Below are 72,089 nucleotides of genomic sequence, written 5' to 3'. Positions count from 1 at the left end.
AGAATCTAGATTCAGAAAAAAATGCGACCAAATTCAGCTCTGCATATCTGATGACACTGGTTTGTGCAAGCCACTGCCGGCGTTTGCATAATTTTGACCTTGCTCAGCCCTTCTCCTCCTGGGCCTCTGCAAACTCTGCACGTATCCAGGGAGAAAAGGGAACCGGAAACAAGAGGTTGTGGTCTTCGTGGAGTTTACAAGCATCAGAGGTAACAGAAATGAGAGTACACTTATTTTTCGTAGCGGTGGAAATTATTTTGGAACTGCCATGCCTATGCATTGCAAGTGCTTTGCACTTAGTGTGCCTTTTTTGTTAAGCAATGTTGTCACAATCCGGTAAAGGGTGAATAAACAAGGGAGTTGGATCGAGGTAAATAAGTGCTTTTGTAGGCTTCTTTGTCTGTTTAAATTGGAGGCATTACAAGAGGAGTTTCAGTTTACCAGTACAAGGTAGGAGGACAGAACGTACCATTCCAACCTCCCTTCACCTCATTTACGTTGAAATATTCAACGTAAATGTGACAGATAGGATGTTCTGCTGAAGGTGCATTTGAATATGAGCTTCTTGAAGGAAAATCAGAATGGGAGTTTTAAAGGGATCTTGGAGAATTTTTCCTAAAGCAGCCTAATGCAGGAAGAGTAAGGTCCTGACGACCGTGGTCTAAACCAGTGCCATGTCCACTCAAGTGCTTTGGGCACAATTGATTTTTTTTAGGTTTAAATCATTTATTACTGTCATTCAGACATTAAAATATCCCATCAAGACACCCAAATACTTCAAACATCACTGCCTCTCTATGGGCCCGATTCACAGAACTAACTTAAGACAAAATCCTAAACTTACTACCATTTTGGTATTCACAGAAGGCACTAACTCATTTCGGTATTCACAGAAGTTAGGAGTCCCACCTTTAGGACTCCTAAATGCCTTCTGTGAATACCGAAAGTCTTAAAGTTAGGATTTTTCTCAGTTTAGGAGTAGTAAAGTTAGGACTCCTAACTTCACTACTCCTAAACAGAGAAAAATCCTAACTTTAAGACTTTCGGTATTCACAGAAGGCATTTAGAAGTCCTAAAGTTAGGAGTCCTAACATTACTACTTCTAAACTGAGAAAAATCCTAACTTTAAGACTTTTGGTATTCACAGAAGGCATTTAGGAGTCTTAAAGTTAGGACTTTAAGACTTTCGGTATTCACAGAATGCATTTAGGAGTCTTAACGTTATGACTCCTAACTTCTGTGAATACCGAAATAAGTAAGTGCCTTCTGTGAATACCAAAATGAGTAAGTGCCTTCTCTGAATACCAAAATGGTAGTAAGTTTAGGATTTTGTCTTAAGTTAGTTCTGTGAATCGGGCCCTATAAGAATCCACAGCAGATTGTATGCTGTTGTGGAGAAGACCCCAGAATATAGCACAGTAGACCGTTGACAGAGCAGGCATTTGATACATCATCAGCGACTCAGCATACCTGAGTCACTGATGCAACGTGGATTTGGGTGCAGGTCCTAAGTCCAGACCCTGCGTCCAACCCCCATGTATGGCCAACCCGCAGCAACTACTGCCTTTGGCCACGTGTGGCATGGGGTTGGGTGCAGGGCCTAACCTGTAGCTAGGCCCTGCATTCATCCTCCTGCAGGCGACAAACTGACCCCCCTCACACTTTGCACATCTTTAAGTAGTCATCAGGTAGGTTGAAACACTGCCGGTGACACCACCCCCTGGTGGATCTTGGATCCCATAAGCAGAGTACATTCCACCGATACCAGGTGCAACCTCACAATATAAGGGCGTATCATTTAAAATAAGGCAAGCTTACTAACTTTGTCAACAGTCCACTACATCAATATATATCATTTTAAATATGGCAGGCCTTCTGGCTTTGTTAAGCGATCACCATATCAATATATACGGCAAGCCTATTGGCTTTGTGAAGGGGTAACCCTAATATATAATTAATCACATATTATATTCAAAGGCATTTATTATTAATAAAAAGCAATTTTATTTTGGCTCTTGGAGGATGGGCTAGCGGGTCAAGGTAATCCTAATGTGCCTCTGTTATATTTTTTAAATGTAATTTCAGGACACAACGACGGAGTGGTATTATTTGAACCTTAATTTCTCAAAAACAGTTCAAGAGTATTACACCAAATCATAATAAGCATGCTTTCTGGGTGAAGATCGAGTTTTCTGTCAAATTGTGTGTAATTCTGCTCAGCCTTTTTTCTGTATTGTTGTTTAATTTTCCTTATGGAAATTGCATGGGAAAAACCTCATGTTAGACCCCCCTTTCCTTGGCTGCCACTTGACGGATCACCTCAAAACTTTCCAGGAAGGATCTGTGGTGGAAATGTTTTTTTTGGGGGGGGAGGTTACATGAAGATTGATCAAACAACACTAAAGTTCTATACAAATCAAAGTTAGGTCACCTGTTCCAAACGAAAAGGGTGGCAGCGTCTCACAAATCTCTACAAAACTTTACAAAAAATTGCTACCTGTTGACTAGTTTGTGCATAGAAGGTTTTGGGGTGATCCGTCTAGCAGGGACTGAGAAAAAGTGGTGTTTGAGGGACTCTCACAGGAGCACCTACGAACCCAACCATCCAGATATCAATTTTATTTAAACCTTCATTTACCAAAAACTTCTGAACGGATTTACACTACGTCACTAAAAGCTCAGGAGTGAGCACTCTGATTGGCTGCCAGCAACATGAAAAACATGTCCCACAAGGACATCCCCCAATGGGCCAAACACAAAAAGAAAATAGGCAAAAATTGCTTTCTGGACCATAAAAATAAAAGGTTGTCTGGAGTCACTTTGCTTTAATAATGGGAGGGGGCGCACAACCCCCATCCCCTAGCCTTATCTGTGGGGAGCCCACCCCAGGGCCAAATGTATTGAATAAGGGGGGGGGGCAAGCAGCCACCTCTGTGAGCCAGCACATCCCAGGGATCCTATCCCCGGGGCCAAAATTAATCAATATGGTGATGGGGATTGTGCAGCCACTCTCCCAGAGCGATCACAGTGCTCCGGAAGCCCCCAGAGCCAAAAATACAAAAAATGAGAGGGGGCAGGGTGGCCCCCCTCTCTGAGCCTTGGCCCTCCTTCTTGAGCCTCTAAAGACATCAGAAAGCTCACTCCAGGACCAAAATTTGTGAAAAGTGCCCTGCTCTAAAGGCCCCAAGGACAACATCCCCCAGGGCCGCTAAACTAATTAAAAGGGAGGGGGGCCACATGGTCCACCTCCCTGAGCCACTGATGGCCCTGAGGACTCCATTTCCAAGGGCAGATTCACTAGCTGTGCCCCGGGGAGCCCACCCCAGGACATAGCAGTTTTACTATCCACCACCTGTGTTTGCTCCCATTTGGTGGGAGCATTTTTGAATTGCAAAAGCAGGAGCAGAAACAAGTTTTGTCCTCAGTACCCTTTAATAAAATTTAAAAAATGGCCCTGGGTATGAGGTCCCTAGGGCCTAGTAGGAGGGAGGCCACTTGACCCCCTAACCTTTAATAATAAAGAAACAGCCACGGGGATGGGGGCCCCAGGGCCTCAGAAGGATAGGGAAGGGGGACTGGCTAGCCCCCGTCATCTTTTTTGGAAGTTTTTTCGACGGGGTTGGCTCCTCAGGGCCTACAATGTAATTTGAGATGTCATCAGTGGTGTCATAAATGATGTCATAGAACATGTCATGAGTGATGTAATATGTGAGGTCATAAGAAGTGCATGGCGGGGGCACATGTTGTACTTAGCTCTGTTAATTACAACTAGTGAATTTCTGTGTTTTTCTTTAGTTTAAAATGTTAATGTTGTCACTGACATATTCACCTAACTATAGCATTACTTCAACCTTTGGTTTTGTAGTACATTTCTAATGTTTTAAAAATAAATCATATCTTTTTATCACACCTAACTATATTATTACTTTAACCTTTGTTTGTATATATATATATTCACTGTATAAAGCAAAGGTTACGGTACGTTATAGTTAGGAAATGGAATTTAAAAAACGTAGAAATTCCCTGAACAAAACAAAGGTTACAGAGACGTTATAGTAAGGCTCAGGTTTCACTTGTACAAAATCTGAGAAATTTAGCAGCTATCAACTGCTTATGACCTCGCATATTAAATCAATCATGACATGGTCAGTGACATCACTGATGACAACTCAAATGACATCACTGATGACATCATCCAGTGACTATGAGTGATTTCGAAAAGTTTATGAGCGTTAAATATACACACAATAGAATCCGTGGCCTTCGAAACAACATGTCTCATGAAATAAATCTAAAGACACCCGCCGCTTTGCGTGCTATCTCGAATTAGTAATAGAAAACAAGAAAGTGCAGAGAAAGTGAAAAAGTAAACAGATAGGCAAGAACCACCTCAGGATGATTGGTGTCCCATCATTACACATTCAAGTGCCCAGTGTCATCATCTGGGATCCCAAACAACTATATGCCCTCCCTTAGTCAATCATTTGAACAGAGAGAATAAGTTGTATCCTCTTATGTAGTCCTCACAAGAGAAAGCAAAAGCGAATGCAAAAAGGACTTTTTTTCTTTTTCTATTTTATAATCTGAAGTGTTTTATAAGTGCAGTGCAAAGAAGAAAGAAGTTGAAAATTGTGAATTAAAATAGGATAAACAGCCGAGATGCACAATCCTTTGGTGCTATCTCAGGGTCGCTTTACCACTTAAAACCAAAGTGCAGATGGGAAGTAAACAGTTAAGAGTTAATCACTGTCTCAATGGTCGACATGTTTCAGCCAATAGGATAAATCTCCCTGGCTTTCTTCAGGACCTAAACTAACACACAGTATGTCACTGCCAAAATATATAAGGATTGATACATACAGTATCGATTCTTCTGTAGCAATATTTCAAATCCTTGATAGAAGCATGATGCAATACGACATCTAGAGAAAAAGGAATAAGTGAATGTGAAAAATACATCTACAACAACTTGTTTCTATAACCTACTAATTCTGTAAACATGCAATGGTGGTGAGAAGTATGCTTACCATTGCTTGTCAAGGACTGTACCTCATCTCACTCAGCACCAGCTCAAGTTATGTGTAGAGGCCCGCTCTGTGAAATAATCATAGCCCAACAACAACAGTTTATGGACAAGATTCAAACCGATGATTGTAGCTGTAATTTATCAGCTAAAACCACCATTCAATGGTAAGTCGTCAAATTAAAAACAGACTTCATATTCATACACCCCAACTGTACCCACAGCCAAAATGAAAGGTCCGACAAATGATAACAAAAAATCTCAGTCAGTCTTGTAATTATTTTATCTACCAGTATGCTATTAGGGCTGTCTTTATGGCATTATTTGATGTTGCAACAAAAAACAACCCGTCTAGAACTTTAGTAGACCTTACGGATAGATCATCTTCAAAACAAAAGATGAATGATAAAACTGCATGCTCATGCCCTCCGGTGTATCAGTATTTAAATGCCAATATAAGTGTCTTGGTACACAGACAAAATATCGAGTTTTAAATATCGATATACAATAATATCGAAGTTTAAATATCGATGGGACACAATATCGAAGGTAAGTAATATCGACAGTCTTAATATCGATATTAGTATGATATCAGTAATATCGAAGTTTTAAATATCGATGTCAATAATATCGAAATAAATAACTTCGATGTTACTAATATCAATTTTTAAATAAATTTAGTGTATATTATATTGTATTTATTATGTTTTATTATTTATTTTTAATGTAATTTAATTAAATATTGTCTTTTACTACTGTAGCGGGTTGTGGGTTTATAGGGGAATAGGGTGGGAAGTAATTTAATTATGTTAAATTAATTATTAATTAGTAGGAATTATTAATTACTTAATTGAGAAATTATTTTTAATTAATTTTAATTAATTGATTAATTGATAAATATGTTCTGTAGCAGGTTATGGGTTTATAGGGGAATAGGGTGGGAAGTAATTTAATAATAATTAATTAATTAATATATGTTTGTACATATTTAAATTAATAATTCATTGGTAATTAATTTATATTAATTAGCTAATTAATTAATATTATTTTGTACATATTTTTAATTATTAAATAGTTGGTAATTAATTAATATTAATTATTTAATTACATTAATTATAGTAATATTTTTATATATAATTTTTTGATATTCTTAATTAATTAATTGGGAAAATAATATTAGTTATTAAATTAAATTAATTACAGCTAATGTGCTAATATATTTACTTTATTGTTATTGTTAATTAATAATTAATTGGTAATTATATTATATTAATTAATTTTGGGTAAAGGAGTATTTTTAGAGTTCTGGGTCAGTTTTAAGTTTTTGGGTAAAGGGGTATTTTTTGGGTTCAGCGTCAGTTTTCAGTTCATGGGTAAAGGGGTATTTTTAGGGTTCAGGGTCAGTTTTCAGTTCATGGGTAAAGGGGTATTTTTAGGGTTCAGGGTCAGTTTTCAGTTCATGGGTAAAGGGGTATTTTTAGGGTTCAGGGTCAGTTTCAGTTTTTGGGTAAAGGGGTATTTTTAGGGTTCAGGGTCAGTTTTCAGTTTTTGGGTAAAGGGGTATTTTTTGGGTTCAGGGTCAGTTTTCAGTTCATGGGTAAAGGGGTATTTTTAGGGTTCAGGGTCAGTTTTCAGTTTTTGGGTAAAGGGGTATTTTTAGGGTTCAGGGTCAGTTTTTTAGTTTTTGGGTAAAGGGGTATTTTTAGGGTTCAGGGTCAGTTTTGGGTTTTTGGGGTACAGGGATATTTTTAGGGTTCAGGGTCAGTTTTGGGTTTTTGGGGTACAGGCGTACAGGGTAAAAATAAATAAATATTACATTAAATCAAATAAATAACATTAAAAAAAAATTACATTACATTATTAAGTGTTTTATTTATTTTAAATGTATATGTATTAGTTTTAATTTTGTTTTAATATTTTTATTTAATATTTGTAAAATTATATGTATTTTAACATTATTTTTACATTATTATTAATACATTTAAAAAAACGATATTTTTGATTCCGATATTTTTGTACTACGATATTTTTTTTCTCGATATTTTTGTACTTACCTTTATGAAGATAGGATTCCGATATTTTTGATGTCGATATTTTTGCTCCGATATTTTTGTATCTCGATATTCTGTCTGTCGATATTATGTCAGACATTCAAGTGTCTTCGAACATGTTCTGCTCATATAGCAGCGCAACTTGCAATAAAGGACAACTTCTTCAAATATGAAGAGACGATTTATCTCCAAGTGTCTGGCACAAGCATGGGCAGTATTTTTGCGCCAAGTGTGGCGAACCTTTACGTCCATGCTTTTGAACAGGAACATATCCTCACCACTTCTAATCCATATTTGGAATCAATACGTTTATGGAAACGTTACATCAATGACATTCTTGTGGTATGGCGTGGAACTTTAGAATCAGTGGCGATTTTCAAAGACTGGGTAAACAGCAGAAATTAGTTCCTGAGATTCACAGTCGAAGCAAACAAAGAAAGGATCACTTTTTTGGATCTTTCTATTTTTCATACAACAGGAGGCCTACAAAGCGAACTGTATTGTAAACCGATGGCACGCAATTCACTGCTGCGATTTGATAGTCAGCATCCCAAATCGCTCCGTGAAAATTTGCCGTACGGGCAATTTTTACGTGTACGGAGAAAGTATGAAGAACACTCAAGAAATCTTATGAGACAACTAGAAGAAAAAAAGTATCCGAAAAGATTGATCAGACGAGCCAAAAAACGAGCCACAAACAACAACCGAGAAGCACTAATTGAATTACCAACAGTCAAACCCCCCTTGGGTCGTTTGACGTTTGTACACACCTTCAGTGCCATGACGAAAAAAATTCAGAAGAGCGGCAGGAAGCATTGGCGTATCTTAAACAGTTGTTCAGACAAGATAACGCTATCATTGTTCTTGCTAAAAAGAAGCATTAATTTGCAAGACAAGTTGGTTCATACACAACCACAGGGTGATAGACAAGAACAGGAAGCCACATTGTGGGAATTACCAAGAGTCCAGGGTCATTTCCCCTGTGGCTCCTGTGGTGTATGTGCCCAGACAAAACAATCAAAAACCATCAATATAGGGAGTTCCAAACCCTGGATACAGAAAAGTTTTACAAACTGCAACAGTGAAAATCTCCTTTACTTGATTACATGCCACTGTGAACAGTAGTATGTTCACATGACTACACGTAAAGTTAAACTTCGAATGTTGGAACACAAAAGCACCTTCCGGTGCAAGAAAACCATGACAAAACTCACAAGACATTTTGTGGAGAAAGATCATAAGACAGAAGACTTCAGAAGGACGGTATTGGAAAAACCTTACATTCCACCACATATCAGCCATATTCCGTTTTTTTTAATTTCACTGCGAACAACGCTGGGTTTTTAGACTATCAAGTGACATCACAGGTATCAATGATGCAATTCCATGGATGTCATTATCTAAAAAGTGAAATGGGGATATACAACATCATGTTTCCATATGAATGTATCCTGGCAAAGACCTCACACACATAGCATTATTTAACTCAAGATATAGACCAGATTAGATTAATGACATCAAGACAGCTAAAAATATGAATAGCAATTCAATGAGTATGATTAGCGACCTTAAGATCCAGTTGCTTTACAAACAACCGGTAATATATGGGAATAAACTGCCTATGTAAATCCTAGTAGACGGATCACATAAGAGGCAAACGTTGGGTAATATTTTAAAATCTACACCTAATATCGATTGGTTAAATTTTAATTTCCATCATCCTGCCTCCGAAATGTGATATATATATCAACAGAGAGTAGGCTGATCTTTCCACGATTGATCCCAACAGCAGGGCCCCATAATGCACCAAAGACACATGAGCTTACAATATATGATTACACAATACAAGACTGCTACACCATTGCACTTGCAGGGTGGATTTATGTAAGGTTTTTTTGTGACCAACATTAGTATTAGTTAACTGATGGGTGCTTTTTCGTATAATGAATAAAGAAATAACCAAAGTGGGGTAACATTTCAAGATGTATTGCATCAAAAGCAACATGAGTCATAAACAATATTGTCTCATGGTTTTTAAAAAGCCACACCAGACTTTAGTTACATTTAATCTCCCTGCTAGTTGGGTTGAGTTTTGTAGACCCTCTGAGTATATTTGCAAATACTACACTTCGCGATACTCACTGTTGCGATCTTGGAGCTTCGGTGATGACGTTACATATGTGCGCGTCATGGCGCAAATGATAACATACACAGAGGGAGGAATGAATATGGTAGATACTATACAATTATTATTATTTATGGGAAGCCACCCACTATAATATCATTGCTTATTGACCATTTAATATGGGTGGATTTCACGTCAATACCCTTCATAAGACTACAATTTCCGGCGTTCCTGGCGTGTCTTAGTAGTCCTCTTTTGAATTACGTCATTGAATTGCGCCGCACGAGCTTTAATACGAAACACCTGTAGATTTCCCCGTAAAAGAACGCCATTCCTCACGCCAGGTACCTCCACTCCAGTGAAGTTCCAATCTGGAGGTACCGACGGAGAGGTAAGATCGGTGTGCGTGTGTGACAGGCTGTCTCTTCGTTGTAATCAATGTGCTCGTATTATAGGGATAATTGTTCATGACGCCATTCGGTTTTATTTAAACGCGAGAGTTGTGAGATCCCGCAAGTCAATATAGAAATCTGAATCTGCTTTTTATCTTTAATTGTAGCACCATTCGGCATACCCACAAAGATGCAATATAGACCCTTTGAGAGTTATACAGTATTCCACTTAGGTTGCTAAATGATTCGGGTTACACACTGAGATGTAAAACAGTTTCACCATTAATGCTTATATGTAAGAGGCGCTACACGCTTTTTAGATACCTTGTCTGAACATCGTTTTTGCCATCAACCACCACAATTACTGTCTCTGATTTTTTTTGTTATCTGAGCAGAACATGTTCGAAGACACTTATATTGGCATTTAAATACTTAAACACCGGAGGGCATGAGCATGCAGTTTTACCATTCATCTTTTGTTTTGAAGATGATCTATCCGTAAGGGCTACTAAATTCCTAGACGGGTTGTTTTTGTAGCAACATCTAAGAATTCCATAAAGACAGCCCTAATAGCATACTGGTAGATAAAATAATTACAAGACTGACTGAGATTTTTTGTTATCATTTGTCGGACCTTTTATTTTGGCTGTGGGTACAGCTGGGGTGTATGAATATGAAGTCTGTTTTTAATTTGACGACTTACAATTGAATGGTGTTTTTAGCTGATAAATTACAGCTACAATCATGAGTTTGAATCGTGTCCATAAACTGTTGTTGTTGGTCTATGATTATTTCACTGAGCGGGGCCTCTACACATAACTTGAGCTGGTGCCCAGTGAGGTGAGGTACAGTCCTTGACAAGCAATGGTAAGCATACTTCTCACCACCATTGCATGTTTACAGAATTAGTACATTATATAAACAAGTTGTCGTAGATGTATTTTTCACATTCACTTATTCCTTTTTCTCTAGATGTCGTATTGCATCATGCTTCTATTAAGGATTTGAAATATTGCTACAGCAGAATCTATATTGTATGTATCAATCCTTATGTATTTTGGCAGTGACATACTGTGTGTTAGTTTAGGTCCTGAAGAAAGCCAAGGAGATTTATCCTATTGGCTGAAACATGTCGATCGTTGAGACAGTAATTAACTCTTAACTGTTTCCTTCTCATCTGCACTTTGGTTTTAAGTGGGAAAGCGACCCTGAGATAGCACCAAAGGATTGTGCACCTCGGCTGTTTATCCTATTTTAATTCACACTTTACAACTTCTTTCTTCTTTGCACTGCACTTATAAAACACTTCCGATTATAAAATAGAAAAAGAAACAAAGTCCCTTTTGCATTTACTTTTCCTTTCTCTTGTGAGGACTACAGTAGAGGATAACACTTATTCTCTCTGTTCCCCTGATTGACTAAGGGAGGGCGAGAGATAGTTGTTTGGGATCCCAGATGATGACACTGGGCACTTGAATGTGTAATGATGGGATACCAATCATCCTGAGGTGGTTCTTGCCTATCTGTTTACTTTTTCACTTTCTCTGCACTTTCTCGTTTTCTTTTACTAATTCGAGATAGTACGCAAAGCGGCGGGTGTCTTTAGATTTATTTCATGAGACATGTTGTTTCGAAGGCCACGGATTCTATTGTGTTTTTGACTAGTATTAATTAGGAGGATTGAATCCTTGTTGGCCTATATAATCTCTCCCTCAGACCCTTTATATTGTATTTTTGTTAAATATATACACCAAGGTGTATTGGTGAATCAGTGGCTGTATGATTGCCTGTATGGATGATTCAGTAGGTGCGTGACTGACTGTATAAGTGAGTGATTAGGTGTCTCAGTGAATGTAGGGGTGAGTGACTATGTTGTGTAAATGTCTGTATCAGTCTGTCAGTTGGTGTCTAAGTGGCTTTATGGGTTGGTGAGTGCGTACATGAGTGGCTGTATGGGTGATTGATTGAGTACCTGTGTGGCTGTATGAGTGCCTGTGTGGGTGGGTGATAGGGTGTGTGATGGGGTTAATGGCTTCCTGCATGGATGAGTGAGTGGGTGAGTCAGTGGCTGTATGGGTTAGTGAGTGCATCTGTGAGGGGCTATATGGGTGCTGTATGGGTGACTGAGCTTGGGTATGGCTGTGTCGATGAGTGAATGGACGTGTCAGTGGTATATGAGTGAGTAACTGCATATGTGAAAGGCAGTATAGGTGAGTGTTGGAATATATGAGTGACTATATGTGAAGGTGAGTCATTGTGAGAGTGGATGTATGGGTGAGTGAGTGCTTGGGTCAATGACTGTATAGGTGAGTGAGTATTTGTTAGTATCTGTATGAATAAGTGAGTGGGTGTGTGCATAACTGTATAGGTGAGTAAGTGGCTGTGTGATTGACTCAATGGGTGAGTGAGTAGGTGTGTGAGTAGCTCTATGGATGACTGACAGTGTGTGAGTGGGTGTATCTGTGGCTGGATGGGTGACTGAGTGGATGTGTGTGTAGTCCTATGAATTAGTGAGTGGGTGTGTAAGAAATGGTGTGGGTGTTTCAATGTTTTTGAGAATGGTAGTGTGGACGTTGGACTGGGTGTATGAAAGGTTATATTGAGGTGTGAGTGGGTGCATAGGAGATTCTATGGATGATGTCATCAGTGATCTCATTTGAGATGTCATCAGTGATCTCATGAGTGATGTCACTGACCATGTCATCAGTGATGTAGTATGTGAGGTCATAAGCAGTGCATTGGGGGGGTTCAAGTTATAGTTTGCTCAACAACTGTTGAATTTCTCTGGTTTTGTACGAGTGAAACCTGAGCCTAACTATAACGTCTATGTAACCTTTATTTTTTTCAGTAGATTTTTAAGGTTTTTTAGATTCCATTTCCTAACTATAACGTCCCTGTAACCTTTACTTTTTTCAGTGAATTTCTAAGGTTTTTAAATGCTAATTCCCAACTATAATGTCCCTGTAACCTTTGTTTTTTTCAGTGAATTTTCATGTTTTTTTAACTAGTAGTCACATTTGCAGAGTGGTGGAGAAATGGGCTGGGCCTCCGAACAGCCCTAGGAATCCTGCTGTGTAGGACTTACAGGAGGATTATCAACAAGAAATTCCTTTCTGTGTAATTATTCTTTCAGTTGGTGACCATGAGGCCTACACATACAAATCATTAACCTTTGATTTACAGCTGTGACACTGGAAAAATATTATTGCTCCACACTAGAATAAGTTTTTTGTTCTTTTTTTGTACATTTCATATACATTTAAAAAGTCCCATTGACAATGGGACTTTTTAAATGTATATGAAATGTATCTGTTCATTATTTAATTTGTGATTTTGAAATCATATGATTTTATAGTATCAATGAGTGACTCTGAGGTAGATACCGTAATACGGAATTGTTAGACAGTTTGTGCAATATTGTACCAGAGCACCCAAGTATATATTGAATGCATTTTTTAACATGGTTTTATTAAATATAAAAAAAATTCTATGAAAATAAATTTTGAGAGAGCAAAAAGGAATTAGTTACTTACCTGTACACTATAGTTCTCCAGTATTATCTTTCATAGATTCACATGCTTGTATCTTCCCCGTCGTCATGGTGGGAGTCTCACGGTAACAGAATGACCAAGCAGTATCATAGAGAAGAAAAACTGCATAGAAAATCCCCATAGGGGCTGTACTATTTGGTAACCAGACCATTTCTTTGTTTTGGTCCAAAAGCCAGCCAATCAGAATTGCTGCCCTGCCCTCACACTCCCCAGCAGCAGCTTCCTGCCTCAGATTTCCGTCCCCGAGTGAGAGACAAGGATAAATTCCGAGAACAAGATCTGCCTGAGAAACGGGGAGGCGGGCGGGCGCATGTGAATCTATGAAAGATAATACTGGAGAACTATCGTGTACAGGTAAGTAACTAATTCCTTCTCCAGTATTACATCTTTCATAGATTCACATGCTTGTATCAGAGTAGTAAGCAGTGCTCACCATACCCGTAGCGTTTCCAGGACAGAACCTAGAAGGAAGCTCTGCCGCACAGCAATGACATAATAGTAGCTATGAAAAAACATCAGCAATACGCTAAATGCATGTAAGTACACATCAAAGTACTGTATAGCAAAAAACAATATGCCATTAGGCCATACCTTACTGGAATAGACGCTTCAGAACAGCCTGACCCACTGCCGTGTCCTCCTTCCACGCAGTGTCTAGACAGTAGTGTCTTGTAAATGAGTGCACACTCTTCCACGTTGCTGCTCTGCAGATATCTGGCAGTGCCACTCCTGCGAACAAGGCCATCGAGGTTGCCATCTTCCTCGTTGAATGTGCATGCACTTTAGAACATAGCGGCTTCCCCGCTTTGTCATGACATTTCAGGATAGCTGAGGATATCCATCTAGCAATACTCAGTCTCGACAATGGAAGACCTTTTCTCTGCCCTTCAAATGCAATGAACAATTGCTTGGACTTGCGGAACGGTTTTGTCCTCTCAATGTAGAACTTTAGGCATCTTGAAATGTCTAGAGAGTGTAAGGCTCTTTCTGCTTCCGATGAGGGCTTGCTGAAGAAAGTAGGTAAAATAATGGGTTCGTTGAGGTGAAAAGACGTCGCCACCTTGGGAATAAAGGTAGGATTAGTCCTCAATATAACCCTGTCCTGACGGAATTGCAAGAAGGGTTCCTCCACTGAAAAGGCCTGGATTTCGCTAACCCTCCTTGCAGATGTTAAGGCGAGAAGGAGGGCTGTTTTCCATGACAGGAACTGCAAGTCTGTCTTATGTATGGGCTCAAAGGGTGGCCTCATAAGCTGCGATAGAACTGTATTGAGGTGCCACGGCACAGGTGGTCGTTGGATGGGTGGGAAGACTCTAAAGAGTCCCTTGATAAATTCCTTTATTACTCTGGATGACCAGAGAGATGGTTCGTTTGGCTTTCGCCTGAATCGTGATATTGCTGCTAAGTGCACTTTGACTGAAGCATGCGAAAGGCCTGACTTTGATAGTAAAAGCAGGTAAGGCAGGATACCTTCAGGCTGAACCTCAAAAGGATGCAAGTTTTGTCTGTTGCACCAGTGGCAGAAACGGGTCCATTTAGCTGTATATGTTTTGTTCGTTGATACAGCTCTCGCTTGTGAGAGAATATGCCTGCACTCTTGCGAAATATCTAGATTCTGAAATTCACGCTCGTGAGGTTCCATGCGGACAACTTTAGAGAGTGTAGATCCGGATGCAGAATCTGCCCTTTCTCCATGGAGATGAGGTCTTGAAATGTCGGGAGCTGGATCTTGTCGCCCCTCGACAATTGAAGGAGGTCTGAAAACCACGCCTGTCTTGGCCAGGCTGGTGCAATCATTATGATCCGGCACGGTTCCAGTCTCATCTTGCGCAGGATGCGCGGTATCAACGGGAACAGAGGGAACGCGTATGCAAACCTTCCTGTCCAGTCCATGAGGAATGCATTTCCTATGGATCCCTGTTGCCGGTACCTTGACGCAAAGTGAGTGCACTTTGAATTGCTTTGAGTCGCGAACAAATCTAATGTGGGAGTGCCCCACGTTTGGAACAGAATGCGAATCTGAGTGTCGTGAAGTTCCCACTCGTGTGTCGCATTGGGAGTGCGGCTTAGGGCGTCCGCCCGAGTGTTGAGGACTCCCTGTATATGCTGGACTTGGATCGAGATTTCGTTGGTTATGAGCCATTTCCAGATCCTTTGCGCCAGTGTCGACAGCTGTTTGGATCTCGTCCCGCCCTGTTTCAGCAGGTAAAACATGGTCGTGGTGCTGTCTGTTTGGATAAGTACTGACGACTGATGTATTCTGGGAAGGAATGCTTGAAGCCCTAGGAACACCGCCTTGAGCTCCAACATGTTTATGTGAAGCTGAGCTTCCCAATCTGACCAAAGGCCCTGAATTTCCAGCTCTTGAAGATGCGCGCCCCATCCTTTCAGCGAAGCGTCCGTCGTCATCACGAAGTCGTGATCTCGATGAATGAAGCTCAGTCCCTGGTTCAGGTTTTTTAGGATCTTCCACCATGACATGGCCACCTTCATACGGGTCGTGATGGTAATGCGATCCTCGAAGGTTCCACTGGCCTGTACCCACTGTTCGTCGAGTTGTTCCTGCAAAGGTCTCATTCGCAGACGACAGTTTGGTACCAACGGGATGCAGGATGACATCATCCCCAACATGGACTTGTAAATCCTCACGGAAGTGGACTTTTTTGCTTGAAGAGAAGCCGTCAGCCCCCTGATCTTTCTCATCCGATCTTCGGAAGGGTAGGCTTTCCCGCTCTGGTGCATATCCATGCCCCTAGGAACTGAATGCCCTGGGCCGGAGTCAGCGAGGACTTCTCTAAGTTGGTTCTCAGACCTAATCGCTGAAACAACCGGATGCAGCTCTGTAGAGCTTCTGCTGCGTCCCTGAAAGATGGACCTGTCACCAGCCAGTCGTCCAGGTATGGGTAAATGTAATGCCCTTGCAGTCTTAAGTGGGCCGCCACCGGGGCCATGCATTTGGTGAATACCCTCGGAGCTGATTTGAGTCCGAATGGCAGGACTTTGAACTGGAAGTGGCGACTCTCCACAACAAACCTCAAATACTTCCTGTGCTTCCGACGGATGGGAATATGGAAGTACGCATCCATGAGATCCAAGGACGCCAAGTAGTCTTTGTCCTTTAACATGAGTAAGATCTCTTGCAACGACAACATTCTGAAGGGTATCTTTTTTATGTAATGATTGAGATCCCTCAGGTCCAATACCTGTCTCCATTTCTGGGCCTGTTTCTTTTTGATGAGGAAGAAATGTGAATAGAAGCCTCTCCCTCTGAGATGCTGTGGTACTTCCTCTATGGCTTCCTTTTGTAGAAGCGAGAGAACTTCCTTCTGCATTTCTGTGCGATGATGGTTGAGCCTGAGTACTGGAGGGTGGTCCGGTGGTATCTCCACAAATTCCAGTGTGTGGCCCCTGCTGATGACATCCAGGACCCATTTGTCCGATGTTATGGACATCCAGTTGGTGTAGTATTGAGACAGATAGTGGTCGTTGTCCGGGATCTGTAGTGTGGGGAGCGCCTGCCTGAAATCATTGCCGTCTATTAGACTGCTGATTTTTCCCCCTGGCGTTGGATTTACCTCTGGACTGTTGTTGGTAAGAGGAGTTAGAGGATCTGTACTGGTTGTTGGTGTTAAACTGACGATATCCCTGCTGACTGTACGGTTGATATCGGTTGGATTGAAAAGAGGATCGTTGATTAAATTGTCCTCTTGCACCCCTCTTCCGAAAGGACTGAAACTTCCCCTGCTGAAGAGATCCCAGCGCTCTAGCCGTATCCGTGTCCGACTTTATGCCTTGCAATGCCTCATCGATATGTTTCCCAAACAGGTTCTCACCGTCGAAGGGCATATCGACAATCTTCGCCTGCACTTCTGGTCGAAAAGAAGTCGCCTTGAGCCAGCCCTGTCTGCGAAGCGAGACCGCCCCGGCCATTTGTCTGAAGGCTAAAGACGAAACATCCATGGCGATGTCGATAGACTCAGCCGCTGATTTTGCTCCTTCTTTAAGAAGGGCTGCCGCTTCTTCCTTTCGATCCTCTGGAAGCGCCGACAGGATGGGAGCCAGATCTGACCATATCTGCCTGTTGTAACGGCCGAGCAGAGCCATCGCATTTGCCGCTTTAATGGTAGAGGCTGCCATGACCGCAAACCTCTTACCTGCTCCATCCATTCTCCTCCCTTCCTTGTCTGGTGGTACTAGGGAAGTAGCCACCGGGTTTTTAGAATTTCTTTGCGCCGCCTGTGTCACAACCGATTCCGGCCTGGGATGACCAATGAGGCAGGCTGCCGTAGATTCTGGAGCTCTGTATTTCTTTTCAATTCGTGGAACCGAAACCGCTATAGAAGCTGGTGTTTTTAGAATCTTGAGGCCCTCCTCCCATAAATGCGGGATAATAGGTATTGAGCGAAGTGACTTTTTGTTATCATCCTTGAAATCGTACAAGAAACAATCCGTCTCTTGTACGTCCACATCCAGACTGAATCTCTTGGCCGCCCTTTCCATGATATCATGGAAGCCTCCGATATCTTGAGGAGGTGAGGTAGATTTGAGTGGTTCAGGTGATGCAGCTGAAGGCAAAACGTATTCGTCCCATTCCTTCCCCGAGGCATCATGAACTAGCTCTCCGTCTTCGGGCTCTTCATCGTCATCGGAGTCCGTTAGGTCGTCCCTAATAGTAACCACCTGCGGAGATTTAACCCCTTGATCTTGAGGGGCAGGTGCTTTTTTAGGTGTCTGCGTGGGAGGCGTGTGCGTAACTGGTTGCGATGAATTCGCCTCTGGGAAGCGACGATAGTAGTCGTTTAGCATCAATCTAAGATCAGACACAAGGGTGAGGGGTATAGAAACTGTCTCTTGACGTTCTTCCTCCCGTGAGTCCTCGTGCTGCTCCTCTTCATCTTCATAATCCCCAGATTCCTGGAATGATTCATATCTGGCAGATTGTGGCCTGTCCTTGAAGGAAAAACTTTCCTCCTCATCCGTATCTTGGCTTTTTATCTGAAGCTGAGAAGGGCTGTAGGCGGCACCTGAGGACTCCTCTCCCTCCGAATCCTGCTCCAACAGCGATGATGGCGGCAATGGAGAAATCTTTGTCCAAGAGGTGAACTCCGCGGACTTACTGATGGTAGCCGAACCTCTTGTAGACTGAAAAGAGCGGATGGAGATCATGGTCTTCGATTGAGGAGAACTGTAAGCTTTAGCCGTTGAAAGTAAGATTTTCGTCGACGGAACCACCGTCGACGGGATCATCGTCGACGGGACCATCGTCGACGGGGCCATCGTCGACGGAACCACCGTCGACGGGACCATCGTCGACGAGACCTTCGTCGACGGGACCTTCGTCGACGGAACCTTCGTCGACGGACCCTTCGTCGACGGACCCTTCGTCGACGGGACTGTCGTCGACGGAACCTTCGTCGACGGGACCTTCGTCGACGGGACCTTCGTCGACGGGACCTTCGTCGACGGGACCCCCGTCGACATTCGAGACATCGAACCTGTCGTCGACGGAGTCGTCGTCGTTGTCGTCGTCGACGGTCCTGACAGAGACATCTTACTCATCGATGTCGTTGCCGTAGACGTCGTGGTCGTCGACGCAGCCTTAGACGAAGCTGAAGTCGACGGAACTGAAGTTTTCACCACAGACTTAGGAGCAGAAACCATCGAACTGGTAGAAGGTGCAGATCCAGGTCCTTTAAGACTTGACTGCTTCTCCAGAGGAGTAATAGGAAGAGATGATGTCGATTTTTCCCTAGATTTACTCCTTTTAGACTCCACTTTCTCCACAGAAACAGAGGCCTTTCTTTTCTTGGGAGTGGAGTGAGAAGATTCTTCCTCAGAATCTGAGCCTGATGTGGCCTTCTTCTTCTGAAGCCATAACAGTAATCTTGCCTCTCTGTCACGCTTAGTTTTGTCAGAAAATTTTCTACAAAGCTTACAGTCCTTCACCAGGTGTTTAGGGTAGAGGCAATAAAGGCAGTCCTCATGTGGGTCCTCAGAGAAGAGTCTGGCCTTCCCACAGGATCTGCATGGCCTGAACAGCCTCTTCTTAGAGCTTTCAGCCATCATAAGCAATATGAATACACACAATACCTCAAGGTAGAAGGCAGGAAACAAGATTCCCAAAGGGTCAAAAGTTCACACAGGAACAGAAGAAAACTGAGCAGAGTTCAGGGAGACTCCTTTCTTACACGAAGGCGGTTGGAAATCTGAGGCAGGAAGCTGCTGCTGGGGAGTGTGAGGGCAGGGCAGCAATTCTGATTGGCTGGCTTTTGGACCAAAACAAAGAAATGGTCTGGTTACCAAATAGTACAGCCCCTATGGGGATTTTCTATGCAGTTTTTCTTCTCTATGATACTGCTTGGTCATTCTGTTACCGTGAGACTCCCACCATGACGACGGGGAAGATACAAGCATGTGAATCTATGAAAGATGTAATACTGGAGAAACTTATTCTACTGTGGAGCAATAATATTTTTCCAGTGTCACAGCTGTAAATCAAAGGTTAATGATTTGTATGTGTAGGCCTCATGGTCACCAACTGAAAGAATAATTACACAGAAAGGAATTTCTTGTTGATAATCATTTGATACCCAGTCCTTTCTGGTCCATGAGAAACTCTCTTTTTTATGGGACTTACAGGAGGTACAGGGTGGGCTTCTTGGCCCAAGGTTCCTCAGAAGTAAAGTTGACTTCATCCCCAACCAGCAATACCTGCGGAGGCTCCGGGCCCGCGATTAGGATAACGCCGCCAGTCCTACGGAACTCACCTCCATCCACGACCGCAGCGGAAACAATGCAACGATAAATGGAGCATGCCAGCGGAAGGACAACAAGAACACCATCCCTACCGTCGAACCAATTACAAAATGGCTGACGGAAGTAAATACAAAACACACTAAACAAGACACCCATCCACCTGAAACACCCACAGCAATTACACGCCACAATGACACCCCCCCAAGCACCTAAAAATCCACACAAGTCAACACACCCACCTAGCACTTGACTGGCAACAACCATTGGGACACAACCACGACACAGAGTATAAAATGGATCCCACCCATTACCACAATCCTTTGCATCACAGCATAGCTGCAAGCAAGAGGCTGAATACCACGACCAGCAGACACACAAAAATTACACATACAACTTGCACACAAACACACCCACCACACAAACACCCACCACACCATTCCTACACACCACACACCTGCACATCCCAACCCACTCCACCCACACCTTGCACATCACACACCATGGCACCAAAGAAAAATCCAAAATTCACTGACACAGAGTTGAAGGTCATGGTGGATGAAATCATCCGTGTCGAACCACACCTTTTCGGCACACTAGTCCAGCAGACCACCGTGGCAAACAAAAACCACATGTGGGACAGGATAGTCAACCGAGTGAATGCGTCAGGGACCGTGCCACGAACAAAGCACGACATCCAGAGGCGGTGGCACGACCTCAAGACAAGGGTCAAAGGCATCCGGGCAAAAAACCACCTGCGGGCACACCACACTGGCGGCGGCACTGCCCCGGAGCCCATACCGTATGCAGAATGGGAGGAGAAGGTGCTGGGCATACTGCACTCTGAGAGCCTGGAATGAATCGAAGAGGGAGAAGAGGCTGGTAAGTACAAACCAAGCACCACTATCACACCGACATGGTCTGCCGTACACAACTGAGAAGACACATCTCCCGGGCCCCAATCCATGCATGTGGGCCACATACACACCAAAATGTGAAGGCCTGTGCCCAAATGCACCCACCATGACCAAACACAAATGTTGCCTCATACCTTCCCAGCCATGCATGTTGTCAAAGCACCCAGCACTACGACTCCCAACAGGCCCCCATGTCCACAGGGAGGGTGGTGGGGTGTGGTGAGAGGTGGGTGGGGTGTGTGAGAGACCAGCACTAAGACTCCCAACAGGCCCCCATGTCCACAGGGAGGGTGGTGGTGGGTGGGGTGTGTGAGAGACCAGCACTACGACTCCCAACAGGCCCCCATGTCCACAGGGAGGGTGGTGGGGTGTGGTGAGAGGTGGGTGGGGTGTGTGACAGACCAGCACTACGACTCCCAACAGGCCCCCATGTCCACAGGGAGGGTGGTGGGGTGTGGTGAGAGGTGGGTGGGGAGTTTGAGAGACCAGCACTACGACTCCCAACAGGCCCCCATGTCCACAGGGAGGGTGGTGGTGGGTGGGGTGTGTGAGAGACCAGCACTACGACTCCCAACAGGCCCCCATGTCCACTGGGAGGGTGGTGGTGGGTGGAGTGTGTGAGAGACCAGCACTACGACTCCCAACAGTCCCCCATGTCCACAGGGAGGGTGGTGGGATGTGGTGAGAGGTGGGTGGGGTGTGTGAGAGACCAGCCCTACGACTCCCAACAGGCCCCCATGTCCACAGGGAGGGTGGTGGGGTGTGGTGGGAGGTGGGTGGGGTGTGTGAGAAACCAGCACTACGACTCCCAACAGGCCCCCATGTCCACAGGGAAGGTGGTGGTGGGTGGGGTGTGTGAGAGACCAGCACTACGACTCCCAACAGGCCCCCATGTCCACAGGGAGGGTGGTGGTGGGTGGGGTGTTTGAGAGACCAGCACTACGACTCCCAACAGGCCCCCATGTCCACAGGGAGGGTGGTGGGGTGTGGTGAGAGGTGGGTGGGGTGTGTGAGAGACCAGCACTACGACTCCCAACAGGCCCCCATGTCCACAGGGAGGGTGGTGGTGGGTGGGGTGTGTGAGAGACCAGCACTACGACTCCCAACAGGCCCCCATGTCAACAGGGAGGGTGGTGGTGGGTGGGGTGTGTGAGAGACCAGCACTACGACTCCCAACAGACCCCCATGTCCACAGGGAGGGTGGTGGTGGGTGGGGTGTGTGAGAGACCAGCACTACGACTCCCAACAGGCCCCCATGACCACAGGGAGGGTGGTGGGGTGTGGTGAAAGGTGGGTGGGGTGTGTGAGAGACCAGCACTACGACTCCCAACAGGCCCCCATGTCCACAGGGAGGGTGGTGGTGGGTGGGGTGTGTGAGAGGCTAGTGATATGTAATGTCGGCACAAAAAACATGTCATGTCCACAGCAATGATCATGAAAATCTTGTCCCTCAGGTGATCGCAACTTGACTGGCGAAACCAGCAACCGCCAGCAACAGTCGCCCCACTCACAGCACAGACTCTCTGGGGACGATCCCATTGCCAGCTCCGGTGCAGCGGACGAAGCGGGCCCAAGCAGACTCCAAGGGCCATCAGGCTAACAGGACATCCCTGCCTCCACAACCTTGGCCTGTGTCACTCCAGCAACACCTGCCATAGTGGGCTGTGCAGCCACCACCACCACCACCTCCACCACCACCAGCACCACCACTCCTGCCTGTGCCACCCTGCCTGACCCATCGCACGACGCTGGGCCATCTACATCCCAGCCAAGCAGGGAGAGTGGACGGGAAAGGACAGAGGTGAGGGCACATCTCACAACCAGGAGTGCTTCTCACCGGCGAGGTGGGGAAGCACACCCACCCCATCCTGGTGCAGAAACACTGGAAGCCCTAGCCAGAGTCCAGGCCTCCTATGAGCGGGGGCAGGCACAGGCTGATCGTGCCCACCAAGACTCAGTAGAGAACAGTAATCTGTTGTGGTCCATTGATACCCGCATAGGGCAAATAGTGGACCTCATGGGCCAGCAAACAGCACTGTGGAGGGACTGGTTATCCCGCACCACACCACCCCCCCTCACCCAAGTGCCCAGCGGCCACGGTCACCAACACCACAGCCACCGCCACCTGAGCCCATGGACACGGATGTGGCCCCTGACCAATCTGCCCCCCCAGCTGTCTCCGCTCCGGCTCTAAGACGGAGGGGCCGTCCGAGGCTGGAACTAGGTGAGAGCAGTGGGGATGCACCATCTACCTGCTCCAAGAGGGGCCGCCAATGACTTTAACCTTGCCTGAGCCTGCCATTCACCAGCCAACTATCCTGTCCCACAACGCCAAGTATTGGCACACGTCTGTTGGACTAGCTGGACATCACCCAATGTGGTGTCCCCACGGTCTGTACATCTGCCATGAACTACAACACACACTCCCCCACCCAACACTTACTTGTAAATATCCACCAACATCGAATCACAACATGAAATAAATTTCACGTAAACACTCAATGATGTGTTGTCTCCATGTTTCAATCACATGATTGTCTTAGAATCAGACATTACCAGGTGCAGGGATCTATGTCGGTGAGAATCATGCCTCTGTGGGAGTGACCTAGGGATAATGAGAGACAACAAACACACGTCAGGAAACTGAATCACACCCATCACAACACACTGTACTGCAACATCCCACAAACCACACTCATCACCAATTCGGTGGATCAGAGGACACACATCATGGAGCTTTGCATGTACACAATATACCATACACATATGCAAACAGAACATACCAGAACAGGCAGCATTTAAACACCACGTCTACGGTGGATGATACAATGTGACTGTAAGGGGGGTCATGAACTGCCATTTCGAATTTCATAATCACAAGTATGTGTTGGCCTGCACCTCCCCCGCGGAATGCGCGCACCGCCATGGCGGCGCCACTGATTGTATATTTTCAAAAGATGCACCGTCGCGGAAGCGCGCACATGCGGTTGCCGATGTGTGACCATGACGGTCCGTGCACATGTAGCCAATGGGGTAACGCGGGGCGCATATGCGCAATCGAAAATAGCGGAAGCCGTGCACCGCCACACCAGGGCCAGTCATTGGCTCTTTTTGAAAGAGGCATCCAGGGGAAACCAATTGCTGCCGACGTGTGCCACTGACATGGGCTCAGGGCCCTATATATGTGTGATTTTCACAAGCACACATTCACTGCTTTGATCCAGTGCTGCCTGTGACCATCACCTCGACCTGCTGCTGCTGAGCTGACCAACGACTGCTGCCTGTGACCATCACCTCGACCTGCTGCTGCTGAGCTGACCAACGACTGCTGCCTGTGACCATCACCTCGACCTGCTGCTGCTGAGCTGACCAACGACTGCTGCCTGTGACCATCACCTCGACCTGCTGCTGCTGAGCTGACCAACGACTGCTGCCTGTGACCATCACCTCGACCTGCTGCTGCTGAGCTGACCAACGACTGCTGCTGTAGTGCCACAGTCCAGGACCTTGCCATGCAGAGAGTGAGAGAGATCCGGTCTCGTCCCTTCACCGCAGCTGAACTAGATGTTCTTGTGGCCGGTGTGCTCAGCCACTACGAACGGCTCTATGGTGCACCCAGACAGGTGGTAAGTGCAGTGGTGTACATGTTGTTGGCCATGAGGTGGTCAGTGGCTCCTGTCTTCTGCAAGCCTGGTGGTGTGCTGTGGGACCTTCACATGTGTTGTGCAGAGCATGGCTGCATGTAGAAACGTGTTTCTACGAAGTTTGTGCATGTCATACTGTCCACTTAGGTTACCCTCTTCTCTCCCATCATGGTAGGTAAAGCTGCACCTTCGCAAGGCCGTGTGGAGGACCATAGCACGTGATGTACGGGCAGTGGGGGTGTGCAATAGACGACACACACACTGCCACAAGCGCTGGGATGACATATCCAGGATTAGCAAGAATGTTGCGGAGATGACACTGGGGATGATTCCAAGATCTTCACGTCTGGCCCGACGCACCATGACCCCTCTTAGGCACCGTATCATTGCTGTGACGCATCCTGACCTGTCCGCCCGGCTGAGTGGGGATCAATAGCAAACTAGCGGTAAGCATAATGTATGTGTATGTTACTTTGGAGTGCAATGCATGTATTGGTGCTCAGACACAGTAGTGACTTCCGTGGTGCGTATGTTTTAGTGAAATACCATGTTGGTGCCATTAGCGGAGTGCGCGTTGGCATCCATGTCTGCCAGGTGGACAGGCCACTTGCTTAGTAGTTGAGGGTTCCAGGACATGCCGTTGAGGTCTGTGGTCCCATGGCATGACATGTGGGCAGATCTACAGGCACTTGCCCTGTTCGTATGATGTGCATGTTTCACAGCCACCACCGGTTCTTTGATGTGAGGATGACTGGGAGGGGTGGGACGTGTTCAGGATGGGTGCTACATGTTCTTTGTATGTAATGGAATTAGAGATTTATTGTCCTTCAGTACGTGAGTGTGGCACTTACTTACACCTCTTTTCTCTCTATTTCAGCTTTGGCAGAGGGCACTGACCCACAGACGACGGAGATGAGTGGTGGCAATGCATCCGGATCAGAGATCACACACACGCAGACTGACACAGAAGAGGACAGCCCCGGAGAGGGGGACAGGACCGTCCCTGAGGACTCACATGTGGAAACACCATCGTCCTCATCTTCCGACAGTGTTGGTGAGTCAGCACTGTTGTCACAGACATGGAGTGGGCAATCAACACCTTCAGTCGGGACACAGCACACAGGTCCCACACTGCCGCCGACTGCACCAAGTACTGCTCGTGCACCCAGAAGTAGGGGGAGCAGAGTGGCCTTCGGTGCAGGCACCACTGCCCCTGCCCCGGTGACACAAAGTGCACTTTGTGCTGAGGCTGTCGATCTGCTGCGACAGCTGTGTGTAGGGCAGACCAACATGATCAATGCATTCCAAGACCACGATAGGAAGTTGGGGCAGGTGGTGGAATTCATGGAGGGGAAATATGGCGATGATGTTGCTGGTCTACACAGGACAGTTCAGTCATTGGCAAACACTGTGTCTTCTGCCATTGTACAGTCGCATAGACAGGGTGCTACTTCTGTTTCCCCATCTACACCACTTGATGTCTCAGGGGGGAGTGAATTTTCTGACCAGGACTCTTTTACCGGTTATTGCACTAGAAGCAGCCACAGGCAGCACGGCAGGGCACGGAGGGCACAGACACCATCCCCTAGGACAGGAAAATCTGTTACCAAAGACGACGTGAGCTACAATGGAGTACACACACAGGATCCCCAAGGGTGTTGGGGGAAATGACTTCACATGCTACACAGGCATCCCACACAAAAGGTACTCCCTAGGCAAGGGAACCTCCCAAGTCCAGGGACACTCCCTTGGACAAGGACACTACAAAGGCAAAGCCACCTCAAAGGAGCAGGGACACTCCCAAGGACAAGGACACTACTAAGGAAGGGGCGACTCCCAAGAGCAGGGACAAGGACACTACAAAGGCAAAGCCACCTCAAAAGAGCAGGGACACTCCCAAGGACAAGGACACTACTAAGGAAGGGGCTACTCCCAAGAGCAGGGACAAGGACACTACAAAGGCAAAGCCACCTCAAAAGAGCAGGGACACTCCCAGGGACAAGGACACTACTAAGGAAGGGGCGACTCCCAAGAGCAGGGACAAGGACCCTACAAAGGCAAAGCCACCTCAAAAGAGCAGGGACACTCCCAAGGACAAGGACACTACTAAGGAAGGGGCTACTCCCAAGAGCAGGGACAAGGACACTACAAAGGCAAAGCCACCTCTAAATAGAAGGGACACTCCCAAGGACAAGGACACTACTAAGGAAGGGGGCGACTCCCAAGAGCAGGGACACTCCCAGGGACAAGGTCGCTTCTAGAGACAGGTACACTACAAAGTACAAGTCTGCACCCAGGGACAGGGCACCGTCCAGGGAACAGGGAAAGTCCAGAGACAAGACTCCTCCTACGGCCAAGGCACATCCAAGGGACAAGGCTTCTCCCATAGACACTAGCTCCATCAAGGACAGGCATACATCACCCCTGGCTGCACTGAGGCTGATGTTGTCGAAGGAACGACAAAAACAGATGTCTCCGTGGTGGAGTCCCCCCATACCTTTACTCCCATCCACGCCCGTCAGAAGCAGAGGAAGGAGTACCCTGTTGTTGCATCCCCCATTACACATGATGCAGAGGCCAGAAGAGAGGCACAGCAAACGACAAGCAGGGTCCAGCACATCTCCAGAGAGCAGACCCCCAGCAGCAGATGCTCCACCTTTGGTGGGTGATATTTCATTTGAGTCCGCACCACTTGCCAGTCCTGTCATGTCCAGGGTGCCCTCACATATCCCTAAGAAACGTACACACACACCATTGACACCTGACCATCCCGATGTCGCTCCAGTACAGCTATCCCCAGCTCTCAGAGCCTCCCTGCCTCCTGGCCCATACAGCCCTGTGGCTCATCATTTCGGTGTTCCCAGTGGCGCAGCAGAAGTTCACTCTCAGTTGTCAGATAGTGGCACTGTGTCTGTTGTTTGCTGTCATGCATCATGTAGTGGCACTGTCTCAGTTGTGCCCTCTCCTGTTTCTGGTACTGGCAGTGTGTCTGAGTCTATGGCTCATGTGTCAGTCACTAGAGCTGTGGCTATGTCTCACACTCCTATTTCTGGTGCTGGCAGTGTGTCTGGGTCGATGGCTCATGTATCAGTCACTAGAGCTGTGGCTGTGTCTCACACTCCTGTTTCGGGTGCTGGCAGTGTGTCTGGAACGATGGTTCATGTGTCAGTCACTGCATCTGTGGCTGTGTCTCACACTCCTGGTTCTGGTGCTGGCAGTGTGTCTTGGTCGATGGCTCATGTGTCAGTCACTAGAGCTGTGGCTGTGTTTAACACTCCTGTTTCTGGTGCTGGCAGTGTGTCTGGGTCGATGGCTCATGTATCAGTCACTAGAGCTGTGGCTGTGTCTCACACTCCTGTTTCGGGTACTGGCAGTGTGTCTGGATCGATGGCTCATGTGTCAGTCACTACATCTGTGGCTGTGTCTCACACTCCTGGTTCTGGTGCTGGCAGTGTGTCTGGGTCGATGGCTCATGTGTCAGTCACTAGAGCTGTGGCTGTGTCTCACACTCCAGTTTCTGGTGCTGGCAGTGTGTCAGAGGCAAGTAGTTCAGGCAGTCCACCAGCTTCTGTGATGTGAGGTGCATTTCCCTTCACTCACATGTCATTTGCCTTGGTGTGTAGATTGTCCATTGTAACCAGCCTTGCATTGTTGTTGTCCTTGGGACGGGTACCTTGAAGCACATACTTGTGCTGCCTCTGATGTACCTGCTCTGTTGGCCACAATGCCTTGTTGCTGTTCTGATACTGCATTCTGTCCTCTCATGTGCTGCCTCTGATGTACCTGCTCTGTTGGCCACAATACCCTGTTGCTGTTCTGATACTGCATTCTGCCCTCTCATGTGCTGCCTCTGATGTACCTGCTCTGTACAATGGACTGTTGATGCACTTAGCCCCTCTCATGTGCTGCCTCTGATGTACCTGCTCTGTTGGCCACAATGCCCTGTTGCTGTTCTGATACTGCATTCTGCCCTCTCATGTGCTGCCTCTGATGTACCTGCTCTGTTGGCCACACTGCCCTGTTGCTGTTCTGATACTGCATTCTGCCCTCTCATGTGCTGTCTTTGATATACCTGCTCTGTGCCATGGACTGTTGATGCACTTAGCCCCTCTCATGTGCTGCCTCTGATGTACCTGCTCTGTGCAATGGACTGTTGATGCACTTAGCCCCTCTCATGTGCTGCCTCTGATGTACCTGCTCTGTTACGAACACTGCCCTGTTGCTGTTCTGATACTGCATTCTGCCATCTCATGTGCTGCCTCTGATGTACCTGCTCTGTGCAATGGACTGTTGATGCACTTAGCCCCTCTCATGTGCTGCCTCTGATGTACCTGTTTTGTGCAATGGACTGTTGATGCACTTAGCCCCTCTCATATGCTGCTTCTGATGTACCTGCTCTGTTACGAACACTGCCCTGTTGCTGTTCTGATACTGCATTCTGTCCTCTCATGTGCTTCCTCTGATGTACCTGCTCTGTTACGAACACTGCCCTGTTGCTGTTCTGATACTGCATTCTGCCCTCTCATGTGCTGCCTCTGATGTACCTGCTCTGTACAATGGACTGTTGATGCACTTAGCCCCTCTCATGTGCTGCCTCTGATGTACCTGCTCTGTTGGCCACAATGCCCTGTTGCTGTTCTGATACTGCATTCTGCCCTCTCATGTGCTGCCTCTGATGTACCTGCTCTGTTGGCCACAATGCCCTGTTGCTGTTCTGATACTGCATTCTGCCCTCTCATGTGCTGCCTCTGATGTACATGCTCTGTTACGAACACTGCCCTGTTGCTGTTCTGATACTGCATTCTGCCCTCATGTGCTGCCTTTGATATACCTGCTCTGTGCAATGGACTGTTGATGCACTTAGCCCCTCTCATGTGCTGCCTCTGATGTACCTGCTCTGTGCAATGGACTGTTGATGCACTTAGCCCCTTTCATGTGCTGCCTCTGATGTACCTGCTCTGTTACGAACACTGCCCTGTTGCTGTTCTGATACTGCCTTCTGCCCTCTCATGTGCTGCCTCTGATGTACCTGCTCTGTGCAATGGACTGTTGATGCACTTAGCCCCTCTCATGTGCTGCCTCTGATGTACCTGTTCTGTGCAATGGACTGTTGATGCACTTAGCCCCTCTCATATGCTGCTTCTGATGTACCTGCTCTGTTACGAACACTGCCCTGTTGCTGTTCTGATACTGCATTCTGTCCTCTCATGTGCTTCCTCTGATGTACCTGCTCTGTTACGAACACTGCCCTGTTGCTGTTCTGATACTGCATTCTGCCCTCTCATGTGCTGCCTCTGATGTACCTGCTCTGTACAATGGACTGTTGATGCACTTAGCCCCTCTCATGTGCTGCCTCTGATGTACCTGCTCTGTTGGCCACAATGCCCTGTTGCTGTTCTGATACTGCATTCTGCCCTCTCATGTGCTGCCTCTGATGTACCTGCTCTGTTGGCCACAATGCCCTGTTGCTGTTCTGATTCTGCATTCTGCCCTCTCATGTGCTGCCTCTGAAGTACCTGCTCTGTTATGAACACTGCCCTGTTGCTGTTCTGATACTGCATTCTGCCCTCTCATGCAGTGGCGTCACTAGGGGGGTGCGGGGGGTGCGGACCGCACCGGGTGACACCATTGCCTGGGGTGACACCGTTACGCTGTGTAGCACATCTCTACAGCCTCACCTCACCTCTGCTCGGCTTTATAATCAGGAAGTCTCCAAGCAAATACCAAATACTTGTATTTCTTTTACAACAAGATGTTATTAGTTTCAAAAATTCCGTTCGTAACGAAAATGTAGTTGAGATTTTAAAAAATAATTATTTGAATGTGATCGTCTCATATTCCATCAGAGGCATATTTTTATAATAGCTATAGACACTGACTTTAACTCTGAGAGTTTCCTCAAATGTCCTTTCCGCGAAGGGTAAACAGCCCGAGCCCTCCTGTCTGAGCCGAGCCCTGAATCCTGCTGGGGAGAGGGAGACACCTTTAATATCTTCAGGTGATACAACTCCGTGTTTGCAGTTAGATGTTCCCAACAAACAGCCTTCGCACGTTGGCATTTTTCACCAACCAATGTTTACAGAATCCCCTCCCTGGCGGAAGTTCAAATCGAACGTTTTTTACTTTGAAAGATCTGTCTTCATATTTCACGGTCTGAGAACACGTCACCCTTGTGGACAAGGAAGTCACGCGTTTCCATTTGGGTAAGTAGACTGCGTTTTATTGTCTAGTTGTTTTTTGTATAAACACAATATGCACATTTCATTTTCTTTACACCTTTTTTTGTCACTGCTTGGATGTAATAAATATCAGATGTTTCCCAGAGTAATATCTAATTGACCAGCTACAAGTGGCCGGCTCCAGTGAGTGTGAGGTTTTCTAAGATTAATCTTTCGCAATGCATGCAACAATTCTAGTTGCACATTTAGCGCCGCGAGGCAACACAACATGACAAAGTGCCAATTATACACTTGTAATATCAAATAACCATCGGTTTCAGTTTGTAGGCGGAGGGGAGACGGTGCAGGCAGAGGGAGAGATGGTGCAGGCAGAGGGTGAGATGGTGCAGGCGGGGGGAGATGGTGCAGGCGGAGAAGAGATGGTGCAGGCAGGGGGGAGATGGTGCAGGCAGGGGGGAGATGGTGCAGGCAGGGGGGAGATGGTGCAGGCAGAGGGCGAGATGGTGCAGGCAGAGTGAGAGACGTTGCAGGCGGAGGGGAGATGGTGCAGGCGGAAGGGAGATGGAACGGACAAAGGGAGAGATGGTGCAGGCGGAGGGAGAGATGGTGCAGGCGGAGGGAGAGATGGTGCAGGCAGAGGGTGAGATGGTGCAGGCAGGGGGGAGATGGTGCAGGCAGGGGGGAGATGGTGCAGGCGGAGGGGAGATGGTGCAGGCAGGGGGGGAGATGGTGCAGGCGGAGGGGAGATGGGGCAGACAGAGGGAGAGATGGTGCAGGCAGAGGGAGAGACGGTGCAGGTGGAGGGGAGATGGTGCAGGCAGAAGGGAGAGGGAGCGGACAGAGGGAGAGATGATGCAGGCGGAGGGGAAATGGTGCCGGCAGAGGGAGAGATGGTGCAGGCAGAGGGTGAGATGGTGCAGGCAGGCGGTGAGATGATGCAGGCAGGCGGTGAGATGGTGCAGGCAGGGGGTGAGGTGGTGCAGGCAGAGGGGAAATGGTGCAGGCAGAGGGGAAATGGTGCAGGCAGAGGGAGAGATGGTGCAGGCAGAGGAAGAGACGGTGCAAGTGGAGGGGAGATGGTGCAGGCGGAAGGGAGATGGTGCGGACAGAGGGAGAGATGGTGCAGGCGGAGGGGAAATGGTGCCGGCAGAGGGAGAGATGGTGCAGGCAGAGGGTGAGATGGTGCAGGCAGGCGGTGAGATGGTGCAGGCAGGGGGTGAGGTGGTGCAGGCAGAGGGGAGATGGTGCAGGCGGAGGGGAGATGGTGCGGACAGAGGGAGAGATGGTGCAGGCAGAGGGGAGATGGTGCAGGCAGAGGGTGAGATGGTCCATGCGGTAAGTCGTGAGGGGGTGACACCATGAGTTACCCGCACCGGGTGACACCAACCCTAGTGACGCCACTGCTCTCATGTGCTGCCTCTGATGTACCTGCTCTGTGCAATGGACTGTTGATGCACTTAGCCCCTCTCACGTGCTGCCACTGATGTACCTGCTCTGTTGGCCACTATGCCCTGTTGCTGTTCTGATACTGCATTCTGCACTCTCATGTGCTGCCTCTGATGTACCTGCTCTGTTGTACCCAGTGCCCATGCTCTTGCATACTCAGAGATTGTACCCCGATTATGTTTAATAAAGCAAGTCAATCATGTGTAGTGGTTTGTCGTTGTCATTCCTGCTTGTGTACTTCAATTGAGGATATCTTTGTGCGATCTGATGTGGTTTCTCGTACATGACACTCCCCCTCCCAACGTCACAGCCCTGGCAGGTACACCCCTTCCGACAGCAAATGGTGTTTTGCGTACCTGCGTCGTCGTAGATGATGGTCCATGACTTGCTGGTGGTGGAGCGCGAAGAGTATCGGAAATGCGTGTAGCGCTGGGTCCATGTGGGCGAGCTGCTTGTGGTGGGTATCTTTGCAATGTGTGGTTTCTTCGCTGTGGGGAATCCGCCGTGTTCAGGCAGGCTGTTTTTCCGCAGCGGTTGTATATGTGTTTTCCGCCATCGTGATTTGGGGGACGGTCGGTGACGTCAGTCCGTACGGCGGTGTCTCTGGATTGGTTACGTCCGCCGCGGGGTCGGGTGTAGTTCCGCAGTGGTGCGTGCTCTTCCGTCGCGCACGGACTTTTGACAGTGTTTACAATCCTAATATGGCGGACGGAGTGACCGCGGCAGGCGGACACTGAAAAGGCATTTTCCGCCTACTCCAGGACGGCGGCAATTCCGTGTGCCATCATAATGACCCCCTTAGTTGGTAATGCACAAATTATAAATATTCACAGAAACCAGATTTTTGCACTTTATGATTTGGCTGCAGTATAGTTTTATCAGTAAAAAATGTATGCCAGTGCAAATTTAGTGGCCATTTCAATGATGAAATGTGCTGTCTGTAAATGATAATGCGCTAACACACAGGGGCAGATTTACAAGCCTCCTGCGCCTCTTTTGCGCCGCCGTTGCGTCACTTTTGTTACTCAGCAGCGGCGCAAAAGATGCGCCATGATGCAGGGTATTTACAACGTGACGCAACTCCCAGATGCGTCACGTTGTAAAGCCCTGCGCCAGAAGGAGGCGTTCCATCGCAGGGGGGGGGGGGGGGGGGGGGCGTTCTGGCGCAAGAACGCCTCCCAAAAGTGGCTGAGTGAAATCTACAAGATTTCACTCAGTCACTTTTGGGCCCATGCTGCGTCAAAACCCTGCGCCTGCTTGAAGCAGGTGTAAGGTTTGACGCAGCTTTGTGGAGATAGGGCCACCCAGAGCATTGCTGGAGCTGCGTCCCGCTTGCGACGCAACTCCAGCAATGCGCTGCTTTAAGGCACAGATGCGTGACGCATCTGTGCCGTTTTTGCCCCATGGTGCGCCGCATTGTAAATGCAGCGCATCCAGGGTGGCGGAGCTGCGGCGCACCATAACTGGCGCATCCCTGCTGATATGCAGGGATGCGCCAGTTATTGTAAATCTGCCCGCAGTGTTTTAGTTACATTAAAAAATTGCCCTCCTCATTTCCATTACAGGTAGGTAGGTCACAAAAGTTTGTGGTTCTAAAAAGTGGGTCATGGTTCTAAAATGTTTTGGAACGACTAGTCTAGACACCTGGGGGCATATTTACAAGGGCATTGTGCCATCCCTACATTTTTTAAATGAAGCAGTGCGACACTGCAAAATGTTCCACAGCGCTGCACCATTTTGTTTTGAATATACCCTCTGATCTCCAAAATAAGCATAGATTTTCTGTTTTTCATTGTAGTTTGAGACTGCCACCTCAATCCATGATAGCAGGACTCCACATTTTCAGTTCTTGTTTTCATTTGACAACCTATTTCGCCTATTGTTTTGTGGTCTTTGCATGCTTCCAATATATACCAATTGGAAAGCAGAGGTTTAATAGAGAAGCCTAAGACTGGAAACATGTTGCCCTGATGTGATAGAACTAGGTGGCCATCCTATTAATGCTACATTCAACTATTTATTCATTCATTGAGCTTCACTCGCTCACTCATGTTTTGCAATGTAAAACAATCTCATACTGCTGTCTGGCCGCAATGACAGGCAGGCTTGTGCTGTGAATTGCTGATGTGCCCTTAGTTGATAAAAGCATGGAGGAACTGTTGTTGAAGTGATATTCACAAATTGATTACTTTGCACCTTCATAACACATTTCAAGCACATTTTCTACCACAACCTCATTAGTGAAGAATGTTAACATACTCATACTCACATCACCTAGACCAGAATCCCACAACTAATGAAATAAATGAAAAAAGGCATAAGCTCAGATAGCAAATAAGATCTGCCTGGTCCATCTATGCACCCAGGATCAGGAGCAACATCCCCTTATCTATCAGGACTATCCCAACACTGCACCACTTTAAAGATCACTTCATGAAAATGAACTAACCATCTACAACCCAGCTACCTCTCCTATCACTTACTGATGGTGAAGATTTTCGTGAGTTTTTATTTTTATGCATCCTTAACAATGTCCAGAACAAATTTTCACATGTGTACATCTATATGATTGGTTGGTAGCAGTTATATACCCATGTACAACTGTCCCCCTGGGCACTTTTGCTGACAAAAAATCCAGCTTTTTTCTTAAATGATATGGTTTCTCGCAACTGTTAGTTTATATTCAATTTTATTTCATTGAATTTCCGAATCTTTATATGTTCATTTCGTCACTTTTATGTGTGCTGCTTCATGCAGCACACATGAAAGTCACAAAATGGCGATTTTTTTACAACGAGGGGAAATAATGCATTTCTCCTCATTTCGCCAAGTTAAGACCAGGACTTCCCTGGTCTTAATTCTGGCTATGCCTCCTATGCAAGCTTCCCTTGCACATGGGGGGCAGCGTCAAAATCAATAGGTGTTGCGTTGGAACACCCACTTCATGTTAACCATAGCGTGAAAGGGGGCCTTATTTACAAGGTAGCATAAAGCCACGTTAAGTGGCTTAATCCTGCCTTGTAAATAAGGCTAAGCCCCTATCGCCACCACAACGTCGGAAAAAGTGACTTTGTGGTGGTGATAGGGGCTTGTACATACTCCTCCTGGCTTCTTGGTGATGGGGATAATGCAAGGAGACTAGCCGGCAGTGCCCTGGTTCCTCAATGAAACCTCAAAGACAGATTAGTGCTTCTGATACCTGCAGCCATGTTTGATGGAGTCTGTCTTGGATTCATACCTACGGCAGAGTCAGTTACTGAAGTCTTTTCCTTGGTCAGTTGCTCCTCCAGGGTTGGTACTTCCTACCTTCCCACAAGGGCAGGACTCATTGATTCCCTTAACAAGTTCAGTCGCCTGCTCAGGCAGTGGCCCGCTCTCTTCCCAGCAGTTCTGCGCCAGCTACATCGCCGCTGAGCCCAACCCCCTCCCAGGAGGAGTTCAAGGCTGCTAACTGACCTGTGTGTGCTCGCTGCTGATTCCACCGTGCCCCCGCGTTCTAACTGTTGGTATATTCTGCAATTGTGCTCCCATTGTGACTTTATGTTTTCACTGTCTTTCACTGTCCGCTCTTATACTGTGCTCCCATTGTGACTTTATCTCTTTTCACTGTCTTTCACTGCCTGCTGTTCTCACTGCCCGCCCTTATATTGTGCTCCCATTGTGACTGGTATTGTTTTTTGCTGCCCGTGCTCTGTATTCTGGCCCCGGTGTACTCGGATTGATTCTGCCAGCTTTTCCCGATTCCCTCCTTCAGCTGTCCCTGCGGCCCCTCCCCCCTGTCCACGCACGCTCCTCCCTCCCCTACTTAATGGTGGCTGCGTGCAGCAGGCACGCCTAAGGCAAGCCCATCTGCGCCCGTCCGCGACCTGACCGCGACCAGCGCCAGGAACCCTGGATCTACAACCACACATCGATACAACACCACCACTCTCCTCGCACTCAACCCGGAATACTCAAAGACTGCCAACAGGCTTCGCCGAACACGACCCATGGCTAGTTCTCGTGCCTCCACTGCCTACAGACCTTAACCACCACCACCCCGACCTCCAACACCGCCAAGGCCAACACTGGCGACACCCTAAGATGCATCCTCCTCAACGTGCGCTCCATACACAAAAACGGCATGGAAATCTGGGACCTACTCAGCTCTCTCTGTCCCGACATCGCCTTCTTCACGGAGACCTGGACCAACGCATCCTCCGCCCCAGACATCAACACCGCCATCCCGGACGGCTACAAGATCCAGAGGAAGGACTGCCCAAACCACCCTGGAGGGGTCTAGCCATTGCCCATAAAAACACCCTCCGACTCACCACCTCCAGCGAAACCTTTCCCTCCACCTGTGCTTCCAGATTCAGACCAACCCCAACGCCACACTCCGAGGAACCCTGGTCTACAGACCCCTGGCCCTCGGACACCCTTTGCCACCACCATCACCGACTTCATTGCACCTCATGCCATCACCTCAATAAACTACATACTCATCGGAGACCTGAACTTCTACCTCGACAACCCCGGAGAACTCAACTCCACCAGCCTTCGGATATTGTCGCCAAAATAGGACTCAGACAGCTCGTTACCACACCGACACACCAAGTAGGGCACACCCTCGACCCCCTCTTCACTGCAGGCTCCAGCGTCCACTATAGCCACACAACGCAACTGCCATGGACCAATTACCACTGCATACACTTCGCCGTCGACAAACCAAAGGCACCCAAAACATCCCCTCGCCCACCACAAATGAACTGGAGCAAGGTCACCGAAGAGCAACTTAACTCCACCCTCACACGAGACAACCACACCTGGGCATCCGACGCAAATATCGCAGCCAGAGAACTCCACACCTGGATCTCCAACTGCGCAGACAAGCTCGCCCGCTACGCATCACAGACAGACAGCGCCCCAGGAAAGCCGCCTGGTTCATGACCCATCTCCAAGAAGCTATACGCACCTGCGACGCCTAGAGAAGAACTGGCGAAACACCAAGACAACTGAAAACTACACCACCTACAAGGATGCCATGACGGACTACCACAACAAAATAAGAACCACCAAGAGGAATTTCATCCACAACCAAATCCTTGCCAACTCCACCAACTCCAAGGAACTCTTCAGTGTCATTCAGGAATTCACCAACCCACGCAGCGAAGCTACAGACATCACCCCGTCCCAGGACCTCTGTGACAAGCTTGGAACCTACTTCCACCATAAAATAAAAGACCTCTACAACCACTTAACCAACCAGCCACCGGACACCACAGCCAGCCCCGCACCCCCGGAGACACCAGCCAGCCCACCATCTCCAACTAGACACCGATCACAGCCGAAGACACTGCCTCAACCATGAAAGGCATCCACTCGGGGGCCCCCACAGATCCCTGCCCTCTCCACATCTACCACAGAGCCACGGCACCCATTGCACCCGAACTACATTGCACCATCAACACCACCTTCGAAACAGGCACCTTCCCAGATGACTGGAAGTGCGCAGAAGTCAGACCCTTATTCAAGAAGCCCACTGCCCACCCCACGGACCTCAAGAACTATCGGCCCATCTTGCTCCTCCCCTACACAGCCAAAGTCGCAGAGAAAGCAGTCAACAGGGAACTGACACGATTCACGAAGAGAACGCCATCCTCGACCCCTCCTAATCCGGATTCCGGAGCAACCACAGCACCGAGACCCCCCTACTCGCCAACACAGACGACATCTGCACCCTCACGACCAAGCCCACTCCACAGCCCTCATCCTATTCGACCTATCAGCAGCCTTTGACACCATCGCCCACCGCACACTAGTCGCCAGGCTACACAACGCAGGCATACAAGGGACAGCCCTGCACTGGATCTGATCTTTCCTCACCGGAAGAAGCCAAAGGATCAGACTGCCACCCTTCCTCTCCGATCCCACGAAAATCACCTGCGGAGTCCCACAGGTGTCCTCACTACGCCCGACCCTCTTCAACATCTACATGGCCCCCCTCGCAGCCATCGTCCGACAACACGCCCTCAACATCGTATCATACGCCGACGACACCCAGCTCATCCTCTCCCTCACCAAAGACCCCATCACCGCCAAACTAAACTTCCAGAAAGGAATACAAGACGTTGCAATCTGGATGACCACAGATGCCTGAAACTCAACGCCGATAAGACAGAAGTCCTCATCCTGGGAACCACCCCTTCAGCATTGAACAAAACCTGGTGGCCGACTGCCTCAGAAATCCACCCACACCCTCGGACCCGCCAAAAATCTCGGCATCGTACTCGACTCATCACCCACCATGAACCGCCAGGTCAACGCTGTCACCTCCAGCTGCTTCAACACCCTCTGCATCCTCTGCAAGACCTTCAAATGGATCCCACCTGAGTCAAGGAAGACGGTCACCCACCCACTCATCAACAGCAGACTGGACCATGGAAACGCACTTTCCGCCGGCATCAACAAGTACCTACTCGGCAAACTCCAGACATTACAGAACACCGCCGCCAGACTTGTCCTCGGCATCCCCTGGCACAAACACATTAGCCAACACCTCCGAAGACTCCACTGGCTCCCCGTGGAGAAATGAGTCACCTTCAAAATCCTCACTCACGACTACAAATGACAACACAACAACGGACCTAAATACCTCAACGACAGAATCAACTTCCACGTACCCAAAAGAAACATGTGTCCTGGTCAGGTCATCTTCATGACCCACCCTTTATCTTGAGTGATGCTCTTCACAGCAGGGCAGACTCCAGGTGGCACACCAACCCAAAAGGTGTCATCAGGCTGCACCGTGGCTATTTACAACCACTTCTAACAGAGAACAGGAGGAGACAAACGCCTTCTTCCCTTCAAGGAGTCCTCCATCCCTGACAACAGATACTGTAGTCCGTATCCTTCCCCCTGCCATCCGCCAAGCAGCAGTAAAAAGAACACTAATTAAAAGCCCTCTGTATCAGAAAGGACCTGAAGAACGCTGCTTTCGACCCCGCCCCCCCCCCCCCCCCCCCCCCCACCCTCACATGTGCGTCTCTGTCAGACAGTAACACTGGACTGCTATTACTAGTCTGAATGAGGACAGGGTGAAGCATGTATTTATGTGCAATTAAGCGCTCTTTTTTAACAACACGGTTACGTTAAAAGATGTTATTATTAACAGGCATGTCAACACTTACACTGAAGGGGTTTACGCTGGGGCTCTCATAAAAGTTCGACCCTAGACTAACTGATTTAATGGCACCCTGGAAATGAGATCATTAATTTGAGTAATTGTATTGTCACTAAAAAAAGGGAAACACTTTTATGAGTGATGGAATCTTTTGTTTAAGTCACTAAAACTTCTATTGAAATGTGTGATTTACTTACAAGCAGAGATTATAAATAGGATTTGAAACATCGGGCCTGATTGAAAAGGACTTGGTGTTCAGACTTCCAGATATTCAGGATGTGGGTAAACCGATTCCGATTTAGGATGGAAAATCAGGCAGGTAAAAAAGAAGACGTATTGGGAAGCAAGTGCTGCCCATCTGCAGCCACTAGCCCCTCCACGTGCCCCATCGCCTCCTATGGGTCAGTGGAAAATTGATTGCTTCCCTCATGCCAGTGCCCGCCCTCCCCTGTGCCCTACTCCCCTTCACCCCACGCGGACCCTCCTCCTATCCCGAATTAACACTTGTTCTGAACATCTGGTAAATGAGAGCGGCAACCATCATGTAACAGGGTATACAATGCAGAACATTACCCAGGAAAAAAACGTTCATATGGTTATTCCTCATTCCATTGGAATTTACTCGCGTTCATTGGATTTAGGTGAGGGGATGTGGTACAAAATTTGTATTTCTGGCTGCACGGTATCCTCAGACATACATGCAACGGACTCTCTATGTAAGCCTTCATAATATGTTTTTTACTCCAATTATCAGAGACAGCGGCTGTCCGGGTGGTTCTGCTAAGATATAAAAAAAGGAATCCATACTGTAAAATTAAAATTACATTAAAGTGGATGTAAATAGATGTATAAGTACATATATGTTGATGAAAATGTGTGCATGCAATCAAAATTTACTTAAAATTCTGTGCCATCATGGATGGTAGTGCACCCGTAGAGTCCAGGATAGTATATATGGGCTTTGCCATAGTTCACCATTCATTATTAACTAAAACATTGTGCATAACTAGAATGCAGCAACCAAAGTAGCAGCTCAGGTGAAAAATATAGCCACTCATTGGTCACACCTCTGCAGAACCTGAAGTCTGTACTCTGTCTCACTCTGGTAACCTGGACGAGGCTGTAGTTCAGGTGTTCATGTAAGCCCTGCTGCATTGCTATGTTGTGCAATACACAGAAAGTTACGATAAATGTGAACACTTCTGGGTAGTTCTGAATCAACACCTGTATGGTCAAGATATATGAAGCGCGACTTGAGAAGCCACATTATGGTCAACGTGTGTGTGGACTTTGGAAGGTGGGGAGAGAGAGCATACCCAGGACCACCTGTAACAAACAGGAGTGTGTACTTGAGTATTTGCATATCCCTCCCAAAACCCTTCCATGTTTTTGCCATAACCCCAACCGTTTTGTAGTAGATATTTCCCTTTTTTTACCTACTCCCTTTGTCCCTCCCACATTGCCTCCTAAAACTGAGACCATTCCTTGTTGAGTTCTCCACACCTAAATGAAGAAACTTGTGTAGGCAGAGATCTCTGGCCTTAGGTTAATAATTAGCAGGTGTGAGTACGTAAAGTAGTACTACAGAGAAACTACTTTCACGATTAGGCCCCAATGTTCTTGTACATTCTACCTAGGCTCCCCAATTTCTTTTACAAAACACTTTCATCAAGTGTCGCTAGAGTGCCTCAGTATTGCAATGACTTGACCACAGAGGGATGGATGGAAGAAGTAGTGTCCGCAGCTGCCTCCAGCTTCCAGCAGCGCATCAGCCCATACTGGCAGGATGCCACCAAGGAGCAGTGGCACCAGAGCAACACACTGGTGGTGCTGCCCTTCGCGGCCATCAACAAGATCCTGAGGTTCATGAGCTACAAAAAGGAGAGCCAGCTATGCTTGGTAAGTCCCCGGCACACAGAGGAAGGGGCAGTGGGTGGGACTAAATCAGAGACAAAAAGAACGTGGGAGGAGGGTAGGGACGTCTGCGTTGGCCTGGGCAGAGAAGGGAGAAAAGTAGTAGTATCAGAGAGGGAAGTGGCGCGAGGAAAGCAGGAAAGAGATGGACGGAAGCAAGGATGATGGAAGATCACATGGAGGATGCACAGATAAATCTATTACACTCGGGCACAAGTAAGAGCAGATAAAGAGGCAAATAAGACAGGGCAGGGAGTGAAAGGCAGGAATCAGACGTGGCAGAACTGGGACAGAGAGAGGAAAACAAAGATGAGAAGGAATAAGCATAGGAGGCAGAGCTTACACAGGGCAGATTGAACGGTAAGAGTTAGGCATAGATGCGACTTTAGAGGGAGAGACAGAGAAAAGGCAATTAATGGGGGTTAATAAATCGGAAGTTAGAATTGAGACAAGTCAGTAGGAAACAGTAGCAGCAATAAAACGGGAGAAGGTCAGATGCTGCTGGTTGGCAGTGGAGTCAGGGCTGAGCCAGGGACAGGGCAGATGAACACAGCAAGGGCAGGAAGGGTCAGGAGGGACTTGGAACAAGGTGACAAGAGTTGACTGGGAGAGGGGAAAGAGCTTTAGCCTTCACTTCACGCAGTGAGTTTTGAGTGTTTGGTAACCTTTCCATAGTTAAGATTTGTTGGTGAGTATTCATTATGGGCGGATCAACTCCGTTTCTGAGGCAAGTTTGCTAAGGCTGTTTCTGCCACGATACGAGCAGCGTGGCTTATTCACTCCTGCAACCTAAACTTCAAGGGCAGGTTGGTGGTAAGGTTTTAACAGTCTCTGTTGGGCACATTGTATTGTCAACGGCTGCTATTTTACATTTCTTTGCATTGCTGCTATTTTATATTTCCTTACCGCTCCTGATCCTCTGTGGAGATTCCTTGACTCCTGACTCTCCGGTCCACCGCCTGGTTCTTCCAGTTTGCGTGGAGAGAGCCAGGAGAAGGCTTCCATGCCGCCTTCGCTCCTGACCCACTTCTGGGCAGGGAGCCATCTTGGGGTTTGGCGCACTAGTCGTTTCCTATCACCTAGCCATAAATGCCGGAGTGGGACAGGGCGCGCAGTGGTCACTCTGTTGGCACACAGAAGGCAAGCCCTCTGCGCCTGTCTGTGCCTGGACGGCGCCAGGTGCCAGAAACCCTGTTCCACTCACCGTCGACTCGAGGAGTGAACTCCTTGCTCTACGCCACACTGCTACCAAGAGTCTCTGTCTTCCTCATGATTGGTGCGGCAGCTCTATTGAATATGTTTGCCATCTGTCCTGCTTCTACCATAGCGCAGATGTTGAGCCCGGGCATGCCCCCCGTTCTCCCCCACCCCTCCCCCAGAGACCCTATCATAGTAACAACTGATAGGCAAACAGCGGTAAAGGTACACCACTGTTTGCTTCTTAACACTCGTTCTCTTTTGAAGCATAAACATGAATTTGCAGATCTAATGGCCCAGTATGACCCAGACATTATTTTCCTCATGGAGACCTGGGCTGACTGTATGTCTGACCCAGACATCAAGGCTGCTGCCCCGTGAGGGTTTAACATTGAAAGGCTAGATAGATCAGATAAAAGGGGGGGGAGGGCTAGCGATTGTCTATCGCAATTTGCTTGAGGCCAGTTTCACACCGGTGCATCATTTAGGTTCAGTATTAGTCTGAACAAATCCTATACATTTCAAGGATTGCTAGTCTACTGACCCCCTGGCCCAAGGAGAGGCTTTGTTGACAAAATCCAATCCTTTCTGGAATCCAGTATAACATACAGAAACTTTACGCTGGTAGGGACTTCAATTTTAATTTAGAGCTGTCCTCTGATGCAGACACAGGCTATCTGGTGGACACTCTTAATAGTTTCAATTTACTCCAAAGAATTGAAGCACCTACTCACATCGCCAACCATACATTGGATGGTATCTTTACAAATAAAGCCAAATTTGGCATAGAAAAGATCCTTCCATTTCCATGGTCGGACCACATGGCCATTTTCTTTTCAATCAGTGTAATAGAGCTGAATTAAATAGCACAGCCAGAGTTATTAAGTACCGGCCATGGAAGGATACCAAGGTGGATGCTCTACAGGAGGCTCTCTCCAACTCTGTTCCCGCTTCTGTCACAGACATTGACAATGCAGCAATTAGCTATACGCGCTGGCTGGAGACAGCATGCATTAAAGTGGTGCCTGTGAAAACGCTGAAGAGCCATAGGAAAAATCCATCTGCTCCTTGGGTCTCTCCGGCTTTGAAAGTAGCACAGCTGAGGTACAGGCGCGAAGAGTGCTTTTGGAGGGTAGAGTATGCCCCTGGGAAAAAAGCCACATATAAAAAAACCCTGGCGGAGTATAAAGAGCTCATTAAAGCCGAAGAAATAACATTTTTCGCGGGTAAAATTAGGCTAGCAGCAAATTCCTACACGGAACTTTTAAAACCGTTAAAGATTTGTTGAATTGGAGCAACAGCAACTCCTTTGTCCTGGACGAATCTTTCTGCAATAAGCTGGCAGATTTCTTCCAAGGTAAGGTCAACTCTATCTTTCAGGTATTCACTCAGCAGTCTCCTAGCACTGACCTCATCGTTAATTTGAAAGAGGCCTCGAATTCGGGTACATTCATGGGTCGTGAGGTACCTCCCACCTTTGAGAAGTTTTCTCTTCTCACATGGGATAAAACAATCAGCCTCATGAGTTCCATCAAGTCCGGGGCCCCCTCTGACCCTTGCCCCCCCGGGGACCATTAATAAGCTGGCTAGTCTGGCGTCAGTAGGGGCCCGTCGGGTACGATGCAAATACAGAGCCCTTACCTACGCACACGGAGGGAATCACATGGGTCAGAGATCCGCCGGTCGGAAACCCAGGTAACTCTTGGTCCGGGTCTCTGTTGCAGGAAGTCGGAGGCGGGACCAAGGGAGAGCGGCTGGAGGAAACTGCGGACCAGGACGCAGGACGGTGTGATGTCAGAGAGTCCGGAAGCAGACAGGGAGAAGGAGTCGCTAGGACCGAAGAAGACAGAACCGGAAGAGAAACCGACGCGGGACGAGGAGTCGAGGAAACCCACGGAGAAAGGCGGGGAAGCCAAAGAGTGGTTCGAAGAGTGGTGGATTCCTTCCTCCCCCCAGGAGGGCGCAACCGCCACCATAACTCAGGAGAGTTACGGCTCGGACGGTGAGTGATAGTGCACGCTGGCTCATATTTAACCAGTACGGGGAGGTGGGAGGGACGAGGGAGGACTGGGTGGAAGGGAAGAAAATCCTGGGCACTGTAGACTGCGGCAGGCACCAGTTCTCGTAGTGTTCCTTTCCTGCATCTGACCCTCCCTAAAGCACAACCTCAGACCCTCACATAAATTTAGTAGAAGTTTGGTTACCAGAGGATGTAAATAGTATCCACGCTGATTGTGAAAGCAGACTAGGGTACTGAAAACTCCATTCATCTCGTACTGACCATCTTTTTGAATACACCGGATGTGGTGACGGTTCCCCACTTCACATAAGTACCGAAACCCCCCCTTTCAAGTCAGAGTACTTACTGTTCTCTTTGTTCTTTCTTCGAGCATCCTGGGGGTCGACGGACAGACCAGATATTCCAGCTCAAGGAAAACGACACAGGACTCTACGTTCCAACAGCAATTAACCAAGAACATTCAGGAAATCATAATACCGCCAATTATTGCAATAAAAACTCAGCAATTGACAAACTACTAAAGCCTCCTAGCTTTTATTTCCGCCCGACCCTCCCCCATCTGGTGGTTGGGCCGCTTAAAAATCTACTGAACCAAGTACTGAGTTCCAGGAACTACCCTGAGGCCTAGATTCTTCCTTTGGTGAAGAAACCCTCCCTGGACCCCAAGTTGGTGGACAGTTACAGACCAATTTCCAGACTCCCGTTGGTGTTAGAGAAGGCCATGAATGTGGAAATTCTAACTTTTCTGGACACCCATAAATTGCTGGACCCCGCTCAATACGGGTTTAGAGCGAACCACTGCAAGGAGTCCACACTGGTGGCCGCATCGGAGTAAATTAGAACGAGGGTAGACAAGGGAGGCAGAGCTGCATTAATTCCACTTGATCTCTCTGCCGCCTTTGATACGGTCCACCACATGCTTCTTAGGAAACGCCTGCACTCCATAGGCTTTAGGAGCACTGCACTATCTCTGCTGGGCTCATTTTTAAAAAATAGGCAACTGTGGGTCGACATGGGAGATGTAAAATCCAGCCTCTTTACCCTCCCTTGTGGGGTGCCGCAGGGTTCGGCGCTCAGCCCTACTCTTTTCAACGTATATGTCACCCCCCTGATGAAGGTTATTCTGAACTTCGGCCTGACCGTACTATCTAATGCAGATGAAACACAGATATTGGTGTCCGTCTCTTCTCAGTTTGAAAATGATGCTAACCATTTCTGCAGTTGCATGGCTGCAGTTACAAGCTGGGTGAAGGAGAATTGTCTCAAATTGAATTCAGATAAAACTGAGGTATCGCTCTTTGGGAATGAGACTTCCTTCTGGAGTGCATCCTGTTGGCCCTAGGAGTTGGGTGACCTGCCCAAGCCAGTGCAGAACGCTAAAAACATGGGAGTCATTTTTGAAACCAAACTGTGTTTCGCTGCTCAGATCAATGCAGTGAGCTCTGGCGGATAATTTATGTTACGGGTTCTCATAAAAATCCTCCATTTCATCTCTATGGACTTTCAGAAGACTGTAATGCTGGCCCTCAGAGGCTCTAAACTAGACTACTGCAAAGCCCTTTATCTTGGGATCTCAAAATACTTGGTAAGAAATATGCAGTCCCTACAGAACATGGTAGCCAGAACCATTTTGAAATCTCTAAGTTTAAACCAGTATCTTATCTGTTACACAGCCTTCATTGGCTACCGGTGGAGAAGAGAATCTCATTTAAGACTCTGTGCCTAATGCACAAGGCCCTTCACGGTGTTGGCCCGCTCTATTTTCAGGAGCGATTTACCTGGTATGCGCCCATTAGAACACTCAGATCTAGCTCGGTGCATATGGTCCTGATTCCTAGAATTAAATGAGTAAACTGGGGTGGTAGAACACTGAACTTCCGGAGTGAAAATTATGGAACTTCCTTCTTCTCGCCCTCCTGTCCCAACACAGCTTTTAGCTTTTCAGAAAGCAGCTAAAGACCTGGCAATTTCCGTTTGTAAACAACAAAGTCACTCAGACCTAACTCTGATTGATGCTCCTTCCTCAGTCCGTGATTTGCCTAGTGCTATGACACTTTCTGGTAATCCGCGATCTATAAAACGACTTCATTCATTCATCTATGGTACAGCCAATGAAGGCCAGGGGTGGGACCGTTCCAAGTTGTGAACCCCTCCCTGGGGCCTTATTTATGAAGGCCTTGCGCCGCCGGTGCGTCACTTTTAACATGGGAAAAAGTGACGCACCGGCGGCGCAAGGCCTTCATAAATAAGGCCCCTAGTGTTTAAGGGCAATTGAATAATTATAAACATTTAAAAAGAGACTCCAAGGAGACCACCAGAAGGTGTTGCCTTTACATGTGTGATTGACAGGTGAGGCATGGGATGACAGATTATATGAGAGGGCAACTGTTAAGGGATGAAGCTGCAAGACATCCTAGTGGGTAGAGTTCAGTGGGGGCAGGAGGATGAGTGATGATGAGGCAGCAATGAAGCAAGACACAGTGGTGGGATAAGATGGGGCAAGTGAAGGGGGCAAGCAAAAATTATTGAGAAAATGTTGAATGATGCAGAAATAATCACAAGGAGGTAGAAGAGAGCTGAAACAAGGCAGGGATCCCATGGCAAAAGGTAGAGCTGAGGCTGGGGAAAGAGAGTGAAATAAGGGACGCTAAGCAAGCAGGAGGTAGCATGCCTACAGGCAACTAAGAAGGCTGAAATGCTTAGGTACAGAGTAAAAGGAGTGCAAAGTAGCGATAAGGCGGGGCATGGGGCGTAGATGGAGCCGAGTTGAGAATGTTTCCTGGGACAGGAAGTCAGGGATGAGACATAAGGTAATAGAGCTAGACTGTAACCAAGAACATTTTGAGCTGACCAACAGCTCCCTGCCCTCTCAGCATACCAATTGCAGATTAAGTGATAGTCACCTGCACATGCCTTCCTCCTCCAGGCCACCTTGCACAGCCCCTTAAGGTTTGGTGAGCAAAATTTGCAACAGCAAGCACCTTTTGCTCTGTATGTCTCATTTAACTCTTGCACCCGATTAGGGCTTCCTTTTTTTAAACCTATATTGAAGTGATAAAAGACCAAAAACTAAAAAAGGTAAATCAAAATCCTGCTTAGCATTAAGTTTTTATAGGGGGGCTTTCGAGACGGATTTTAAAGTGCTCTTTGGCATTTAAAGTTGGTCAATTTAAGCCTTATCTGCAGTTTTGAACAGGAGCTAAAAAGTGTATTTTGTGCCAATATGTAACCAAAGAGATTCTGGGCTAACCACATAAGGATGATACGGAATCAACTCAAGGTGAATGCTTCAATAACTGAAATACTGACCTGCGGAGAATAGACAAATTATGTCTCTATATTTTTCTGGCCAGTTGATCCTTGCCAAAAATAGCAGCAAGACAAATCTCGGAATCTCCTTTGACTCTACGCTTTCTAAGAATACTCACGTAGACAGACTGTCTGTTGTATATTGCTTTCTTGTTCTCTATGGTTTGTTCTCTATGCTCTTGTTTCACATTCTAGATTTTAGATGGCTCTGACTCGTGGAGTTCCATGTGAGTCAGTTCTGTGCCTGTATAAGTGGGGTGTACATGGACGCACAGCGCTGTTCTAAACAATTTCAAAGTTTGTGAGGTGCTCCGGAGTATCACCCTCCGACGGGGGGTGTAGTGAAATGCTGAAGGTAGCACTGCTCAAGAAGTGAGAAGTGTCCCCCGGACTCCTCGCTAGTCCTTATATAAAGTTTTCACACGATGAAAATCGGAAGTTTTAACAATGCTTGTATTTATTTTTTCATTGATCTTGTTGTATTCACAAGAGCATCCTAAATTCACAAAAGTCTTTCATTGTTCAAAAATGCACTCATATAAATCCCAATGCATTTCGGCATTACTAGGATGCCTTCTTCCAGGGGATAAATATCTGTCAATGAAGAAAAGAAAACGGAATGTGTTTGAGAAAATAACCTACGCATTAGAAACATTACAGAGCTAATGTCAGTGAAAGAAAGAATAAGCTAGTGAGAAAATGATGGTGAAAACAGGGTAGCCTGAATCGGTGTAAGAACCAGGGTGCCAGGTACAAAGTACGTGACTGGCTGAGTTAAAAAGACGGCGGTGAAATTTAAGCCCAGTGATAGAGTGAGCGCCGGTGCACGCGAGTTAAACATGCAGGTGAATAGCAAAGATTGATTACGTGCCGATATACCCGGAGGAGGAGTAAACAGGTGCTAGTTGATGAAGGGCTTACCGTGGCGTGCACGGGGAAGTTGAATAAAGGTGCCGCGTTCGTGTGTCGGGTCAGAACGGATAGTCAAATCCCGGAAGTATTTAGAGATTGGCGGTTGCTAGGTTACCCGTGACGTTAGTGTGACGCGGTCAAAGTTAATCAAACTTAGAAAAGGGACTGTGGAGCGTGATCTGGGTTGAAAGCGTAATAGAAAACGGATAAGTCGGAATCGCGATGGATACCAGAATGATGTAAACAGTGTTATAAGAAAAAGAGCCTTACTTCAAGTAAATACAAAAAATTACTGACAGAGAAATCTTTCAGGTACAACAGTAAAATAAATCAACATAAAATAGTGTGTGTATGGAATGGGTGAAACATAAATGAGAATAGAGTGTACAGGACTGCCCAATAGTCGCATTCAGGAAAAACCCAAAGAGGGTTTACAGTAGGGGTTTACAAGTAACACGAATATTCCACTCGGTCATTGAGTCCATTAGGTTTCATGCTAGACAGAGTGAAAATCCAGTAATTTTCACGTTTTAGGAGTTCGTTGTGATTGTCTTTGCCTGATTCCTTGGTGACAGTTTCCAATGCGCAAAAACGCAGTTGGCTGATGCCATGTCCCGCTTCAAGAAAATGTTGAGCTATTGTTGATTTGGTTTGTTTAGTTCTTATGTTGGACTTGTGTTCCGTTAGTCTTATTTTGAGTTTTCTCTCGGTTTGTCCAACATAAATTTTGCCGCATGGGCACTTCAGCATATAGACTACGTTGGATGTATCGCACGTAGCTGTGGCTCTGATCTTGATTTGATGCCCTTTCATAGGATGGCTGACGGTTGTGCCTTTGATTACACTGTTGCAGTGATTACAGTTCCAACAAGGATTGGTACCTTTGAATGTTTGACTTGTGGCTTTGGGATGTTTAATGAGTTCCCCCACATTTTTAGCTCGAGAATAAGCAAAGATGGGTTCTGTCTCGAAGATTTTGTTGAAATCAGGTTCCACTCTAAGTATATCCCAGTGTTTTTTGATGATTTGTTTGAATTTGCGGCTGGATGTGGAATATTTGGAAACCATGGTAATGACATCGGTTTTGGGTGTGGTAGAGAGGTTCAGTAAATCGTCCCTGGATTTAGTTGCACATCTTTGTCTGGCCTGCTCAAGGATCTAGTTAGGATACCCTCGGGCTTTGAAGCGTGATGTTATGATGTTGGTTTCTTCATTAAATCTGTTAGGTTCGGGGGTTATTCTTTTGGCTCGAATGAGTTGACTGTATGGTAGATGATTTTTGAGTGGTTGAGGGTGGAAGCTAGAATAATGTACCGTGTTGTTCCTATCGTTTTTTTTACGGAACAAGCTTGTTTCAAATCCAGTATTGGTGTTGGTGATTTTAACATCAAGGTAATTTATGGAGTGTGATTGAATTTCATAGGTGAATTGTAACCGTGGATCAATGGAATTGAGATGGATTAGTTCCTTTAGCAGAATATCTTCTGGGCCTTGCCACATGAGGAAAATGTCGTCGATAAATCTGACGAACATTTTCAAATGATCTTTCCATGTTGTTTTGCAAAGAATGTGATCTTGTTCGAATCTATGCATGAACATATTCGCATAGGCAGGAGCTGCCGAATTGCCCATTGAAGTTCCAGTCAGTTGTTGAAACCACTCGTCCTTCCATAAGAAATAGCTGTGGAGTAGGGTGAATTCTAGTAACTCCATTAAAAAAAGTTTCATATCTTGGTTCAGTTCTGTCCTCAGTAGACAGTGTTCAGTTGCTTCTATTCCCATGGAGTGGGGAATGGATGTATATAAAGATGTGACGTCAACTGTACAAAGAATTAAGTTGCTGAAATCATCTACTTCCACGATTTTAAGTTTGTTAAGGAAATCCGTAGTATCTCTCAGAAAAGTGGGTATAGAGGTGACAATTGGTTGAAAGTATTTGTCCAAAAATTGACCCACTGGATCATGGATGCTTCCACATGTAGAAACTATAGGCCTACATGGAGGCGCTCGGAGATTTTTGTGAATTTTTGGGACCAAGAAAAATCTTGGGCTCTTGGTATGTTGAGTTGTGAGGTATCTGCTGGTTTTAGTGGTTATAACCTCATTGTCTTGAGCCTTGCTGATGATTGAATCAAGCATATCCTTATATTCTGTGGTGGGATCACTTGGTAGTTTAAGATAAGTGTTGGTATCCAAGAGGTGGAGGGATGCCTGCTCTTCATAGTAAGTGGTATTTAAGATGACGATAGCACCGCCCTTAACGGCTTTAACGCAGGTCACTTGTTTGTTAGATGCGATGGATTTGAGGGTGTTAATTTCTTTAACGGTGAGGCTCTTATGCTTGGATTTGGGTTGGCAATTGAGTTTGGTTAGATCGTTTTTTACGAGGATTTCAAAGTGTCTAGACATTTATGTGAGACAGGTGCTAGAAAAGTGCTTCTTCGACGAAGGCCCATAAGTTGGTCAGGTTCTGCGTCATCTGATATTTGAAGACGTTTTGAAAAAAGTGTTTAAGGCAAAGTTTTCTCATCAGTTTGAAGAAAGAAACTTCTAGTTCCAATCTGTTAGTGTTGGACGTTGGGATAAAAGAGGTGCCTTTTTGCAAAGTTCTGATGTAGGTGGTATTGAACTGGTAGTCAGAAATGTTGATGACTAAGTTGTCTGTTGTTTCCCCTTCGCTTTGTCCTTCTTGCTGGTTACAGTTCGAGTTTGTGGAGGTTCTTTGGTTTTTTCTTTTTGCCCTCCTGGATCTTCTTGTTCTTGGCCTACCTCTAAAAAAGGCTCCGTGGATGTTGATGGGATTTCGGGACCCGCTGGGGTGGTCTGAATGTTAGTCGTGGCTTTCTGAAGGGGAACACGTGGTCTTCTGCCTTGTGCATTAAGAGTGTCGTCTTCTGATGATGATGTTTCAGTGTTGGCTGAATATGGTCTATTCTGACGCCGTTTGGCGTAGATCTTTGCCCACGTATAAACTTCTCCCATCTTATAATCGATGGTGTCTCTCCTTAGTTTCCTTACTTTGCGTTCGCTTACTTCAGTTGTGTGTCTGGCTAGTTGTTGATTAATATCTTCAATGATCTTAGTTAATTCCTCAGTTGTATAACTGTTCTCCAATTCAGCTTTTACTAGAGATATTTCCTTGGATACTTCTTCCAATATATTGGACAATTCCTCGATAATCAACAATATCAAATCCAAGCTGCATTTATTAAGAATGGCGTACCATCTGTCTTTAAACTTCTGAACGTTCTTGCATAGTGACTCGTGGAGTTCCATGTGAGTCAGTCTGTGCCTGGCCAGCAAGTGTTAGGGAGACTGCTGTTCCTTGCTCCATTAAACTGCAATTATTACACCAACAGAAGCATCTGCTTATTTTTATATACAACAATTTTTGGCGACGTTTTACCTGCTTCTGGCCAGAAGATCATCGGAAGTGTATGCAGTCAAGGAGTGGAGTCGGGCGTTTGAATTTGAAAATCCCGTGGTTCAGCAGTGTTTCCTTCGCTCAAGACCCACGACGTGTAGAGTATCTTCGGAAGGAATTTGTGTCCGAGTCAAATTTGCGATTTATTCAAAGGAGACTGAATTCGGCAAGCAATATAGATTCAACGGACTGTGAGTAGCCTGCGTGGTTTGAATCCAGCTAACATTCTATGCGCGCGCAGCTCTGTCCTCACGCGTCACTTTACAAGTCTGTGACGTGTATGCGCTGCGTGTCAATCCTCACTCTGGATCGCGGCCATTTTACTTTGGTCGTTACAAGTCTATTTTTAGACCGCATTTCTACGCAGCGTGTTAAACTTCCTGAGATGCTGATTAAGCAATATATGAAAGGTACGTCTCTTTCACGTAATTAAGTGGGCAGTCAAACTCGAACACGTGTTGTTCATAAGTAAAGAAAAGCGTGTTATTTATAAATAACTAAAAGCGTTCTATGAAACAAGGAGTGGGGTTGTGTGGGTACAAAATTCAACTTAAAAACTGATCACAAGCCTCTTGTTTGCATTTTTTCACCTGGAGGATGAAGTTCTGGTTCTCCTAGACTTGCTAGACTTGCTGCGAAGTTACAGGAGTACCAATTTGAAATTTTTCATTTACAGGGGTGGAGAAATTTTCAAGCAGATTGCTTGTCAAGACTTTCTGTTCCTATTGCAACTGGTGGTGTGGAATTTAGTCTTGACAACACTGACTCTAATGTTGCATGGATTGATGATATTGTTCATCTTGGTGAGGGTTCATTTTCAAAAGAAGAATGGGTTGATGTCATGACAGGTGATATTGTTTTAAAAGAAGTTATCCAATTAATGAAAGTTGGGTCAAAAAGAGAGAGCTGTGTTAGTGTTAGTGCCAGGCCATATTTGAAAATAATTGATGAATTATCTTTGTGTAGTGATTTTGTCTTGTTGCGTGGGGAAAGATTTGTTCCACCTTCCTCCTTAAGACCTAGATTGATTGGCTTAGCACATGAGGGTCACCTTGGTCATACTTTGACTCAACAGCGCTTAAAAGTAAATTTCTGGTGGCCAGGGTTAGATTCTCAGGTCTCTTCTTGGGTTGAGTCTTGTTCTTTCTGTAAAGAAAGTGAAAAAAGGTTGAAGGATGCTGAAGGTTCAAAACGTGGGAAATTATCCAATCCCAATCTACCTTGGCATACTTTATGTATTGACTTTATTGGTCCAATGGGAGAGTTGCCACTGTCGCAGCGTTTTGCCATAGTTTCAATTGATCTTTTCAGCAAATGGCTTTCTGTAGAATTCTTAAAGGACATTACCACTGAGACTACCATTCAGCATTTGAGGTCCTTATTTCAACAGGAAGGGTTTCCTAGCGTTATTATTATAGACAATGACACACAGTTTGTGTCTCATGCCATGTGTTCTTTTCTGAGAACTTCTGGTATCACACATCATAGGACTTCTTTTTATAATCTGCAGGGCAATGGTTTGTGTGAGCGCTTAAACAGACTTGTTAAAGGTACCATCCAAATGGCTCTCACTCAGAGAACGAATGTTAATGATCTAGTTCAAGATATGGTGTATGCGTATCGTACCACTTGTCATGGTCTAAATGATAAATCACCTTTTGAAATCATGCGTGGAAGGGTTCCAAGCACCAAGTTAACACCATCATGGCTAAAAAAGTTAATTTCTGATGATGATTATCAATTTGATGTCAATGATTCACAAATTTCTTCTCTGAAAATTTGTAAAGGTGATTTAGTTAAGGTAAAGCCTGGGAGAGTTACTAGTGGCTTATCTAAGTTTCGAGGGCCTTTTGTAGTAAAAAATGTTTTTCCCCACTATGTTACTCTTTCTAATGGTGAAAGATGGAATTTGAGGAGGGTGGCTCTGTATCAGAAGGGTAAAGATGGTAACTTTGAGAAAAGTGTCAATAATGAAGGGAATAGTGGTTATATGTTCTCTTCTTTTGATGATGCTTCTAGTTCTTTCAATTCTCGTTCTTTACCTTTTCCCAGGCAGATTGATGGTGGTGGTGATGCTACGGAATCGCTGCACAGCAGTTGTACTTCTGACCCCTCTATTCCTAGCATTGCTTCCAACCCTGCTAGTGTCAGAAGTTCAAGGACCCGTAGGCCACCTTTGTATCTTAATGACTTTTATTGTGATTAATTTATTTACTTTCTTTTTCCTGTATTTATCCGTTTATTTGTTTTTGTTTTAAGAGGGAAGATGTGTTGTATATTGGTTTCTTGTTCTCTATGGTTTTTTCTCTATGCTCTTGTTTCACATTCTAGATTTTAGATGGCTCTGACTCGTGGAGTTCCATGTGAGTCAGTTCTGTGCCTGGCCAGCAAGCCTTAAGGAGACTGCTGTTCCTTTCTCCATTAAACTGCAATTATTACACCAACAGAAGCATCTGCTAATTTTTATATACAACACTGTCCCAGTCAACTTTCTCCACAATGAAAACACTTAGGGCCAGATGTAGGTATATTCAATTTAGCAAGTCCCTAATAGCGATTTTTACCGAATCGCTATTAAGGACTCGCTAAATTGAATGTAGGTAGGAATCGCTAAAATATTAGCGATTCCTTAATATTCCTTAATAACGAATCGCTAATTGAGATTCGTTAATAAGGAATACCTAGCCACTCATTCCTATGGGCTAGGAGGCCCATAGGAATGAATGGAAAGAGATTCACTATTTGCGATTCCGTATTAAAGAATCGCAAATAGCGGGAGCTATTTCAAGAGTGCCAGGGTGTCTAAGGACACCCTGTTGCACCCCTGAAATGTGCATGTGTGCACATGTGGCGCCCATCCATGCCCTAAGGGCATGGATGTGTGCCACATGGCACTTTTAAAAAAGCAAAAACGTGTTTTTTTAAAGGAAATCGCTAATTACCACCAACTTGAAGTTGGTGATAATTAGTGATTCCTTAAGGCTGAAGTGCACTTTTTTTTAGTGCTACTTACATTGCATTTAAGGAATCGCTATTTCCGATTCCTTAAATGCAAGAGCAAAATAAGGAATCGCAATTTTGCAATTCCTTATTTTGCAAGTAGGTTTCAACTCGCCTACATTGCTCTCAGCCAAATACTGGTCGGTAATGCAGAAATTCTGCGAATTTAAGCATTACCGCTCGGTATTTCGCCACCTACATGTGGCAATAAGAGACATCTTTCCACTTCTTGGATTTCTTCAAAAAGAACAAGCAACACTTTTACTCATCCTCTTCAAACTTGACTATGCTACTGAGCTATATTGAAATTCAGCAGTAAGAATACTTCTATATGTAAATATACAGGATCACATTGCTCTGGTCCTGATGGATCAACACTGGATGCCAATAGCAAGAAGATCCTCTTCCAAGCTAATATGCATCACAAACAGAGCTATTAATGGCAAACTACCAAACTTAATTCAAGCACAAATCACAAAATATGCACAATCCAGTAACATGTGTTCCAGGCTGGCACCGCTCTTAATAATTTGTACTTACAGGAACCATGGTTGGCACTACATTCCCTGTTCAAGCCACAAAAGTATGGAATTCCCTACCTGATAAAATCAGAGCCACTGAAATCCCTTAGAGATCAGAAAAATGGTTAAGACCTGGTTATTCCCAGCATGATCCAACAAAGAATCAACATATTGCCATTTTCTGCCTACAAACAGACATCTTCCGGGACTCTCTAAGATCAAGGAAGTACTAACTCAGCAGAATCCCTTTACAAACAATCCCTAATTTAAGGCAGAAACACTTCCCCCTAGAAACTTTAGAAACTTACCACCCATGGGTTTATCACAACCAAACATATAATTGAATGACTAATACAAACCTCAGGGATTGTCCGCTCCTCAAAATCACACCAGCACACCTACGGGAGCCACTATCTGGACTTAATAAATAACTCTGTATCCCATATTGAAAACAAACCCAAAACAAATAAAAAGTCAAACAATTTCCATAATGCTCTATATCTAATAAAACAAAATCGAGAGACTGTATCAAACTCACTAGCAGCCAGACGGAACAACCTAAGACGCAACAAAATCACCTGCCCACAGGTAATCAACATTCAACCTTTCTTTTTTACTTGGTATGCTTCCCCAGATTGCATCCTATGCCAGTATTCCAAAGAAAGTGCAAGAAAACTAACCTGATGTATAGCTTTGGATTATTCTTTCCCCTACCTTTCTATTTGAATGATACGCTCCTTACTTTCCGTCCTCTGCCTGTCTTAGTACCTTGAAGCATATCATACTCTATTAGTTGGCTACCTGTCTCACTCTCTACTATACTTCAGTAAACTAACCATAATCCTTACAAATCATAAACTCTCCTTCTGAGTAATAATTACTGCAAAACCTAACCCTTTTTAGGTTTCGCTGGGGGACGGAGCCGTTAGGCTCCGCCTCCAGAGAAATCTATTGATTACAGTAAGCACTCTGGAACACGCCCCCCCCTCCCATTGGCTAGCTCCATAAATGGAGCCTAGCCATTGGACGAGGGGCCTGTCCGTCAATGCCGGACCAGACACGGGGGCGTTCCCGAGATTCTTTGGCTTTTGCCGATGTCACGCGACGCCGGGAACGCCCCCGAGTCTCCTCCGGCCGGGCGGGCCGTGCTTGCTGCTGTCCTGGGCATCGTGAGTGTTTTTCCCCGGCACGTTTCCCGCCTCCCTCCCGCCGTTCGTGTTCTCTCCCGCCCCCCAGCTCCTTCGTCCTGCTCTGCCCCCCCCCCCTCACTCTGCCCGCAGCTCCGTCGTCCTGCTCTGCCCCCCCTTCCCTCCGCCCGCAGCTCCGTCGTCCTGCTCTGCCCCCCTTCCCTCCGCCCGCAGCTCCGTGGTCCTGCTCTGCCCCCCCTTCCCTCCGCCCGCAGCTCCGTCGTCCCGCTCTGCCCCCCCTTCCCTCCGCCCGCAGCTCCGTCGTCCCGCTCTGCCTTCCCTCCCCCCGCAGCTCCGTCGTCCTGCTCTGCCCCCCCTTCCCTCCCCCCGCAGCTCCGTCGTCCTGCATTGCACATAATGTAATACCCCCGTAACCTGCAAGGCCTCTATACGTCTCTCGTGAACAACCTTTCAGTCGTGAGCAGACGGTCCGTCACCTGGCTCCCTGAACGAACTGATCAAACGCTCACTCAGGCAGACCACTAGAGATCAGTCCTGTTCCGCGCCGCCACCCTTTTAATCCAAATGGCGCCTATTCTGGTCAGCCCAGCCCATTAGAGGATTATAGTCCGTTCCAGAAAGGTAGTCCGCCATTAGCTGTCGTCCGCCAACTTCCTCAAAATCGGCTCGGGAAGAGGTAAGTAAATAAACTCCACAGCTCAGGATTTACGCCTCCCTCCCGCCGTTCGTGTTCTCTCCCGCCCCCCAGCTCCTTCGTCCTGCTCTGCCCCCCCCTCACTCTGCCCGCAGCTCGTTGGTCCTGCTCTGCCCCCTTCCCTCCGCCCGCAGCTCCGTGGTCCTGCTCTGCCCCCCCTTCCCTCCGCCCGCAGCTCCGTCGTCCCGCTCTGCCCCCCCTTCCCTATATACCAGCCAAGGCTCCTTACCCCGCACCGCCTGAAAGGACGAGATAGCATTCAGTGCATGGTGCACCGGGAGGATTGACGGAATGTGCTGCGCACACCGAGACAGGCTAGGGCGCCTCTTGTTTTTAATAGGGACTACAATCTGCTTCCCTCCTTCGTCCCTCTCGTCCAGCAGCGGCAGGGACTCAACCCTGGCCAAGTAGAGGCCCCAGCGCCTCGCCACTCCACAGGCCCCTCAAGGAGCTAAAGGCACCAGTGAAGGATGGGCACGCTTCTCTGTTGAGTTTGGATGGAGATCCGAGGAGGTGCTGGTTTCTCAGCCTGTAATTAGCGATCATCTCTTCATTAACGTCGCCATCAGTAGCACTAATGCAAGGGTCAAGGAACACGGCGACCCCCGCCTGAGAGAGCGTGTTTGAATGGCCACATTTGCATATGAGCGTGTTAACAGGGTCTGTCTCCAACCGCACAAACCACATGAGTGGGGGTTGCATGATTTTTTAAATACAATTATGTGCATTTTCTTTTTTTCTGCATTTTATTTCGGTATTATTGCAGATGCGATACTTAGGAAAAAATCAAGCCAGATTGAGAAATAGGTGGGTGAATGGGTGCATATAGATGAATACATAGCGACACAGATAGCTGAGAAAAATAAAGATCGCTGAGGTCCAGGGGGGGGGGGGGGGGGGGACCTAAAAGTGAGAATGCCTGGAGTGATGGGGTGGGGGCGGCACACCTGCGTGGTGGCCTCTGCTGCACTCTCTGCCCCCTTCACCATCGGCCCAACCCCTCTTGTAGCAGCCGCTTCTCACTTCCCACAGACGAGGTGCTAAATGCCTGAGGGGCAAGTAGCCCTAGCTAATCCCGAGGAAACAAGCTCTGCCGGGGGTGGGTGCGGGTCACTAGGTATGAGAGTCTAAACTGATATGGACTGGGAGGCTGGTGCGAGCTTTAGCCGCAGCTGTCTCTGCCCATTTCTCTTCTGATCCAGTCCAGGGCAGATGAAAGATTATTTTTTCATTCTCTGCAGTTCTCGTTCAATCCATCAGAAACTGCTTGGAAAAGAAGACATGATATTGGGAAAGTGCAAAATAGATAAATGCTGCGCTTTCCTCTTTCCGAATATCACACAGGTCCCTGTTGCTCCCGGCTGAAGAGCTCCTGAGGCGAGTGCAGGCAGGAAGGAGGCAGTGGGTCAAAATGAAGGGAGGTTGCCTAACTCTTGCCCCATATTCCCCAGAAAGCCACCTTTTAGTTGGGCTCTACCCTCTTAAATAAAAGGAGGAGCTTTTACCCCTACGCCCGCCCGCCATTACTATTCTGCCCCGCCGTTGCCACGTGGCCCGCTCCTACCAGATGTGTCTCCATGTGGGGTGAACCATTACGCACAAGAGGGGACCCCGAGCAAGGACAATCAACAGAAGGAGCTGAGACCACAACTTTGAGGTTAAATATCTGATGCCATATTATTTTTCACATTATACAGTGGAATAAAACGCACTCATAAATAACTTCACAACGTATTTATTAATGACACCATTTTGGAATGTTCCTTACAGAGACAGCTAGGCATGTGCAGTTCCTGACTAGCGTCAATGTCTAAGGGCTTAATTTGTGCCGGTGCTTAGCTCCGGCACTTATATGACAGGGCCGGGTCTACACTCTACACGCATCTGCTGCACTGCGCGCACCAGACGCACATCACATTTTTCAATTTAACTCACACTACTGTGTGTGTCCCTCCCATGCATGCATCATAGCACTGTAGTTCAGGGTGAGAATACGTGTAATGTAACTGTGCTGGTGCAAAGCGCCCCAATACCGTCGGTTCTAATTTGAGCCGTATAAAAAGTGCAAAAAAGAAAAAACCGTCACTTCTAGGATGTGGGTGAGGTGCATTGGTAGAGCTGTATGCGGGGCTTCTCTAAGTGCAGGGGGTGCCACAGGCCGGAGCTTCATTTGGAGAGCTGTGTGCCTTGAAAACGCTTGGCGCTGTAATTGATACAAGACATCATCGAGGCGCTTTGGAATGCAGACCGAGGCGCATTGGCAGAACTAAATGCAGGGATTACTTAGAATGCTGGAAAGGCGGATTGCTGTGCATTGGAAGTGCTGCCTCTGGATTAATTACAGTAACAGTAGAGAGTGTGGCATGGCAGGGTTGGGTTGGGGGCGCTCTGGTGGGATGGGGGAATTAGACAGCAAAGCGTACCTGCTGGCATATCAAGGGATGCTGCGGGGCACGGCTGAGGTACCTCGGTTGAGGTATGTGCTGGGCTCACTTCTAGATTAATGAGGGCTCCTACAGGGCACGGCGGAGGTATCTGTCCCTGGCGGAGGTTGATTCTGCTTTCACTTGCGGATTAATGAGGGCTGACAGAGGGCACGGCTGAGGCACCTCGGTGGAGGTTTATTGTGCGTTCACTTCTGGATTCATGACGGCTGACAGAGGGCTCAGCCGAGGCACCTCGCTTCAGGTATGTCCTGAGCTTACTCATGAAGTATTGTCAGGGATTTAATTGACAGGTAAGGGGGGTAGCCATCAAATTAAAATATCCCCCAAATGAAGCACACCTTATTCACACGAGCACAGGAAGAGAGCAACCCCAACCTTCATTAGAAGCGCTCCTTCCATCAATCCATACTTCCATCCTCTCAGCCTTTATCTAGTCATACATCCATCTATTCCTACACCCATCTGTCCATGCCTTCACCTTCCCATCATCCACCTATTCTTTCACCTAATCATCCTTTCACACTCCCTTCCTCCATCCTTTCTCCCATCTGCCCATTCTTCCACCCTCCCATTTATTAAACCTTCCACCCACTGATTCTTTCACTCTTACATTCATTCTTTCACCCTTCCATCTATTCTCCCTCTCACCATGCCATCCTAGTCCTGACTACTGTGTGTCTGCCGGGGTTAAGACTCACACTGTGATGTTGTAAACGAATTCTAGGCTGCACTGACTGGGCTCCGAGACAGCCTTTCAGTTTTGGGCTGACTCTGCTCCATTGATAGTTGAGAACACCTCTTCGAGCTGGGCGCGGGAGAGGGATTCAAAGAGGGTGCGTGCTGCTGGGTTTCTTTTGACATGTTTGAGCAGTGGAAGGAGTGGATTGAAGAGAGGTAGTATGGGCAGGTCGAGGACACTAGGTTTTATTTCCAATTTAGGAGAGGAGGTAAGCTAACAGGAGAGGTTGATTGGGGCGTGGCAGAAAACCAGGGATAATTTTATTTTAACAGTTTGGTGGAGAGGAACTGAACAGAGGTGAGTAATTTCGAAGGTTTTGTGTGAGGGTGCAAGGAAGAGAAATACTGTTTTTAAAATGTGGAGGGTGTAGGGGAGAGATTGTCAGAGAGTGATGGGTGACAGACACCACGTTTACTACTGTGCAGGAGAGGGCACACGTGTGGCCATGTGGTGCATAAGCCTTCCTATGTCTCTATGCTCCTGAACAGCAGATGAGAGCAGTGAGAGATGAAATGGAGAGGCCATACATAATAAAACATTGAAGATGGATAACTGTGAATGAAGGAGATGTTGTTAGCCTTAGGGTTCTGAATTACATCATAGCATCATGACAACTCCAGCATGTCATTCAGAGCCCCTTCCGAAAAACATCCCAGCTATTCACAGTTATTAATCTATAATTCGCTGTTATTTTGAGAGAACTTCTTTGCAGTGCTTCACATCTACTTTGTCCACGTCAGACCCATGGGCATGAAACAATTTAAAATATTAAGATTACGGAATGGGAGAAATCACAGAGATTTTTATAATAAGGCTTAACGCTAAAATCCTAAAAGAGTAAGTGAAGGTGTAAACTGACAAAACAACAATATTAAAACATTTTGTAATATTGTAGCAACTGCAAACATTTGTAGAAACTGATAACTATGCATCACTGACTGAGTACCGAATATGAATGATCTGTTTCCCAAAAATGACGTTGCGTTACCTATTCTATCATGCTTGAGTTTAATGGAAGTTGAAATGCAATTTTTTGTGTGTTTTTTGCACAGCCTGCCTAGTGACAAATTTGTTCTTGTTGTGCTTCTTGTTCTCTGCCAAAGCTCTTTGAACTCCTGTGTTGTTGTTTTGAGTTAGGAAAAAGGTAGGTAACTCCTGGTGTGCTGCTATTAGAAGCAAAGATGACAAAGAACATACAGGAGTGAAATAGAGGGGCAGGGAGTGTCTGGTGGTGTGTTAAAAATGTATGAAGGGTGCTCAAACCTACCCCGCCCTGGTACTCGGCACCACGACTTTCTGCAGCGCTGGCGACAGCAGTTTCAGAGCAAATTTATAGCCCCGGCACTTCATTTTTTACAAATTAAGCACTGCCGTTTGAAATCTCATTGTCTGGCTCCTCTTCAGATGCTCCTTGCACCTCTCATCCATTTCAGGGCCTGCACGTGATTGTGAAGGCCTCCCAAAATCTTGCCTCACCAACTCCCTCGAGGGAGGAGCAAGGCCGCTAAGATGTAAATCTAAATAAGCATGCCAGAGGTATCTCCTGAAGGACCCCTTGCACCCTTCAGAGAGATGAGCCTTGGCAGCAGGGTTATAGCTTGGTTCACTGGTGCAGACCGCACCACTCTCACCCCCAGGGGCCACAAGATGGTGCTACCAGCTACTTAGAGGGTCAGAAACAGCCGCTATGCGCCTATCCACTGGCCCCTGCCAAGAATCAAATCTCAAACATCCCCACAATGTTCAAATATATAGTCAATAGTAAGATGCCAAGTTAACCTGTAGTTTCGCTGCTAACCACAGGCCCACCCCACCACAGGCTGGCCATGAATCTCCTACCATTAGGCCTCCCACAAACTAATGCCAGGTATTGAGATGCAAAAACAACAAGCATTTGCAATGCAATAGGTCTCGCATTTACCTGAGTTTGAGCTATTGATCCCTGGCTAACGTTACCATATGACCCCATATCACAAGCCCTTTATTTTCCAGTCCTGGAGTTTTCTTTTAGAAATTATTGTTTTGGAGTGTTTTAATCACTGTAGATCATTTGATGTTAAACGAGGACTACAACTCCCAGAATGTGTCTTATTGTAACATGGGAGGCCCGCTGAAGCACAGAGCCACTCGTGAGATTGCAACGTTGTGTAAATTTGTGCCTCCAAACTCAGTGTTTGCAGTTGCTATGATCGGTGACGTCACGTGGGAACCCTGCCTTTGATTGACTTGCATAAGAGTGCACAAACCTGCTTGGGCACGGGGACTCGGGCGGAAGGAGAGGCAGAGACTGCAGAATGCTATGGAGTGCAGAGTGACTGCAGAGTGCTAGGGAATGCAGAGTGACTAGGGAGTACAGAGTGACTGCAGAATGCTAGGGAGTGCAGAGTGACTAGGGAGTGCTAGGGAGTGCAGAGTGACTAGGGAGTGCAGAGTGACTGCAGAGATTAAGCTAATGGCAATGTAAATGACAATGCCATTTATTTATCTGTTTTCAAAACCAACACATAAATACAAATTTTGCCATTTACAATGCCAATAGCTCTAACTTTTCCAAAGGCGAAACCATTGCATTGTAAATGCTTGTTTCTAATCTTTTCTACTCCCATATATCACAAGTTTCTCTTCTGTGTCACCACTCCTCCACTCTATTTATCCTCTTTTTTAAACTTACATGACTTACTGCAATAATTGCCTGTAATAACTTACTCCACCACTTGAAACTGAAGGAAATGCTTCCATTTCCTCAGATCTCAAGACTAACTCAATAACCCCAAAAAGTACAACATTAATTAATAACCACTGGATTCACCACTCATTTTATATTATGAAGTAGTGTGCCATTTGTCATAAAGCATTTTAACACCTCATCGGAGTAGCAGGCATTATATAAATGCAATTACAATGCAATTATATACATGCTACACATCTGGATAGAGTATAAAGCGTGATTTTTGGCTATTTGATCCAATGTTATGTTGCTGCATCCTCATTACCTACTGCCAATACCAAAGCCTCTTTGTGACCATTTACTTCAAGAATCCATGTCCACTTCAAGAATAATGTCTAATCATCCATTCATACCTTCACCTAAACCATTTGAATGCACACATATGTAAAACAAATCTCCAAACAATGTCCTTGTTTTTTTTTAGAAAAAACGGAGAGCTCACACCAAAATGCCCAAAAATCGAGCAAAAGTGAAGTAAAATTGAACAAAAATAGCAATGGTGGGGGATTTTGCTAAGTACAATTCAAGCAAGGTAGGTGGGTCATTCAGACGAAAGAAAATGACACATGCCACAAACTTTTACTGAATTCTACCGACTACAGCTCAACAATTTTAATGGCTTAATCAAAATCGACCAGAGCTCCTGAAAGCGAATGTTGAAGCAGTGGAATCGCTTAATATTCAGCTAAAATTCAGACACAACTGTATCAAAATTGGCTCCTCGGAGACAGTGTAATCTTATAGATATTGGGGCCCTGGGCAACACATAATTAGGGGATCCCTGTAAGGAACAGATTTAAATTGCATTAACTTTTCCTGCTAAGTCAAACCCAAATGATGCTGCAGAGTACTAAATTGTATCTTAAACTTTAAGAGGTTCACACAAAAAAGGTTGAAATATGACTTATCCGGGATCCCAAAGATCCCTTATGCTGATACTTGAGAAAGACAAGGTCAGCAGTACAGGTAAGCAGAGGAGGATAGAGGTGTTGAAAGAGAATTGAATAGACAAAGGTCAAATAGAGGGGAAGTTCACCTTTTCAGGCGGCCATATGAAGGTGGGGGCTCTGGACAATTGCTCACTTTGCCCCTGCTTTTAAACCTCTCTGCTCAGAGATGCCAGCCTTTTCCGACATATCCAGGCCACTGCTCTCTGATTAAGGGGTGCGTCCATTCCATGAAGGCGATTTTGCTTACCGTGCAACACAGTGCAAATAGTTATATCTGCCAAAAGCATTCAGTATGTATTCAGAAAATGCAATCAGAGGGGCCAAAGCCTGCCAGGAGTCAATGAGCTCCATAGCCTAATGCAGACCATTTTCTAATTTAGTTCTTTGCTGGTGGACAACAGGGAATCTGAGAGCCCTCCTCTCTTCCCACTCTTTGATTTCACCGCATTACACTGCAAAGGGCACAGATGCGAAATGTCGCTTTAGGAACTTAAACGCATTACCACCGTCCTAAAATAGACCATCAGGACATTTTATCGTACCTTGGCTTGTTTGTGATGGTATGTGCGTGAAGCATCTGTCTGAAACAGCTGGCACGCTGCCGCAGCGCGCGACAATGTGCCAAGTTCCTCACAGTGATCACTTTACTCAACAGAATATAAATGAGAAAAGGGAAGGGGGTCGGGGAGGCTGAGGACATAGGCGCGCAGTGATATACGTACAGGAAATGAGGAGAAATGTGCAGAATTAGGGAAAGCTGTTGGAGCCCGGGAGGACCCGCATTCTTTTAGCACCGACTTTCAGAAGCAGATGAGAAATCATTGAAATATATCACCTTCCAGATCTAAGCTGCATCAATGTTCATGAAGGTAGGGAGGTGCAGCTGGGCAGCATAGCATTCACTGTGGCGTTTGCCACCGTGAGTTCCTGGGACAACCCGGGGTTAGGTAATACTTGGCTTGAACAAAAGGATTGTAACTTATGAGCTGCAAGTAACAAAGGAATCCCTGTAACAAAAGTCGTAACCCAAATATAGGTCTGTAATCTGCATGGGACACGTTCTTTGCAGCAGGCATACAAACCCTCTGCACTATATGATGAGCCAAAACTGCCACTAGACAAAACTTTGATCTCGCTCCAGCAGGAACATGAATCACCAGATTTGACATTTTTATTGTTGCCTGAAAACTGCGGGACACACAATCAACTCTGCAGCAGATGCTTTTAAACTCAAAAGTTATTTATAATACAACCAACCCTCCCCTCAAATCCCCCAAAGTCATCGCAAGGCGTGACCGTACTAGCAAAAGTTGGCCCTCTCTAGGAATACTCAACACTAGCTGCAGTGGGCTCTTTGCGATCAGCAGGTTTGACTTTAGAATAGTACTACGCAGGAGTGATTGATAGTTTGGGAGATATTGACAAATCATGATAATATTATCATAAAAGGAAACCTTGTGATTAGTGACACACTCAGCCTTGGCACCTAAGAGATCACTCTTGGAAGCTTGCATTGTAGGGGAAAAGTGTAACCGATCTACATGCTCCAGACCTGGAGAAAAGCATTATCATCCTAGGCCTCTAACTGTTCTGCAGCATGGTAGTAAACAAAACGAGATGCACAGAGATCATTCCTCATGTAATCATTAATACCAGAACATTCACCTGCGGCTTAATTGATACTAATAGCTGCTTCCAAGTTATCTAAACAAGGAAGTAACTATTATATTTGCTGGGCCCACCAGATACTCCACTTTTAGGCATCAAGCACACATTTCATAAGTTTCTGCTACATCTGCATGCATCTTGGCTCGTCTGCTCGGATAAGCACAAAGTATTTTACCTTACACTTAGACAGGCACTTGCCTGTACATTATTCTACTAGGAGCACTTTCTTCCAGTGAGCATATTGCCCTTGTGCACGTCCCGCATCTTGCACACTACCCTCATCAGCTAGAATCCAATGGCCTAATCTGGGGCTTTGATGAGGATCGCCATTCTTCTACCAGGTCTTCATGTGGTCTAGGCAACAATGAAGGTGTTCTGTGGTGCACATGCTGAATGGGGCATCATTTATAGATGGGTGTCAGAACTCCTTTCAGAGGGTCAAAGCACATGCGAGGACTATTGTGTCCAACCATGGGAGTTCTGGCCGTTTACTTTTGATGTTCCGGTTACCGACCTGCTATGGATTCTGAGCAACTGGGCAAGTACTAGCCTCTCAGTGGTAAATGTGGTTGAGCAGTCCCAGGATCCATCTAGGAGGGAAGAGAGAGGATCGTAGATACAAATAGTGAACACAGGCTCACAACTCAAGCAGCAGCAACAAATCATTGTTCATCCAAATACTCACTTTAATGAAAAAAGAGAAGTATTTTATTTCTCTCTTTTACCAACACATAGGAAAAATATGACATCCACATACAATTATAAAGTCCCCCTTCAAGTCGGGGCTCTAGTGTTTCACTGGCGATTTTGTTTCTTACTCCCTCCTCGCGTTAGCAATAGTGATTGTTAGAAACTGGGTTACTGTTTGACTGGGTTGTCAGCTGTGGTCAGACAGCAACCACAATCCTTGTCCGGTTGAGGAACAAGCTGACCCTAAATTAACCTGTGCCTAACCCTCTGGTAGGTCGGCACACAGCAGACAGGCTCAACTTAGAGGCAATGTTGTGCAAACTTCAAAAAGTAATAAACTGAAAAACACTACACAAAAAGGATCCAACACCACGTTAGCAAAATAGAATAACATTTTACAAATAAAACAAGTCTTCAAGGGTGCGCCTCAGAGTCGGGGCGATGTGTCGGTTCTGAAGAGCTGCAAGGCTCCGATGTGGAGTCCGGCGGCATCGTCAAGGCTGCTGTCAATGGGTAATGCAATGGCCTGTACCAAGATTGCGTAGTGCAGTGGTGGTTCCGCTGGGCTGCAGCAGCGATGCAGGTCTTTGCAACTAATCCAATCCATGCAGCAGTGGTGATGCATCGGTTCTGCTCTGGTTTGTGCTGCACAATAGAAGAGATGTGTCAGTTCTGTTGGATCCACAGAGGGTGGCAAAGCACCTTAAGTCCTCTTCCAGGGGGCCTGGACTAGGGTGGCCCACTTGCCAGGGTAGACTCACAGATGGCAGAGTCCAGGTGCAGATGCAAGATTTTTGGAAGTCTTTTGTGTACATGAAGCGGCAGATCAGGAGGCCAGTCAACTAGCCCTTGGAGTCATCCTGGGTTGAAGTGGTGCAGGTCCAGTCCTTATAAACCAGGCAGGAGGGCAGCAGGCCACCACAACAGGGCAGCAGTACTTTCGAAGCAGTAGTCCAACAGAGTTGCAGTCCTTTCAGCAGTACTTCTTCTTGGCAGAGTGTCCACAGGTCCAGAAGTGTACTGAAAAGGTAATGTCCGAGGTCCAGTATATATATATATATATATATATATATATATATATATATATATATATATACATATATATATATATTCACTGAAAAAACCATAGGTTTCACACACGTTATAGTTAAAAATTTGCATTTAAAAAACCTTAGAAATTCACTGAAAAACCATAGGTTTCACACATGTTATAGTTAGCTGGACATTTCACTCATACAAAACCATTGACATTCCCCCATTATAGTTAACTATAACTCGCGCGCCCGCAATGCACTGCTGATGATGTCACATATTACATCACGCATGACATGGTCAGTGACATCACTCATGACATCACTGATGACATCTCAAATGACATCACTGATGACATCCTCTATTGAATGTGTGTCTTTCTGAAAAATAAATATGTTTTATATATGTATATCTAAAGGTCGATGGAAGAATAAATGTGTAAATAAGTGTCTAAATTGACGTTTTTTTTGTAAAAATTATCGTATAACTGACTTATTAAGTGTATCTTAGTGAATACATGTATTAGCGAGTAATGTTTAAATATGTAAATATCTGTATCAGTGTCTCACTTTGTGTATAAGTGGCTGCATGGGTTGGTGACTAGCTACATGAGTGTCGATATGGGTTATAGGTTGGTTTTTTAGAGTATCAGTATGAGTGTCTGTATGGTTTGGTGGGGAGTATTACTTACCGCATAGATGCATGAATGTGAGTCTCACTGTATGTGTTTTGAAGACAATATGTGTGCAGGACTGTATGGGTGGATGAGTGTGTGTATGTGTGTGTTAGTGAGAGAATCACTATCTCAATAGTATCTTTATGAGTAACTACATATGTTTTAAACTAGTATATGTGAGTATTGATGTATATAAGTGATTTATATAAGTGACTATATGTGAGAGCGAGAGACTGTAAGAGTTCCTGTATAAATAAGTATGTGTTTCTATAAGTGATTGTTTAAGAGAGTAAGTATGTGTACGATTCTGTAGAAGTAAGTGTAGTGGTGGGTGTATAGCTGTATATGCAAGTAAATGGATGTTTGATAGTTTATTTGCATGTGTGAGGTTGTGTGTGAGTAACTCTATAGATGAGTGTCGGTGTGTAATAAGATGTATTGGTGTATGAGTACACATGATGAGTGAGTACATGTATGAGTGCCTATATATAACTGTTAGTGAATGACTGGATGTGTATGTAGATTTTAGAATTACTGAATAGGTTGTTCTAACTGGAATTGGTTTTTCCATTTTTTGATAATTTTAGTTTCTATTTTTTAATGTGTGTATCAAGGGTTATATTACGCTATTACGCTGAGAGGAGGTCTGTCACTCTTTCACAAGGATGATGTCATGAGTGATGTCATTTGAGATGTCATCAGTGATGTCATGAGTGATGCCACTGACCATGTCATGAGTGATGTAATATGTGACGTCATCAGCAGTGCATTGCGGGCGCGCAAGTTATAGTTAACTATAACCGGGGAATTTCAATGGTTTTGTATGAGTGAAATGTCCAGCTAACTAGTGTGAAACCTATGGTTTTCAGTGAATTTCTAAGGTTTTTTAAATGCTAATTTTTAACTATAACGTGTGTGAGACCTATGGTTTTTTCAGTGAATTTCTAAGGTTTTTTAAATGCTAATTTTTAAACATAACCTGGCTGAAACATATGGTTTTTTCAGTAAATTTCAAAGGTTTTGTAAATGATAATATTTAAATGTATTAATTGTTATATTTTTTATACTGATTTACTACATTATTTTAAATTATTTATTTTTAGATATTTTTTTTTAATTACATTACATATTTTGTATATAAATTGAAAAATACATGTTTTTAAAAATATTGAAATTGTAATATTTTAATTTTTTTTGTATTTTTTTAATTTATATATATTTTATATAGCAGGCAATGATATCCTATGGAAGAAAATTCAAGTTACTGGTAAGTACAGTTAAATTTACTTTTCAGGAACAGTAGTGAGCTGAAAGATGCAGCACTGAGGTCTCTCCTGAAAACAGGTGAGTGAATCGGAATTCGTAGTTCGGCTGATTTTTGAGTAAGTTTTTAAAGTTCCAAAACTCCACACTTAGAAACATTTCCAAGTGAAACCAGTCAATGTTAGCCTAAGGAAGGAAATTCAAGTTACTGTAAACACGATTAGAATCTTTTTTCAGGATCAGTAGTGGGCTGAAAGATGCAGCACTGAGGTCTCTTTTGATGGAATTTTTAAAATTTCCAAAACTCCACACTTAGAAGAATTTCCAAGTAAAATGTCAATGTTAGCCTATGGAAGGAAATTCAAGTTACTGTAAGTATGGTTACATTTACTTTTCAGGGTCCGTCCTGGGCTCAAAGATTCAGCACTGACGTCTCTCGTGATAACAGGTGAGTAAATTGAAATTCGTAGTTCGGCTGATTTTACAGGAATTTTTTAAACTTCTAAAACTCCACACTTAGAAAAATTTCCAAGTAAAACATGTCAATGTTAGCCTATAGAATGAAATTCAAGTTACTGTAACTACGATTAGAATTACTTTTCAGGATCAGTAGTGGGCTGAAAGATACAGCACTGAGGTCGCTCTTGATAACAAGTGAGTATATGGGAATTTGTAGTTCGGCTGATTTTAGAGGAATTTTTTAAAGTTCCAAAACTTCACACTTGAAAGAATTTCCAAGTAAAACATGTCAATGTTAGCCTATGGAAGGAAATTCAACTTACTGTAAGTATGGTTACATTTACTTTTCAGGGTCGGTCCTGGGCTCAAAGATGCAGCACTGACGTCTCTTGTGATAACAGGTGACTAAATCAGAATTCGTACTTCGGCTGATTTTAGAGGAATATTTAGCTCCATAGTGAAGGAAGGGGGCGGGGCCCGAGGAGACATGTGTGCAAACACGCTCTGTGGCGCGTTTTAGGTTGGGAAATATATTCCTCTTCAATCCTGAAGTCACCTATGAGCCAACTAGCCCATCAGGTACCTCCAGTTTGCGCCAGGGAGCTGCGTTGCAGAAAGGTGTTCAGAGGGCACGCCCCCTTTTTACAACACTCTGCAACGCAGCTCTGTGGCACTTACTAGAGGTACCCATTGGACTAGTTGGCCCCTAAGGGATCTCTGAATTGAAGAAGAATATATTCCACAAGCTAAAACGCGCCACAGGGTGTGTTTGCACACATATCACCTCAAACCCCGGCCCCTACCTTCACCACTGTGCAAACATGCCCCGTAACGCGTTCTAAGTTGGGGGATTAAGTCCCCTTGCATACTGGGGGTCCCTGGGGGCCAACTAGCACACCAGGAACCTCCAGTATGTGCCAGGGGGCTGCGTTGCAGAGAGGTGTAAAAAGGGGCGTGGCCTCATTACACCTCTCTGCAACACAACCCTCTGGTGCGTTTGCAGAGTGGGAACTAATTCCCCTTGCATACTGGGGGTCCCTGGGGGCCAACTAGCCCACCAGGAACCTCCCGTGTGGGCCAGGGGGCTGCATTGCAGAGAGGTGTAAAGAGGCCACGCCCCTTTTTACACCTCTCTGCAACGCAGCCCCCTGGTGCTTTTTCAGAGGGGCAATTAATTCCCCTTGCATACTGGGGGCCAACTAGCCCACCAGGAACCTCCAGTGTGCGCCAGGGGGCTGCGTTACAGAGAGGTGTAAAGAGGCCATGCCCCTTTTTACACCTCTCTGCAACGCAGCCCCCTGGCGCTTTTTCAGAGGGGGAACGAATTCCCCTTGCATACTGGGGGTCAACTAGCCCACCAGGAACCTCCAGTGTGTGCCAGGGGGCTGCGTTGCAGAGAGGTATAAAAAGGGGCGTGGCCTCATTACACCTCTCTGCAAGGGAGCCCCCTAGCCCATACTGGAGGTTCCTGGTGGGCTAGTTGGCCCCCAGGGACTCCCAGTATGCAAGTGGAAGTACTTCCACCTCTGCAAACGCGCCATGGGGCGTGTTTGCAGAGAGGTGAAGGGAGGGAAGGAGCGTGGCCTCCTCCTGATCCCGTTTAAAAAACAAAAAAACTTTTAAGAAGGGGGGCTGTGTAGCTGTCCCTGGGGCTGCGGGGGGGGGCCGTGAGCACCCCCGCATTCCTAGGAAGAAAGCCCCGGGGGGTGGCGGGCTCAGGGGGCCTTAGAGGACCCCATCACTAATATTAAAGCCCCGGGGGTGGCTGTCCCCGGGGCTGTAGGGGTCCGTGAGCCCCCGGCAAACTTAGAAAAAAAGCCCCGGGGTGGCGGTCCTCGGGGCTGCGGGGGGCTCTATGCCCCCCCACAATCACAATTACTTTCCCCCGAGGGGTGGCGGTCCCCAGGGCAGTGTGGGGGGGATTGGGACCCCCCCCCCCACACTTTTTAAATCACTTTGTCTCCGGGATTTGGTCCCCCCGGGGGCTAATTTATAAAAAAGCAGACCCAGGTTTTTTTTTTTGAGTGAATTTTTTGGGGCCTTGGGGGTCCCTGT

The sequence above is a fragment of the Lissotriton vulgaris genome, chromosome 7 (genome assembly GCF_964263255.1).
Source record: "Lissotriton vulgaris chromosome 7, aLisVul1.2, whole genome shotgun sequence".
In the NCBI taxonomy this organism is placed as follows: domain Eukaryota; kingdom Metazoa; phylum Chordata; class Amphibia; order Caudata; family Salamandridae; genus Lissotriton; species Lissotriton vulgaris.
The sequence above is the reverse complement of the archived record's forward strand: the minus strand, read 5'-3'. Positions refer to the sequence as shown.